The following is a 62,456-nucleotide window of genomic DNA, read 5'->3' as shown; positions in this document are numbered from 1 at the left end:
GTTTCTTCCTTACTGGGGCTTAACTTCACATGTTGTGGTGTGAGAATAATTAATGATGACCAAGCTATTAAACCAGTCTGACTCAGCACAGACACTGAACTCTGGTGGCATACAAAGAAGATTCCAGTCCACTAAGAGCGCCACGGTCCTGAGGCTGAAAAACATTCCCATATCACTACCCTGTCACCACCATGCCTCATGTGTTGCCCAGAAACTGTTCTCATGAACTTGACTTGGTAAATTTGGATATAAGTTACACAATTTTCATTTTTATCTTTGACAACATGATTGAAGCATATCTGAAAAGTAATCAGTAGCAAGCGCAGTTAATAAGCAGCTGCTAATGCCATTTGTCTGCAAGCTAGCAATTTGCCATGTATTTTGAGTGAAACAGGTCATATCTTCAACATATGTTGGGTTGCATGTTCATGAATAGTGCACTTATATTTGATTGTCAAGTTTGACGGATGTTTTTTTAATTGACTGGTGACATCTGAATGGTCAGCCTCAGGTTGGTTTGTTCTGCCAAACTGCACATTTTGGTGCAAACTAGGGATGTAACGATTATTAAACAACGAATTGGTTTATATTACTGCGATTCAACCAGATCGATCTGTCTGAGGTAAATTGTTAATGAAATCAATCTAAACCATTGCAAAATCACACACATGGGATGGCAGCAAAAAATGATCAATCCATAATTACAGTACAATGTGTGGAAAAACTTTGAATTTTACAAAGACATGTGACAATACATGTTCTAATAATGTTATATTTGTATTATTTTGATGTAGAACAACAACAATGGTCTGAACTTTATGAAACAAGTACAAGGAATCTAGAAAACTTCCCCAGCACTGTTCAGTACCAGGTATTCAGCTCTGAGTCACACTGATTGAATTTTTGACTAAAGGTCCTGAAACGATTGTAGGTTGAATCTGATCAATTGAATTGGTTAGTTTAAAAGGAGTGCAAGTCCAAAATTTTTCAAAATAGAGATATAATATGTTCAATGGTCTTCAAGGGAAAAGCTATCTGATTATGTGCAAAAAAGTCCCAAGCCCGTGGTACTGTGTTGACTATGCTTGACATTTAAAATGCATTAAGTGCAAAATTCCTGGACTTGGGCCTCTCTTGCATGGGTTTTGCTTTATCCCATAGATGGCAGCACTAGTTATTTAATATGGCAGCGCCCCTGTTTAATTCAAGAAGGGCCCAAGTCCATAGACTTTAGTTTTCTAGTCCTCTGAAATTATAAAAGTGAGGTGCTTCATATTATGGCATTTGTAAGCTATGAACTGGTGCTAAATCTAGGTAAAGTTTTAATCATTTGGTGTAGCCTCCCTTTAAGCTATATGCAATTAAATTATGTCCTGGAAAAACAAACCTCTTGGACTTGGGCCCCTTTTGAACTAACCGATTCAATTAAAATGAAACAATATCAACTAGCAGCAACCATAAATTATGATCAAATCAAAACAAACCTTATTTATAAAAAAATGTGATTCTCATACATTGCGCAGCTTGAAGTTTAATCAGGATGTTTTTCTTTTCAGATGACTGTGTGACCATAGTCTTTATGACGATTGGACAATCTGATGACGTTGAAAGTAACCGTCACCGGTTCCTCCACTGATGGGAATGTTTGTCACCTGATCCCTCATCACACCACACAGTTGTCCTTCATTCCAGAGCTTCTTCGTGTGACCCACAGATACACTCCTGTTGTCAGTGCGTCACAGTGATTGGAAGGAATGAGCTTTTCCTGCTTCTGCCACTCATCTGCCAGGCTGACAACTGACAGACGTGCTCTTATCATATATTTGTTGAACCGTTGCTGCAACAGACCATCACATCTTCCTGATGGGCCTAAGAAAACTCGATAGAGGCAATGTTCTTTTGAACACTCAGTCAGGCCCCTCTATCTGGTCTCCATTAGGGGCCTAAGGGCATAACAAACGTGGATTTGTGGAGACAACAGTTGCTATTTTTGGAGTGACACTACTATTAGACAGTACTCCATGAAAATCGTGCTTTTTTTTTGTTTTCATAGGTTTTTTCCTAAAAAACTCAGTGATTAAAACAGTCTTTGTAGTTTAAAATCTTGAATTCAATAAAAAAAAGAAAAAGTAGTTTTTTTATTTATTTAGAATTTTTTTAAACCTGTGGATTTTAATAACAAAAATTGTTTTTATATCATGCATTTGTTCATTTTGTCTTTGAGTCAATGACAATTAACTTTTGCAATAAAACAAACAGCCTTTACATTAGTGCTGTTTTATTAATTTATATGTGTGTGTAATTTGAACTAAAGACACAAACATTATCTTATAAATTATACCACTATACGAATACATAAGCTGAGCTAATAATATCCAGCCACACAATACCACGTTAATCATTTATTTTTTTCTTCCTTTGTCAAACAGCCACAGAAGGCAAACACACTGTTGCCTTCACAATAGTGTAATCCCTGAGTCATTTTACATAGCCTACAGCTGTGTGAACAAAACTGCCTCCTCTGTTTCTGGAGGCAGTTTCTGAAGGCAGCAGAGCAGAGAACAGACTTCTGCAGAGCCAGAAAACATTCAGGTAACTAAAGAACATAAAAGTCAATGCCTGTCAGGCTCAAGGTGCTTTCAGTTTATCCCTTGTGCTATCCTAGACGTTTTGACATTGGGAGTTGGGTCATTTAGACCCCACTAGACAGTGCGCTGAACTTTTTTCTTCAATGATTTGTGATCTTCACTGGTGTCCATGGATTACATGAAATCTTACACCTTTATCTACCTTTGTCATGGTAGGGAGAACACATCAATGTAAGGGTGGGGTAATCTGGACCCCATAGGAAAGCACAAGGGTTACCTGAACAAAAAAAGTTTAGGTAGCCTTTAGACATGTTGGTGAATGTGTGATGATTTGGTTTCAGCTACTGCACTCAAAATTATAATGACATGTTGGAAAAGGCAGCACAAATTGGGCTGTGGTCTGATCTGGACCACAGTCTGGTATCCACGTTAGCAATAATTGCTCTGCCCAGCATATTGTTCTGGTCTCTCAGCCCAACTCAGAAGAAGCAATGAAGTCTTAAAGAAATTGTGCAAAACATACTTCTTAAAACTAGGATGGTTCGAAAAGAAACTGTGATGTGTGATGATTTGTTTTTTGTCTTTACAAGCATGTGAGAGAATGATAACCCGAATATCTGCAAAAAGGAATCAAACCACTTTGGCTCCAGAATTATCTTCATTTAGAATCTACGACTACGTTAACAGTGCAGGGCGGCTTAATGCTCATTTCCGATATTTTGGAGAAAAAAAAACGATTTTTTTTTTTTTTTGCAAGGCTGTTCACATTTCCAATTAAATGCAAACTTTTGTGATCTCCTGTGTGAACGTGAAATGACCCAGAACTGACCCGCATGCGCAGAAGAGTACCATACTCAATGGATGCCAACAACCGTGTTGTCAACAGCGGAGCTCTTTTTGCATTGTTACATTTATTTTCACAAAGGAGCTAGCAGAATTACCATCTTCTCATTTTAAGAAGGCATTGGAGCCAGAATGGTCTGTATCCACTGTTGTGGAATGGGGATGTGTATGTGCTGCGGCCGCGCACGCGTGTTTAAGAGAGAGGAGAGAGCGCGTGCAGCGCAGGAGGGAGTGAGAGGTGGCAGCGGAAGTGTGTTGGGGGCGCATTCATGTTGTATGTTACGGAGGAAGGAGAACGATAATAAAAGACGGCCCCCCCCAGCAGAACTGCTATTGACTCTTCATTAACCCACTCTGGAGGATCTGAGGGAAGGGAACCCCGAAGGAGGATCCACCTTCGCTCCCCCGCAATTCTGACCACGGTCGGAAAGAAAAAAAAGTAATCGCGGGAAAGGTTCAACACCAGGCTCAGCCATTTTGCTGGAAAGTTTTTCAAAAACCACCCGGTTGGGATAAGAGCCCTGGAGTTTGGCCTGAATAGAGTTGTCACCCCAAATATGTATCAAATCGGTGACCTCGCTTCTTTTCCACTGACTGGTCTCAGCAGCATCGTCCGCAATGGTTGATGTTTATGCTCTCGTTCCCGCCTACTGAATTATGACGTTTGTAGCATATCAAAGACGTACGGGTCGGATTCATGTGGCCTGGCCGGTCAGACGGAGGTCGCATTTCAAAAGATCGGATACGTATCGGATTCAGGACCACATACCCAAGTGGCCTGGGTCGCATTTGAAAAGATCGGATCTGTGTCGTTCAGACTGTCATGAAAACATCAGATACAGGTCACATAGGGGCAAAAAATCGGAATTGGGTCGTTTCAGCCTGCAGTGTGAACGTAGCCGTCATGACAGCAAAAACATAAGTGAATTTATTTTGTCATAGCTGGAAATAAATTCATGCGTCAAGGGGTCAATAGGAATAAAACAACTGCTTGGTGGTTTTTCTAAAGGTCTTCACAAGTGTAATAATTTTTTCATGATGCTTAATTATTTTAGCTTTCCTTCAGTAAAAAAAAGACATTTATCATATTTTTTAGGGGTATTCTTTATATCCAGTTTGCTGACCCTAATTTTGTTTATTGTTTTTCATTTTTATTCTTGTACATCATGACATTTCTTGTCTCATTCTTGACCCAATTTAAATCTCTACTTCACAGATTTTTTTTTTCACATGCACAAAAAATAGATCCCAATAACTTATGTTCAAGATAAAACAGAAGCCAAAAAAAAAAACCTGACTGCGCCACTCTGGACAAGCTTGACCCTCATCCTATCTGGGCCTGGTTAGTTCTTGGATGGAAGACGTCCAGGTGCTGTAATTTACAACCACCATATAGGGGCACTTTCCAGCATTTCCATTTGCTGGACCCAAGCCTGGGTACAGTAAATTCAGAGGGTTGGGTAAGTAAGGCCATCAGTCTAAAACGTTAAAACCATGAGCGCGAATTGTAGCTCAGTTCGCTGTGGCGACCCCTAAAGGGAGTACAAACAAATGGAGAGAAAACCCAACATCAGGAAGAGGACGATGGATGAGCAGCTCCAGTCTGTTGAAATGATCTGAGTCGTTAAAATAGATGGGGGAAAGATTGGCTTAAGTTGGAGCTTGTTTCTGTGTGATAAGAAACTGCTGAATGTCTCTTTGCAGCTCGTTGTTGCGCTTCTGAGCCTCGTCCCGACTGCGTTCTGCATTTTTAAGGCAGATCTCCAGAGCAGCCACACGGCGGCGCTCTGCCTCCAAAGCAGCCTGGAGCTCCAACACGTTGGCCTTCAGCTCCATGTTCTCCTTCTGCAAGCTGCAAAAGACGTTTGACACAACCAGGCCAGTTAAAAACAGGTAACTTTACCTCAAAAATGTCTCTGCTTCTGCAGGAAAATTCCTAATTATGATCAAGTTTGTCTTCACCTCCTCAGCTGACCTCACCTCTCTGCAAGATGCAGCTGCTTTTCCTTCTGTTGTGGTCTGCTGTTGACCTGCACCCCTGTGTTGCCCTCCTTTGAGACGTCTGCACTTTTCTGATCAGACAGCCCCCGTGTAGGTTGGGAGTCACTTTCAGGTGCCTGGGGGCCAGCATTAGAAGACACGGTGCCATCGCTGCTTCTCCGGGTCACAGACCTGTCATCCTCTTCCTTTTTGCTGAACTGGGAGCCTCCTAAAAATGGGCCTCGCAGGTCTAGTATTTTAAAAATGTCTTCCGACAAAGTCCCGCTCCTCTCTTCCCCGCTCTCCTGAATCTTGCTCCATTTGTTGAGGGCGTCTGCCTTGGCAGCCATCCCGGTGAGGGGGCAAACGAAGGTGGGAAGGGTCTGAGTGCGCTTGCGGGGACTTCCTTGACCCTCATCTGTGTTGGGGGAGAAAGGCTCCTGACCATCTGTCCGTGGGCAGATTTTCCCTGTAGGTGGATCTGGACTGTCATCATCTTCCTCTTCTTTGAGAGACTCGGACATAAAGGCATCACCCATCTAAGACAAACAAACACAGAAAAATTGAATAAAATGTTGCCTGTAACTGCTTCAACAATGGTTTCTGCATGGCCTCTACAAGTCAGCTGAACAAATACCAAGCAACATTTATGAACCAAAACCAGGATTCTCCTTGATCAGGTGAAGATTGGCTTTAGATATATGAGGATGTTAGCTTTCTCTTTGTCAAATATATATATATGTATCTATTTGTAATTTTTGGATCCTCGTAATTTTCTAATGTGGCTGTTTGAATGAAACATTTAGGATTTAATGACATATAACTGTTTAATTAAAGGCAATTGCTTTGTTTTGTTTCTTTTTGTTTTTGTTTTTTAGTCCAACAAATTTATTTACGTCAAAAGACATTTTCATTTCAAATGAACAAATGACTTAGTTTTGCAAAAGCAATAGTTAGCAAGTGGTGTGCCTCTTTATCTGACAACTTAGACTAACAATCCATTTGCTCCAAAATATTAAAACAATAAGATTAAATTTGAAACAATAATAAGCATCACACTTAAACAAAAAATGTGCTCAAAAGAATGCCTTTTCAAAGACTGCTCAATGTACTGTACCTCTGCAGACTCCCAGCCCACAAAACTACGAGGACTGTTATTCTGGTTTGCAGACTTAGCAGGGGGAGAGGAGGGAGGAGGGTCTTTGGAGGGAGGAAACAGACTCTCATGCTGTCTGATCATCACTGTCATCAGCTTCTGGATCTGAGGAGTGGCTGTGAAGAAAAACAAACACAAATGTTTGAAGATTACTATCAAAATGATGATTCGCCATCCTCAGACTTATGAAAAGTCACTGGAGTTCATCTAATGGTGAATACAGATGTTTGTGTTTTTCACAGAAGACAAAAAAGTACATCATTGTGGTAGTTGACTGAGTTCTTACCCTTCATCACGCTGAAGGGATCTTCTATCTGAGGTTTGAGCAGGTTTATCCCCATCACAGTAGCTAAGTTTTCTACATTCATCTTGTTGACGCTGGAGTGGAGCTGCACTTCAAACAAAAACCTGTCGACAAAAAGGTTTTATGAGCAAAAACCTGGAAACTGATCTCAAAGCTGCACATTTGAAATGATGCATTGCAAAATCATGCCCCTTAGAAAAAGGTAAAAAATTATTATTCCATTGACAGGTTTTATTGAAATAAGCCAAAAAATCTGCCAATTGGTCCAAAAATTCTTATTTTAAGAAAAAATTCAAGTCACTAAGACATGTTTTTAAACTGAGAATATTTTGCTATGCAAAAGCTTTCTTGATAAGATTATTTTTCTTGCAAGACAGAAAATAAGATATTTTTCTTTAAAACAAGAGTAATTTTACTTAAGATTCAGTTTTTACAGTGTGAGCAGAACCACACCGTCCTGCACAAACACTCATGGAGGAAGAAAAGGTGATGAATGGATGGACCCCGCAGTCCTCGAACCTACACAACTGTAAGCTGTTTATGATGGGTGATGATGTTTGAGTTAAAAAAGAAAATTGTATTAATTAAAACCTGTTAGATTTTGTTATATACCCTGAGTTATTCTTAAAATCCTTGTACCGGTACATAATCATACGAACACCTGGATCACTTCTTTGGAAGGGTAAACAAGTGTTTGTGTATTTTTACATTTGGAAAAAAAGTGCTTATTAGTTAGATAGTTTTGCTTCTTTGCATTTTTGCCATAAACATAAAGATATTTCACTTCAATAGTTGTGGTTTGATATAATGATGAGATAAACAGAATCTGATGAGATAAACAGTAACAGATGTCAAAATGGGCCCAGGCATTTGATTCTGAACATCTGGAAATTTCAAAATTAAAGCACAATTTTCACCCCACATTGGATGTCTCTGTCATTTTTAATCAGCTTATTATTTCTTGTCAAATTTTCTATTTTTTGCTGCTTGTTTTTCAGTGCCATACGAGGACCACTGAGGTCTTTTGGTTCAGTAGGATTTTCCTCAAACATTTGTAGTTTCTACTCACTGACAAACGTATCCAAGAAGGTTGTAGTTGAGTCTGGGCAGTAGAACGATTTGTTGCTCCAGCCTCGCCCACCCCTTTAAAAAACACAGAAATCACATCTTAAAGGCCAAGTATACATCTGGAAAAAACAAAAACACTTCCTCTTTACACTCACAACGTTTCACTCCATTGGGTTGAATTGTTTCTTTTTTATAAAAACCAACAAACCTCTTTGCTGTTTGAGTCCAGCATGTTGGTGCAGTCCAGAAAGTCCTGGTATTGAGTCCAGGGCACCACAGGTTCAGGAAGCTCCCTCAGGTAGAGTTTGAGCAGTGACGCCACCGTGTGGACATCCGTGTCACTGCGGACACAGCACTCACTCGTCAAAGACTCAAAATGTCAACAAAATTCAATGGATGCTGCATCAATTTCACCTCATAATTCATTGATGATCTTTTATTTGATTGTTATTTTAAAGTGAATGTACTCAAAATGAATCTTAACAGATGTTCACATATATGGAGGACTACAGTGTAAAACTGGTTTCAAATGAGTCATAATTCCCATCTTAGTCTATAAAGTAGTGTCTTAGAAAAAGTGGAATTTTCTGGCTTTAAAAGTGTCTTGAGAAACGATTTGTGAAACAAGAAAACTGAGTCAGATGTATTGCACTTATTTTACTCATTTTGTAGTTACGTTGTCTAGATCTGCTCAAGACCATGTTTTTAGTTTGATGTTGTTTTGTAAGGTGTAGTTTCTTGGTTGACTACAGCCTTGTGCTTTCTGGCTTTAAGGGGACGGATTCAGAGCAGGCTGCCTGCTGTGAATAAGCGTTGTCAGGAGATCTTGATGTTTTTATGCTGCCTGTCAGAACAGGATGTGGCTTCACCCTCAACTCTGTGTAGCAGAGCCATCAGCTTCTCTCTACATGCCTTTCACCTCTCTTTTCACTAAAGGAAATAAGCTAAAGCTGTTAATTGATTTTCTCCTTTTATGGAAACAGTCACCTGTAGCTTTAAATTCATATTTGAACCAGACTTTTCTGTTGATGTAAACATCAAAACATCATTGTGTCTGTTTGTTAGTGACAAGACTACATTTGCGGTTTGCATCACATTAATATCACACAATGAGCGTGAATGTGAAGGCTTTTACCTGGGGAAGGAGGGCCTCTCTCCTGCATCAAAGGCATCTCTGAACTGTTTTACAGCATTGTCCTGACCAGGGAGGCGGAAGATGCCCTCCTCGTCCAGCCCATGCTGTTTGATAAACTCCACACATTTCTGCACCAGGATCGGCACCGTGTTAGGCCCAAAGCGCTTTTCATACATCATAGTGTCAATGAGACTCTTTCCAAATACTGCATAGAGAAGAAAGACAAAAATTGTAGCAGCTCTTTTAGAAGTGAGGGGTTTTGCTGTCCTAATTGCATCAGCAGATAACTTTACCTTGAAAAGCCTTTTTTTGGGTCTAAATTTAACAACTTGTGTGCAATTAGGTTAATTGCAATAATTTAAAGGGTGAACAAGTCTTTGCATTAGGCCATAAATAGCTCAAGAATAATCAACGAGCTGTACTTAAAACCTCTGTATTTTTAAATTAAAAAAATCGGACAGATTTGTAATTTCAATTTACGTCCTATTCGTTTATTCATTTTGAAAACGTGTGCATCAAGTGTTTGAGTGAGTTTCGGTTGAGAGTTTATGTTCATGTTTAATATTATAGAAGGGATTCTAAACAAAGCTGATGAGGCAAAAGCGGACGACAGTCATCTATTTTAAAAACTAACTGCTTTAAAAAGAGGTAAAAATGGTTGGAAATTTAAAAAAAAGTAAACCTATCTGTGGTTGGACCTTTGGGCAAATGATAAGAGGTCTTAAGTCTTACTTAACCGAATGTTTGACATCAACATTGTTTTTAATTGGCTGACCTAACAAAGAAAGTGGACTTTAAATATCATTTTTGTATTTTGCAAGAAATCAGTAGCTTTTAATCTGAAGCTTGCTCTGCCAAGTGACCCAGAAGTCCTCTCTTTCTGAGTTATATACCTGTTAATATCTGTTGTTTTATTGACACTTTTTAAATGTTTTTTTCACATATATTTTTATAGTTTTTGTTGCCTTTTTAATTCACAATGTTAAAGTGTATTGTACAACATTATGCTATGGCAAAGCTACTATCTGTACAAAATTAACTCAAAACAAATGCCAAAACTGAAAGACAGAATCTATTAATTCACCAATTACCCAAACATAAATCAACAGAGTCCCTTAAAGAGAAATGTTTTCAGGTTTCTCAGTGATTGGATGCGTGTGGTCATGTTTTAGGTCTCCTTGTGGACAAAAACATGGTTATGTTTCTTTTCTTTTGCACGAATACAACCTACCCAGAGGAAGATCCTTGATGTATACAGTAAAAGATGTGTACTAATAAACCAACCTCCGCTTGCTGGTACTCCAATGACTTTGCGCAGTGTACGGACCCAGTCATCCAGGTCACTCTGGGAGTTTGCCATGAACACAAACGGACATCGCTCTCTGTCTCCACCTGAACCTGAAAAAAATTGGACCAAAAGAATCAGAAATTTGAATGAAGGTCACATCAGTTTGAAACTTTTATAGCATACAAGCTGAAAATGACATGAGTATAGAAAATGTACCAATTAAATAACCCTTCATTGATTATAAACAAGGCTTTCCTGAACTAATTCCGTTATCTTTCAGTTATGTTACTCTTTTCAACATCGCTTTTCAACTCTATAGCGTGTAGTTGGGTTACCAGTTTGGACAATGGTGCTGCGGTCCAACCTGGAGCAAAACTGGTAAACGTGAAACAGTGGAAGCAGCAGCGACGACAACAACAGAAGAAGTGGTTAGAAGCAGCATAAAGAGTACTCAACATCCATCAAGCTATTTTTAAACACCTATGATGCTGAGAAGCATCACTGATGGTACAAAATTTTGAGATCTTACACACATCAGACAGCCAGGGCAGTTATTGTTAGTGCATAAGTCATTATTTGAGAACAAACAATGATGGCCATCTAGAAATGTGTTAATCAAAGAAAAGAACTGGAGCAGAAGCATTACTAAAACAAAACTCTGACTACAGGAAACGTTTGACCGTTCTTTCAGAAGGAGAGAAGAGAAAGCCAGGCTCACATTCTTTGATCAATTTCATCCCATGGTCTTCCATTATGTTTAAGACTTAATACAGGTGCGGTCAGTCAAGTTCTTCCACACCACGCTCCCTTTTCCATGTTTTTATCAAACAGATCAGAGTTTGGGGAAATAAGTCTTGGCATCACCCAACACTTTTTTCGGTTAATTTTGTTCAATGTTATTGTTGACATTGTTCAGTGTCAATGTTTATGTTGATGTTTGAAGCCTGTGTGTTTAACATAACCGAAATAAATGTCTCTCGGTCTAAAAAAACATTAAAAAAACACTGTGCACTGATGTGCTGTCATGTTCAAACATTAGGTGACCACTCCCAAACCGTTTCCACTAAGTTTGGCATAGCATTGTCACAGAACTATTGGTATACTAAAACATTTGGAGTTCCTTTCACTGGAACTTTTAAAAAGCTCAGATTCTCAACAAAAAAAAAACTTCACTCCACTTTATTATACCCTCTCCACCTAATTTCACAGTTGGAAAAATACAGCCAGAAAAAAAAAAAAAAACATCTGCCAAACTTTGACACATCCAGCAGATTTCTGGACGTTGTTTTTTTCCACAAAAATTGTTCAAATGCAATGCATTGCAGTCTATATTCGTCAATCTAGTAAGGATCAATGTACACTGGTTTTTGGAATTGTGGGTTCTGACAGCACTACAAAATAGCAAACACACTATATAGTGCACTATGTAGTGAGTAGTGAAGGAATTAGGACATAGCATTTAATTACATAACTCTCCGGTTGGACGGCTCAAAGTAGGGGTAAGGAGAAACCGTAGGGTTAGGGGAAGAATTCAGATTCCACCTGTGTGTGCAAATGAGAGGACCTGAAGTGGAACAATGATGTTACCCAGAGCAGAGGCAAAGAAGGTGGAGAACTTTAAGTGATTAAAGGTAACAGAGTGTGGGAAAGATGTTAAGAGGCGTGTGAAAGCAGGTTGTAGTGGGTGGAGGACAATGTCATATGAGATGTGTGACTAAAGAGTGTCAGCAAGAAAGAAAAGGTGTAGAAGACTGTGGTGAGAGCATCCATTTGATGGTTTTAGAGACTCTGACAAAGAGACAGGAGGCAGAGCTGGAGGCAGACAATATGACAATGTTGAGTTTCTCTTTGAGAGTGACATGGATGGTTGGGATCAAGAAGGTTGGTACAGAGAAGGAGGGTCTAAGGGCAGGGATGCCTAGTTTAGCTTAGTCTGTTTAGTTTAGTTTAGTTTAGTTTAGTTTAGTTTAGTTTAGTTTAGTTTAGTTTAGTTTAGTTTAGCAATTACCCATTGAATTGTATGACTTAATGTTCATTATGCAGTTACCGGTTTGAAGCGCATTGAGACGATTATTGTTGTAATGTTGGGCCATAAAAATACAATTAAATTGAAATTAATTGAATTGAATTGAATTGATTTGAATTGAATTGAATTGAATTGAATTGATCCAGAATGAATCCATCAGAGCTTAGGGACAGTGAATCTGTTGGTAAAAGGATCTGAGGATGGAGCTACCAGGAGAGAGGCCTGGAGAAAGTGTATGTGTTTAACCCTCGTATTATCCTCAAATATTACTCACACATTTCACCCTTGGGGTCAATTTGACCCCAGGGATATTTGCCTTCAGAAAATTATTTACATAAAATTGTTAACCAAGTTTTTGATGTGAGGCACATTGTTTATTGGTTGAATACATAAATGACCCCGTGATAATGAAACAGATCAGTGGGTTGACCTGTTCTCTAGCGCCACCATCAGGCCAAACTTTTACATTAGAATGAATGTATCTTGAAAAGATTTCGTACAAATCTTCTCAAATTTACTGACAACATTAATGACCACAAGAGTTTGAACCCTATTGCTTTTGGTGATTATGTGACATTTGCTGTAGTGCCACCATCAGGTTAAACTTTCAGTTTTAGAGTTAGTGTATCTTAAAAAATTTTGATCCAAATCTTTTCTAGTTTGGGTGCACATTCATGACTCTCACAGAATAAAGCATATTGGCTTGTTAGTGACCCCCTTTCCTTTTATGAACATATTTATTTACTTAATTTTATCTCCTTTTTTGTGACATATTTGTGGTTAATCACTATAAAGTCCCACTTACCCCTCTTCTTTTGTTATCCGAGCTTGGGAGAGTGGCAGAGTTAGAGTTTTTAACCCCCTTTTTTTTCCTTTTTTTAATGTTTTTGTGGGAATCAGAAAATCATAATGATAATATAAGTCAGATAGTCAGAACATGGAACAGTTCTTTATGCCCAGAGTCAAGCTTTAAGTCTTCACTATGTACTCAGGACATGCAGAGATTTGTGCAGGCTCCTTGTAGAAATATAACTCTGCACCTGCAGGTGTGGGGATGTTAGGTCAGACACACAGACAGACAAGTTTTACAAAGCTAAAACAGCCTGGGGTCAAATTGTCCCCCAAGGAACACCAATGTATGCAAAATATGTGTTTAGCACATTAAAAAAAATATCTTTGTGATAATTTTTTGCGTAACCCTTGTGCTATCCTAGGCACTTTAACATTCGGAGTTGGGTCATCTAGACCCACTAGACAGTGCACTGAACCTTTGGGCTTTGGTGGTGTGACAATAGGTGAGACCCATGGTGTCGGTCCAGTAACAGCCTCGATGTTGTCATCTGCCTCAAGTTTGTGGAGCTCTTCCTCCAATTTTCTTTTGAATATGAAAGGGTACACGTCAATGTGGTTGTATCGTGGGTCTGATATCTGGATTTATGTGAAGCTTCCCCTGAAATTTTTTTCAGTGTCCGATCCCTTTGAACAGTTCTGGGTGACTAGCCGCAAGTGCATGTGCAACTGAGCCACCTGGTCCTGAAGTTGAAACTGCAATGACTACACTGATTAGTCCAAGCACTGTGGATGTATTGTAACTGAGAATATTACATCCTTCACCTTTAATCACAAGTAATCTTTTTGCTTCGCTTTGCTACGCAGCACTTAAAACACCACTGACAGGTAAGGAAACAGTGGAACGGAAGGATAAATTTTCGTTTCAGTGGTGCAAAGTTGTGGGCGTGGTTTCAGTTGCTCAAAACTTGTTTGACTGAGGCAGTTTGCTGAGGCTCCTGAATCTATCAGAACGAATATGAATCCATTCAGTTTCATCTGAGTTTGTGGCAAGTCTGAAAGTTTATCAGCATCAACTCCAAAAACATATGCAATCATCACTGCTGGAAGAATTATCCCAGTCTTTACCTGCTGCAGCCGCAGCCTGTTTGCCACAGGCCTTGCATTGTTTGTTTTTGGCTGGACACTCACACTCTCCTGTGTGAGGATATTTACCTTCACAATTCCTGCAGCGGTTATTGGACTGTTGTTTTGCTGACCACTTGCTTTTGTTAGAATGTGTGGCTAATGTTTTGGGAGACACCTTGTTGACCACTGCTTCTGCTGACAGTTCGAGTCCTCTTCCATGATCAAGGAGGTAATTTTAACCCTTGTGCTATCCTAGGGACTTTATCATTTGGGAGTTGGGTCATCTAGACCCACTAAACAGTGCACTGAACCTTTTTTCTTCAATGATTTGTGAACCTCACTGGTGTCCATGGATTACATGAAATTTTTCCACCTTTATCCACCTTTGTCATGGTAGGGAGAACACGTCAATGTAAGGGTGGGGTCATCTAAGATAGCACAACGGTTAATCAGTTGTCCCCATCAAATTAGGAAAAGTCATGAAGTATAAAGAAAAAGGTTAACTATTATTTTTTAATGACAAACATTGAATTGGGGTCAAATCGACCCCAAGGATAACAGGAGGGTTAAATTCAAGGAGGATGTGAGGTTGGCTGGTGTGTGTGAGGAGAATGCAGAGGGCAGGATTAGATAGAGGTGTGTGATTTGCTAAAGTGACCCATACAAGGAGCAGCCAAAAGACAAATGTGATTTGCATTCATGTGTGTGTCTGTGGTTTTACACAAAAAATACAGCCTTCTATAAACACTTATACTGACAACAATAAGCTTCAAGCAATCGTCAAGCTATTTTGATGTTTCAATACTTTGTTTCCTAACTTCTCCTCCTAAATCTTCATCATTCTCTCCCTCATGTGTTCTGACCAAACCTTTAATAGGCAAAAAATATAAAATAATTCACTAAGATAAAATATAGCTCCAAATACAAAGCATGTTTACAAATCTCGATGCACCTGATTTTTACAAGGAACACCAAAAAAACCCCACCTTGATCTATATCTAACACAAAAGGCCCTTAGCTGTTGTTCACCTGCTCAGCTGCTGGAAGGACAAAAAAAATAGAATGTTTCACCACATCAAGTTTAGAGTTGATCAAATACTTACGTGGAATGATCTCAAAAAGATGTTTCCCCGGGTCATCGGAGCTCGGGGGAAGTTCATTAACTTTACTGAATCGCAGCTGGATGACTCCCTGCAGAATGAAAACACAATTATTAGTGTAAAAATGTAACCAGGCATCCCTCAAGAGATGATATTAGACGATCATTACCTACGTTGTTTTACCAAACACCAGTTATTATTAGTTTACCTAAAAGACTCTCTAAATCACATGTAAAGGAATAAACATCAATAAAACTAGATTCTGTAAATAAAATGTAAAGCTTTGTCTCTCAGTAAGGAAAATAACATTTTTACTAGAAGTAAAATTCTTTATTATTTCACAATATTAATATAATTCATTAATATAATATGTGTGTTAAATGTTCATTATCGTGAGCATCTCCAGCTGTCTTCTCAAGAGTTCTATCAATTCCTTTTATTAACCCATTGAATCCCTTTTGGGGTTATGGGGTTGCCAGAGCCTGTTCTGGTGACTTTTGGGTGAAGGTGGGGTACACCCTGGACAGGTTTGCTAGTCTGTCACTCCCACCTAGGAACACTTTGTTTAAAGGAACCAATTAACCTATGTAGCATGTTTTTGGACTGTGGGAGGAAGCCAGAGAGCCCAGAGAAACCCCACACATTCCCAAAGAGAACTTGCAAACTCTACTCAGTATAATCCCAGCTGGGATTTGAACCAGTGCCCACTGCCTTTGAGTCAGAGCGCTTACCACTGCACCAACAAGACATCTATTTGGATAAGTATTTTGAGATGGGGGTTCTAAGACATTTGGTGGCTCTAAAAGTCTATTTTTTATGAAAGTTAATTTGAAGGCCATACTTTACAATAAATGTAATATAATAATTTTTAATTTTTCATTAAAACAAAATCAGCGTTTTCCACTTTAGTTTCAGCAGCAGCTGTAAAAACATCATTCCATTTTCTAAACCCACACGGTCCTGGTAAGGATCATGAGGTTGCTGGAGACTACCAAGGTGCTGTATGGGCGAAGGCAGAGTACACCCTGAAAAGGTTGCGTCCATTGTAGGGCCGCACAGAGACAAACAACCACACAAATCTAATGAATCACTCAAAGTCAACTATTACCCTGTCAGGCATGTTTTTGGCATGAGGGAGGAAGTTTGTGCAAACTCCACACAGAAAGAACTCAGCTATACAGCGAGAGTGCTAACCACTACACCACAGTGCAACCCGTACAATTAGCTAGTTTATAAATAGCTTTCACATACAACTTAAGAATAATAAAAATCACCTAAGCCAATTTTTTTTAAAAGTCCTATTCCGATCATCTTTTGATACATTTTCAAAGCATTCCCAGAGAGTTATTGAAGCAGGAAGTCTGAGAATCTGTGAAGACCTTTCTAACTTTGCCAGTCTTCTGAGTCCTGCACTCTGATTGGTTGACTCCCATTATACTATAGGTATATTACCTTCATAATATACCTATAGTAGTACTATATGTACAGGAGGATATGTATTTTACAGAGGATTTACATTCTTCTAAAAAATACATGTCATTATGCATATTAGTACATTTGCAAAAAGCATTTATTTGTCTAACATCATTTATACCACAAAAATGTAAATCTATTGTATATTTTTGCCTTGGACCCACGTGGGCAGAAAAAACACAGTTCAATCTATTCATATTGAAAATTTGCCAGAGTTCAGTTAGTAACAGTACATCTATACTTCCCACAACTCCCTCTTCAACTTCTTCCAAAGGCCCAGCGCGGGGCCTCGACCCCGGAGAGCACCCCCAGCCACAAAGAAGAGGAGCTCACCACCTAGGAGTTCTGAGCATCCTCCCACCCCAACCACAGGCACAAAGTAGGGCCCCTCAAGGTAGACCATTAATAGAAACTAAAAAATTAGCTTCACAGCAGACTAAAAGAGATCTGAAATCAGTAAATCAGGAACATGGTCATTGTTGCTAATAAATTGTATTTAAACTCTACTTTAAAATATAAGAAACGGAGAAGAAAAGAGTCACAGCGAAGGACTGAATCTTAACTTGACCATTTTATAAGTAGAAAAACAATCATAGAGCTGTGGTCAGTCTGTGGGAAGCTCCATTTAATGGTTACAGGGTTTCTATGGTAAATTTCACTGTTTAGTTTTTTACTTGTTTCTCAGCTTTAGGATTGAGTTTGTTTTTTTCCAACAAACCAAAACCAAGTACAAAACTGTCCAACATATCTGTAAAACTAGGAAAACATCCTGGCTTGTGACACAGGAAGGAACATCAAAACTCATTCTAGCTGTAAAGAACAGCATAATGTGTGCATAAATTGGGACTAAATGTGAAATTGACCCTAAAGAACCCCGTAACCATCAAAGAAAGCTTGCCACACACTGACCACATCACAAAGAATGTGTTTTATTTTACTTTAAATCATACACTGTAAGCATTTAGCTTTTCTTTTTTTAGCTTCTGGATTGATCGTTAGCATTTGTTAATAGTGGACGAAGGTCAAAACAGTCCAACATATATGTTAAGCTATGGAAACATCCAAACTTGTAATGTAGCAAGGAACATAAAAACTCAATTTACCTGTAAAGCACAATAGAGTAAGGTAATGATATGTGTCTAAATTAGTACTGCAGAAGGAGAAAGGTTGTTGATTTTTTTTTTTTTTTAAGAATTTAGCTTCTTTTTTATGTAATGATGTCTTGACAAGAGTTAGTTATAAAACAACTTTGCTCCCTTGTTTGTGCGGAATCAGGGTAAAAAAAAAACTAAAGCAAAGTGTAAGTTTTAAAGTTTTTTAAGTTTTTTAAAAGCTATTTTCGTTTTTAGCTTTTTCTAAAAACTAGAGCTCAACCAGGGCAAACAGATGAAGCAAGTTTTAAAGATGACCGGACAGCTATGCATTACAGCTTCTTGAATGTATGATGCCACTGTACAAGACATTTACCAATTCATGGTAAATTTAAGACTAAACAATCTAAGAGACAAAGTACAAGTACAAAACATTGATAGAACTTTCAGAAGGATTTTATAAAATGGTTAAATTTAAAGCTAAATTTTAAAGATCTATGAATATTTATGTCTTTATTCTTTAATAGATCCTTATAATTAAAGTAATGTTTCCAAAGTGACATTAACATCTTAAACTGTCGCAGGATTTTTCCTACCACATTTGGCCTTTTGCCACAGAAATATACATCTTGATGACAAAAAAAGAAAAAAATAGTGACACCTCTCTTTTAAGGCCAAACTCTGTGTAGGAAGTGTGAAGTTTGTAGCAATCTATGAATTCTTATAAAGAAGACACAGGACAGATGAGTAAACTTTGCATTTAACTTATAAATGTGTGTTTGTCATAACACTGATGTTAGGGGCTGACCCCTGTCGATTAAAATATGCTTTAAACAAATTATCAGGAATACTGAAATCATTTTTATGTTCTGCCTGTAGGTTTCAGCAACTTTAAATCCATCTTTTGATTGATTTTATGTAGAAATCAGAAAACGTTCTCCCTCCAAATTTCCTCACCTGCACGGTCGTCTCCTTGTCATCTTTGTGGTAGGTCAAAGTGCTTCCTCTCAGCACAAAGTAGCGCTGCTGCCAGTTTTTCACCAGAGACCTCTGTTGTTTCTTCAGCCAGCCGGCCTTCAGTGGCCTCTCCATGGATCTGGAGGAACGCGGCGAGGCCGGGCACTGGCCTCCCTCCGTAGGATTCACACTCCTGGATCGTGCTATGAAACACCACAAGAAAGAAGTTGGTGGAGGTATCAGAAACCGTCCCTTACATCCCCCACACAACATGTAGCATCACAGCCCAAGGTGAAAAACACACGCTGCTTTGCGCAGCTGCACAGCTCTTCCTCTTTTTAGTATGAATATGTATCAGCCTATCAGAGGTTTGGACTATTTTTGTTCCCCATATCTTCACCCTGAAAGGAAACTGCTGCTCTTAGCTGAAAAACTTCCGGTTAAGAGTCTGTGATTTAAACAGACTGCTCATTGCAATGGCAGTCATTTGTGAAAAATAGACAAGCAGTTTCGATTCTGTTTACTTTTTTCTATTTCATTTACAGAGAGAGGTTATGCTGTGAGGGTTTAAAGGAGGGATGAAAGGGGAGAAGTTGAGGTGTACGTGGCTCAGAGAAGGTTGAACGGAGGAACAAGGCTCAGAGATAAAAGGATTCACTCTGTCTTCCTATGACAGCAAAGAAGAGAAGAACAAGAACTGCACTGGAGTAAACAGGAAGTTGTCACATCTTTGCCGGTCGGGGACCGCGATACTTTGAAGGTCTCCACCTTCAAGCCCGGATGTCCTTTGGTCTAATTTCAATGGTGCCTCCCTGGCTTGTATAAAGAGAATTTGAAGTGCTGAAGAGCTCTGACCCCACATGTGCACTCACACCACACCCTCTGCTGACAAACTGGAAACTCTCTGTGTACCACTGAAAGGTCAGCTGCAGATTTGTCAAGAGGGACATCCTACAAAGTGAAATCCACCAAAGAAGCTGAGTCATGTTCAACACAAACATGTTTCACTTGGCTGCAGACAATCCTTCATTTTTTTTAAATAAAGTTTGCAATTATTAACATTCACGATGAAGGTTCTCAATTGTCTATGTGAAGTTATTTGAAAGCTTATGCCTTAGTCACAAATGCCCTTACGAGTGGAAACACAGGTGGCCCACGGGATATTTGAAGATTTCAGACCACTTGGTATTACCTGCACACTTGCATGCTGTGACTAGGGAGCCAGTGTGCTCACCTTGCTAGAGTGTGGCGTGAAGCCACCGTACGACAGCATGGCCCATACGTCACAGGTGCATAAAACTCACTTTAGCTTTACGATTACTCCACAATATAAATACCACAGACGTGAAATACCATTTTTATGATCTCTTAAGATAAAGAGGCTCAAGCCTCTGAACTGCAAGACACACCTCCCCTCAAGATGCGGCCGCTTCTGTCTACATCTTCATGGGCCCGGACAAAAACTTGCAGCACCCATATGGGTCAACGAGTTGCATGTGACTAATGCTTTGGTCATGTCAACTGGACTTCCAAAAGCATTTTGTTCTTATCTATGGAACTTTTTTAAGACTGCAGAAAAGCATTAGCATAGTTTTCTTTTTGCATTAAAAAACAATTTAAAAAAAGTAGTTTAGTTCTTTTGTGTTATAGCTGATCTTTTTTGGGTCAACAAATGATCTGCTGTCACCAAACTTCTTTTCAAACACATTTCACAAGTCTCCTCTTTAGTATTCCCTCAGGTCTTTTGCCTGGCAGTTTGAAGCCCTGACGGAAGGGCTTTTCCAATTACTGTCCCTATTCTTCCTGTGGAGATGTCCGAACCAAAAAACTATTCACATGTGTGATTTAGAAAAGGTTTTTTGTCAGATGCACATAAGGGCACAACTCCCTGGATGGTACCATTTAGTAGTTTAACTTCAAATACAAACACTGTGTTTCTGAGTATTTACAGTAAGTGACAGAGAACTGCAGAGCTGAGGAGCAGGCTAAAACAAGTTGAAAACATGGAAATGTTTAGAAGCCTCTTTAAAGTAGTTTGTTCTCTCTGTGGATGTGTGTGTATTATTCTCTGATGGTCCAGAAATGATGATACTGACAACGGATTTTAAGTGTTGTGTGGTTACTTGTGTATTTCAGACCCTTTGGTGACCTGTACAAAGAGTCCAGAGTGCAGCCTGTTTTTCACCAGTTGACCACCAGGAAAGGTTACTTTCCACCACCAAGAAAAGTTACTTACAGGGTTGAAAGTAATCAAAAAAGTTGAAACACCTGTCTGTATCCAGTACAGGAACACATTCTCATGAGCTTTACTTGATCACAAGTAGAACAAGTAGTATGTTGTTCCATAAATACCAGGAAAAAGGCAACCAAGAAAAACAGACCAAAATAACACAGAGATTTGTACTGTATGTCTTTCTTACAGAGAAAATCAAAATTAGATCAAGCTTAGCTCTTTTTTTTTTTACCATCAAAAGGTTCTCAGAATTTGTGAGAAATTTACAGGAAGAGGTCTGGCAGGCCCGTAGTTACAGCTAAATCATTACCAGTTGCATGCAGGCACGTCTTCGCGTGGCCAGTGCCACCCCTGGCCACCCTAAAAAAAAGCTAGCCATCCTAGTGGCCACCCCTGATAAAAAATTCCACCATTTTTTTTAAACAATATTTGTGTACTGATAACACAGTCCAGTGGTCTTTTTATTTTTAAAAGTCAAAATCTTTCAAAATATGATATAATATAATAAAAAATAACTAGCTGTGAAAAAATTTTTAATCAGTTACGCACAGAGTACCTCAAACGTTGGGTCCTACTAAGAGTAGTTAAGTTGGAGGATGGAGGCGGGAGTTCCTTATTAAATTATGCGCATTTTGCAAGAAGTGGGATTTTCAGAAGATGAAGACATGAAATCGTCAGTATCGTCAGTTTAACATTTAAGTTCTGGTTTTCTGCTCATTTTTATATGTCTAAATAATTACAAGGGTGATGGATAGTGCTAGCTAGCTAGACTTTTGCTTTTAAACAGGGTTTATCGTGGTCCTAACAAGTCTTGAAGGCATTGAAAATAGTGAATTAAACGGCTCAAAAAAACTTTTTCTGAAGTCCTACAGCCATCTAGTTCTCAGGAATCGTGCTGTGACATCATAGTTTTGCATTTCTTGTACATAATTTCTCATACAGCGGTTCTGACAGGAGTTCAGTGTGGCGGGAGTGCGAGCTCGCGGCAGCGCACACCCAAAAAACCCCTGCACCCCCAATTTCCACCGCATCCAGCCACATATTTGCTTCTGACCAACCCTTTCGTCCTAACTTGTCTTGGTATTTGTGCATCTTGTACTAAACAGAAATCTGAAAATGTTAATTCATTATTAACATTGGTGCATTGGTACATTATTAACATGGTCGGCGGCTCACAGGACAACAGCTTCAAGAATAGCTTAACTGTTGTTGTCAGACAGTCTGAGTTGTAACCTTTTAGTTTTAAAGACCCACTCAGATAAAAATTTTGTTTTTGTTGTTTTTAACATGTTCTTGTGGCATTTTTCTGATGATATACGTAAGGGTTTATGGCCAACGAAGTGTGGATTATCACTTTTTAACGCACGCCGGTTGCTTCCGCGAAGTGCGTTAAAAAGTGATAATGCACATTTCGAAGGCCATTAACCAGCTCATACCATGGTCACTTACAAGAGCAATAAATATTAACCAGTTTTTAGTCCTTAATTCTTGTTTTTTTCTGATTTGGGTTGCTTTTCTCACAAAAAGTGGTCTATTTGTTACGTGTCGCCGTACCACATAACAAATAGTCCGCGTCGCGCCGCACCACCGCTGCAGTCAAGACTACGCGATATAAAGGGATATATATATATGCTGATCTTTCCGATGGGTTGAATATAGCATCGGTTCAGAGAGAAAGTTCACCTCTTACTGCTTGTTTTTGTCCAAATGATGAAGCAAAAGGTTGTTTTAAAGAAGACGGCGCAGTGATACAAAACATTTAAGCTAGGTGATCGGAACTTCTTTTTTCACCGTGCGGTTATCCTGTGGTATATCACTTCATCAGTTGTTCACCCGGACCATGGTATAATGAACAACAATAAAAACACTGTCATGGTGCCTCTGGCAGCCAACTCTCCCCCTCCCCTCTCTGCTTTGCTCTTCTGATTGGAACCAGCTGTGGACACTCACCTCACCTACATCCAGCCGTCATAAGGAGATCCAGCCCCAGCATTCGTCGCCAGGTCGTTGCTCCTAGTGGTGTTTATGTCTGGTCGCCAAGTTATGTCTTGTTAATCTACTACTCAATCTGAGTTTTCTTCCGGGTTCCAGCATCTGGGTCTCCCAGGTCATACACATCATGACAAACGCATCTCTTTTATTTTGTTTCCATTTGCCATCAGATTAACTCAAAGATCTGAAACATTTTCTACAAGCACTAAGTAAGCATTTCATTCAAATTTTGTTTACATATCTGTCTAAATCTGTGAGAGTGAACATGACTCCTTTGAGATAATCCACCCCACCTCTCAGGTATGCCAAATCAAGATGCTAATCAAAAAGATGATTATTGCACAGGTGTGCCTTAGACTGCCACCATAAAAGGCCACTCTGAAATGTGCCATTTTGTTTTACTGGGGGACCTGGTGACACAGAAAACCGGTCAGTATCTGGTGTGACCACCATTTGCCTCATGCAGTGCAGCACATCTCATTGGCTAAAAACTGCATAAAATGTAAAGACCACTGGGAATGCTTTTAAAATAGATCAATAGATTGATGATTAAAGTGGGTCTTTAAGAAGACTTCAAGCTGCAGGGTTGATGAGACTATTTACAGCAAGAAAGGCATTGTTAAAATGTCAGAGTGATGCTAGGTTCACACCAGCCGCGTTTGGCACATTCAAGAATGAGCTATACACAGTTCCGTTAACGGACATTCAATCGGTGGTGTTTACACAGCAGAAAAGCAGATTTGGCAGAGCTTCTTCTTTTGTTTATTTACTGTTTACTAGTGCTTTCCATCACCGAGAGAGGGATGAGGTTTGATGTGAAATGTCAGAGTGATGTTAATCCCGAAAATCTTGCTTTAGTCTTTTTCTTTCACAGCTCTGTTCTGATATATGAAAGTCTTGGTGTCATAGAATACAGAAAAAGCGCAATTTCTCATGATCATGTGTAAAATGGTTGGCACTTTTGTGTTTTGAAAAGGATGCTGCCTACACATCACTACCAAAACTGAGTCCCTGATTGGTCAAAGTTCAGCATTTTCGCAATTTAGCGTCAAAAAGTTCAATCGCTTGAACCAAACATTAGAGCCCCCGACTGGACTTCAAAACCTGGAAAGCGATGTGTGAATGCGAGCGTTCTTAAAGCGGACGCCCGAAATTTGGGTTGATGTGGCCCAATAACGCGAGTCGATTTGTAAATGACAGTCACACCAGTTTCAGGTTTGTCAGAATTCACAGTCGTCTTCATTTCAGTTAACTTCCCCTCAGTGTATTTTGTCTGCTTTTCAGTTCTTCCTTGTCAAGTCATCTTGTTCTTCTTTGTGGGTTAATTGCTGGTTGGGTTAAACTGGTTGGTGCATATACCGCCACCACCTGGTCTGGAGTGTGGATCAGGAGAATTGTACGATTTCTAAAAGTTTAGGCCTAAATATCCCACTAAGCCCTACAAATCTTTTTCAATCCTGCACCTAAAAGCGTAGAGTGAAGGTGGCAAAAGGAGCAGGAAGTAGCAGAGATTGGAAATGATGAGGTTAGGAAGGCTCTGAAAAGGATGAAGAGTGGAAAGGCCGTTGGTCCTGATGACGTACCTGTGGAGGTATGGAAGTGCTTAGGAGAGACAGCAGTGGAATTTCTAACGAGTTTGTTCAATAGGATTCTAGAGAGTGAGAAGATGCCTGAGGAATGGAGGAGAAGCGTTCTGGTCCCAATCTTTAAGAACAAGGGTGACACGCAGAACTGCAGTAACTATAGAGAAATAAAGTTGATGAGCCACACAATGAAGCTGTGGGAAAGAGTAGTGGAAGCCAGGCTTAGGAAGAAGGTGGAGATTTGTGAGCAGCAGTATGGTTTCATGCCCCGTAAGAGCACCACTGATGCCATTTTTGCTTTGAGAATGTTGATGGAAAAGTACAGAGATGGTCAGAAGGAGCTGCATTGTGTGTTCGTAGATTTAGAGAAGGCGTATGACAGGGAGGAGCTGTGGTACTGTAAGAGGTCGTCTGGAGTGGCAGAGAAGTATGTCAGAGTAGTTCAGGACATGGATGAGAGAAGACGGTGGTGAGATGTGCTGTAGGTCAGACAGAGGAGTTCAAGGTGGAGGTGGGACTACACCAAGGATCAGCTTTGAGTCCCTTTTTGTTTGCTATGCTGATGGACAGGCTGACAGACGAGGTGAGACAGGAATCTCCCTGGATAATGATGTTTGCGGATGACATTGTAATTTGCAGTGAGAGTAGAAAGCAGGTGGAGGAACAGCAAGAGAGGTGGAGGTTTGCTCTGGAAAGAAGAGGCATGAAGGTCAGTCGTAGTAAGACAGAATACATGTGTCTGAACGAGAGGGATCAAGGTAGAAGCGTTAGGTTACAGGGGGCTGAGGTGAAGAAGGTGCAGGAGTTTAAGTACTTGGGGTCAACAGTTCAGTGTGATGGGGAGTGTGGAAAAGAGGTGAAGAGGCGAGTGCAGGCAGGTTGGAGCGGGTGGAGGAAAGTGTCAGGAGTGTTGTGTGACAGAAGAGTGCCAGCAAGACTCAAAGGAAAGGTGTACAAGACAGTGGTGAGACCAGCTCTGCTCTATGGGTTAGAGACGGTAGCAGTGAGACAGAGACAAGAGGCTGAGATGGAGGTAGCGGAGATGAAGATGTTAAAGTTCTCCTTAGGAGTGACCAGGTTAGACAGGATAAGGAACGAGTACATCAGAGGGACGGCTCATGTTGCCTGTGTTAGCGACAAAGTCAGAGAAGCCAGACTGAGATGGTTTGGACATGTTCAGAGGAGAAATACTGGATATATTGGTAGAAGGATGTTGGAGATGGAGCTGCCTGGCAGGAGGGCAAGAGGACGGCCAAAGAGGAGATATATGGATGTCTTAACAGAGGACATGAAGTTGGCTAATGTTAAGGTAGAAGATGTTCATGATAGAGTGAGGTGGAAAAGGATGATTCGCTGTGGCGACCCCTGATGGGAAAAGCCGAAAGAGAAAGATGATGCAATTCCCAATTGACAATACAATTTGCAATTTAATCATGCAATATGAAATTGCAATTCTCAATTGACAATTCGATGTGAAATCCGACCTTGCAATATGAAAATTGGCAGTTTAGAATTCACTATCAAAATTCAAAAATCATTATGAGAATTTAAAAAATAAAGTATTAAATATAAACTAAATTGTCATAGGTTTTTGATGTCATAATGAAAATGCAATTTGATCATTCATTTTGAAAATCATGAGGGTGCATTTTTAACCCTTGTGCTATCTGGATGAAGGTGGAAAGATTTCATGTAATCCATGGACACCAGTGAGGTTCACAAATCATTGAAGAGAAAAGGTTCAGAGCACTGTCTAGTGGGTCTAGATGACCCAACTCCCAACGTTAAAGTGCCTAGGACAGCACAAGGGTTACACAAAGGTTATTTATACAGTATGTCCAGAATTTATCTAGACTGAAACAGATGAATATATATTCATACATATTTATACACAATAACAAAAACATACATACGGGGGGGTAGTCTAAGGGCTTAAACTTAGAGTTTGTGATGAAGATTTTACCTTAGAAATGTCCGCCTCCAGTGAAAAGCGTGTTTTGTGAGTTTTTGACATGTACTTGTGGCATTTTAGTAAATGTCATAAAAAAATCCTTTCATTTTTGCCTTTTTGAATATTTATCCTTTTAAATCACTGTCAATCAAACTGTCGCACAAACGCTCAGTTTGAAACAGCTCAGTAGCACATGTGCATTGCACAAGCTCCCTGATCTGCCCTGTCCAGCGTGCACAGACTCAGTTGCAATGAAATAGAAGAGGCCCATTGCTGTGTTGCCCGCACATATTTTAAGTGCGTCCAAGGCTGGATTTTGTTATTGCCCGCAAGATTAAGACTTTGGACACTTTTATTCAGATTGTAACAAAAACTAAAACCTGGAATATTAGTTGAAGTCACTCTGCATCTGTCCTATATGCAGACATAGACACATATACATAATTAGACACCTTTCTGGGGAAGTGTTCTATTTATGTCCCACCAGTTAGAGACCCATGGTAAAACCAAGGAGAAGCAGAAGGACTACTTCTCTCAGCTGGACTGGGAACTGGAAACGCCTTGGGATTCCCCCAGAGGATCCGGAGGAAGTGCCCGGAGAGACAAAAGTCTGGGCACTTTTCCCTAGACTGCTGTCCTTACACGCAGTCCCAGATGAGCATAAAATAACTGAAGGATCATCTAAAAGTTCTACTTGTCTGTCAGTCGACTCAAAAGTTAAACGTGTATGTTATCTAGAAATATTACACATAGATTTAAATATTGTAAGACTGTATTTATTGTAATATTTAAAATTGTGAAAACATACAATTTTTGTCAAATCAAAAAAGGGTGTATGTAGTACAGATATGAGGTTTTTTTAAAGACCCACTCCAATGAAAGCTGTGTTATTGGTGTTTTAATGATGTTCTTGTGGCATATTACTGATGATAGAGGACATAAATAAGTGAAATTAAGCTAAAAATTGCATTTCTGAGTATTTCTTTATTCAAATGAGTTAAAAAAGGCCTCTTGAAAATTATTATAGTCGTAACGTAGAATCTACAACAACAGGAAACAAGCTCCCTGCTCCACTTCATTCTGATGCATCCACTTGCAGACAAATACATATGCCTTAATTTTCCTCATCCGAGCTGGCATCTGCCTTAAAACTATTCAGCTCGATAGCTCCAATTTTGTTCGTCATTTTTGCTGGGGGAGTGAGGGGCTGTAAGCTAGCAGGAGATAGTGTAAACAGAGAGTTCTCAGCAACGGGGAGGGGAAGAGGGAGTATGGTTGTTCTGTACCAAAAAAGGCATAATCATAATTAAGAGACCACTGGAAAACCTGGAAAAACTCAAACTGTGATCGGAGTGGTTCTTTAAAACTGTTCATTGCTTTGTTCTCTATATGTGCCTGGACCTCCTTTTGCTTGAACAAATGCATCAGTGCTCTGTGAAATGAAGGGTATTAATTAGTTTGTGACATTAAATGTACACTAGGTGTTATAGAAGCTCAGACGGCTTTGACAGCTTAATTCAGAACCTCTGGATTGTTGCATCTGGTATCTCCTATCTTCCTCTTGACAACAGTCCAGACTTTCTGTCAGGTTCATGTCAAGCAGCTGTCATTGAACCAGCTTTTGAATCATTTTGCATTTGTGGCTAGCGTGTTTTGTCCTGCTGGAAAGTAAATCAAGCAACTTCACACAGATTGTCAGTTTGCAGCTTGATGTGCACGTGAATTTCCTGGTAATTGGTTGGATTGTCCGCAAGCATTAGAAAACAGAAGACGGTAGACATGGCACCCCAAACTATCACCAGCTGTAATTCATACTGAACGTCAAGCAATCTGGATTCTGTCCTGTTACAGTCTTTCTTTGGTGTACAGATGAAATGCAAAATCTTATTTAAAAAAAAAGGTGATTATTAACGATAAAGAAGAAGTCCAGCTCCTTTTCTCCTTAGCTCAGGTAGGACACTTCTGACACAAGAAATGTGGCACTTGTAGCCCATGTCTTGCAAACATCTGTGCAGTTGTTCTTCATGTACTGACTCCATCCTCAGTCCAGTCCTTGGGACTGTATTTCTCTTGGCAGTCCTCTCATGGCTCTGGTTATTCCTGGTGCTAGAGATCCTTTTACAACCATACTTTTTTCTTCCACTCAACATTCTTTAAATAGGCTTGAATACAGCACACCATGAACAACCAGCTTGTTTAGCAATAACCTTTTTTGGCTCAGAGAATTGAATCATTATAACCTTTCACACTACTGCAGCTGCTAACTTCATGCTATCACAAACCTTCCTGTATCAAGGTTTACCTTTGTGAAACCACAGCTGTGTGTTGCTCAGACCCTCTGGTTCTGTTTCTCCAGTCATGATGCAGACATGTGGACAATAGTAGACCAACATAGTGCATCATCCTCACATCATCCTCACTGGTGTTCATTGAACCATCAGACACTGTGACTGCTGATAATCACATGAGTCTGTGTATTATTCTGGTGGTTCAGAACAGTTACTCTTGTTGCATTAGGCCTATGAAATATTCTCGTGTTTTTATTTATTACAACTAAAATACATGTTGACATTGGAAAAAATGCAATCATGTAGAACTGGTTTAATTCACCGGAGAACATGGTTTTTCATAGTTTACTCGTCGTTGACCTCAAACTCTGACTTTGATCTCATTAGTTAAATAAAATCCAGAGCATAAAAAAATGTAACTTCAAAAAATTCTTATTTGTAGAACCTTTAAATTATTCAGTATTCATTCTTACACATTTTTTGCGCATCCTTGCCTGACAGCACAGTGTCATCATGGGGAAAAAAACAAAACAAAAAAAACCAAGCCTGCATCCTGGACAAATTAAATAGATCAGCAGTCACCCACAGAACCACAAAACATTCTTTCCCTGAGTCCTACACTCAGAAAGGGGAAACCAGAGAAAAATACACAAAGATACACCAACATCTTAACCTTTACGGATAAAGTGTATTTTCCAAATGATACAATACTCCCTGAATCATGTAATGGGTTGAAAATGTCAGAAAAAAACATGGCAATAGGGTCATGGCTTGAAACGAGAGTTTGCTCTCATATTTTAACATCAAATCTTTTCCACTGTCGTAGCTTTCACAAACAAAACAGTCAAAAGTGATAGAAAGCACAAAAATGTATTTAAAACTTAGAAAATTGACCGTTTTAGTAACAGACTGTGGAAAAACTACGAATAGCCCACAACTGAACAGCTTGTACATCAATATTAATACTGGTTCCTCTTTCAAAATCAGTCACTCACTTTCTGGAAAATTATCTTGAATCAAGAAGTTACCTCAGCCAGTAAATGTTCATAGAACAGCTCTCTTTAGAATTTTGCATTGAATATCTACCATGCTGCAGTCTGCCTTACTGACTCACATTCTACCTACTCACTATTTCTTCCTAATTCATTTTAGCCCTATATCTGAAAATGTTTGGGGATTTGAGTCATCCTGAAATCCCCATGTCATTGGCATCTTCAGAACCAGTGTGCAGCTCTAGATGACAATCTCAATAACAAGCCACTTCTTTGGCCCCTAGGCATGAGAGCATCAGAGAAGAGACAGGGGTAGTCAGGATCCAGGTGAGAGTCGGGGCAGGCGGCAGGCAAACAGAAGATCAGAACTGCACGGGGGGAGTTTCTGGGAGATGATTTAAGGTAACACCAACTTGACAGTGTTTGCTTTCATCAATGTTTTGCTGTCATCTCACCAAAATCCAATGTTCAAGATGTTTTTTTCTTTTTTCTCTGAGATGTAACACTAATCCATCAATATCAAGGCAAACCTCAAAGCTCAGAACAGGCAGATTGTATTTACTGAAAAACTCAGACTGTAACTCGTTTTATGCGTCATCGCAAACAAAAATAAACAGTTCATACTATTCAATGTACTTCCCCAACGTTTTGCTCTGTAATGTGTGTGAATAGAGTTAGCAGGAAGAACAAAACAGACCAGCAATATCATGAGGAGCACATAAACTAAATGGATTTGGGTCATGTACATGACACGGACAAACTGTGGCTTTAAGCTTTTAACTGCAGTTCATCTTATAGTTTTCATGAGCTGGTAATCCAGCCTGTTTGTAGTGTTTTGCTGTCTTTGTAGGACTGCAAAATTTTCATAAAAGCTTGGAGTGAGACTCCAAGAAGTCACTCGTCATGGCGGCAAGTCACAAGACGAAGCAAGAGTAGTTTTGCGAAAGTTTAATTGTAAAATAAACCACCACAACTTAAAAAAAAAGATGAACTGAAAAGTAATATGATAAAAAAAACTTTTTAAAGAGCCACACAAAAATTACTAACCTCAAAAACATGAGAAACAAACAAACTAAATTACTCACTGAGACAAGACACAATGCGTTTAGAAACAATTTTAAAACTGCCCATTTTAGTAATGATTTTTGGCCTTTTTTGAAGGTTTGAGAATTTTAGAGGATGGCTCTCACTTGAAACATGGCTCAAGGCTATTATAATTATAATAACTCAAAATGTAAAAACACACAACAATGACTGTTAAAAAAACCTTTTACGTTTAGATCTTGGTAGACAGGACATATTATTTACCATGTGTTTTTCTAGCCCCATTTTAGTCCAGAAATTTTCCATCTCACTGCAGTCTCACAGTTCACGAGTCACATTGATCTCAAGCCTCGGTTTGGGTTGTCTCTGCAAGTTCCACTGTGCTTCTTTCAAATTTTTCAACCAATGATGTAATTGTCTCCTGCGCATAAATGGCTGCATCGACCTCCGTGATGCTGTTATGAACTGACCAATCTGATGCCTCAATAAAAGTAGGTGGCTTTGCGTAAAAAGTTTGAAGCGTTTCACAGATTCTCTTGAAACCCAAGCGGGGGGGGGGGGGGGGGGGACACCCACCTTGCCAGCTAGCCCCTGCACCGGGAGGCATAGGCAAGCCCAGGCCACAGGACAGGTGCCCAGCCATTGGGGCCACTGGGTGCTGGACACCAAGACGTGGGCCGAGGGCGAAACCAGGACCCAGAGGACCGAGGAGCCGCCCACCACCCAGCCAGAGCCTCGTCTCCGCAGGTTAGCTACACAGTAACCCCCTCCAGCCCACCGATCCCCCAGCACCACACACCCGGCCACCACTTCGGCTAACAGGGTCCCCACACACCAAGCCGAGAGGACCAGGCGGGTGAAGACCGGCTGCCCCTGCCCAATCCCACCTCTGTATTGTGGTGTGGGTGTGCGCTGTGTGTGCTGCAGGTAAAATGGGAGGTCCCTTTGTGTGAGTGTGTTTGCTGCGTGTGTGGTGCCAACATGCAGTATGTGGTGCCTAAAGCTCTGGCCTTCCAAAACTCTCACTACTGATTGGGGAGAGTGGTTGCAATAAAAATGTAGAATGAGACTTACAAGGACAAATGAGTGTTCAGCAGCAGAACTGCCATCATGTGGACCATTCAGCAATCATGTGGTTTCATTCACCCATGCCATGTGTGTGCAATTGTGCATGGGTGAATGAAACTGACTGTAAAGGGCTTTGGGCCTACGAGGAAGGTAATAAAGCGCTATATAAGTATTTACCATTTAGTTTGTGTTTATCTGATGTGCAGCTGCACTGAAAAGACAAAATAAGTGTTTTATTTTTTTGTGTTTTTCCCCTTTCTTTCTTTATACATTTGGGTTGATGTCTTTCCATGACTTTTGGGCAGGAAAACTTTGATTTTATCTTGCAACACTGGATTTGTGACTCGGAGTGTGTGCAATTCTGAATTATGAGACTGTTCTGGCCTCATACAGAGATTAAACGTTGATTCGAAGAGATTTTTTTTAAAAACTGGCCAAATAAAGCACAGTCATCTGAGCGGCTGTAAAAAGTGGAAAATGCAAAGAGAAAAGAAGTAATTTGTTGACATAGTTCCAAAAGTGCTGAAAGAAAGACAAGAACAGGATCAGAACGAAACAGAATACATGGAACAAAAAACACTGTTTTTCCTTATAGTCCCACCACTCATGGAAGCAGCCATTTTGAAATGAGCAGGAAAAGCCATTCTACTGCCCCTAGTGGAATGATGAGGCATTACAGGGCAGAAAACATGGACAAGTTATATACAATGGGTTTTTTAAGAAAGTCTTTTTTAGGAAAGGGGTCTCAGGAATGTGTGTATCAAATATGATACAAATGGTTATATGGGGTTATCAACTTCTACATTTATCATGCTATCCAAGGCCTTTTTTACTTTTCAGTTTGTCTTACTGCAAAAAGAAGCCCAGATTAAAGATTGTCATGATTAAATACCACTGTTATCGATCGTGTTACTTGCTATAGAATGCTGCAGCCAATGCTGCAGCCAGACTCCACAGATGTATTTCTGTTTTGGGCTAAAACACACCTGCAGACTCGTCATCATCTTCTTAGATCTTCTAGAAGGAGGATTCGATTTTTAATGAACTGCCTTTGCAATTTACCCCCCAAAAAAACTAAATATTACATGCTTGGAAATTGTGGTTGTGACAGGTTGTCATCACATATTTGTCTAACTCATTGATCAGATGGGACTAAACTGAGCGTACTTATTTCTTTCCACGTCTTGACATATAAACCGTGAGAACTGAGAGAAGGTGAACCTTCTGCTTGGCATGAGTACACAAACAGTTGCATAAAGAAGCAGCCACAGCGTCAAAGGTTTGCAGAAACTGTGCTCTTGCGTCAGTTTCCTGCATAAACCTTCTATCGCTGCGCTTTCAACACAGCAGCTCACTAACCTGTCATGGTCCACAAAACATCAATCATGGTGAGACTGCAGCTTTGAGAGATTTACATTTTCACAAGTGCACAAACATTGTAATAAAAGTTGGGGACATCAGGTTGCACATGTGTGCACTGAAACCTATGAACTCAACTACTTCCTTTCAAACAACCAGTGAGGCCGATTGCAGAAACTGATTAAGTACAAATGAAGCATGCTGTGAGACAATACGCAAATGGCTGAATGTGTGTGGGTGTTGGTGGGAGATTTTTGCAATATGTGTACATTTTTTATGAAAGTTGCTAAAGCCTTGCCATTCAAGGTGGTAAGGAAACAAGGCAAGTCCACCCTCAGAAAATTCATGCTAAAGAGCCTGCAGCTTCACAAAAATTTCAAAAGGTATGAAGGCCCACTTGAACCTATTGGTTCACAACTGGAGGATATGTGAACGCAATTCTTAGAGAAACGATTTTCCATTTTAATGACGACAAAATGTGTAAACATAAAAATAGTTCCATACAGCAGTGATTTGTGTCTAAGGCATCTAAAATAAATTCTGGTTGTCACCATGGACCGCTCAACCGCCAGTGAGCTCAACTATAACCACTACACACATACACACACACATACAAAAAAACAATAATAGTGAAAAGGAAACAAATGAAAAGAAACAATCACTCCACCCTCATTCAGTCCCTGTTTTAAAAAAAAAAGTTGATTCAAATGATCCATTCATGTGTGTAAGAATAGCAATGAGGAAGTTCTCCATCCACCCATGCTGTTAGTAAACGCATCACAAACTCACCTATTCGAGGCTCACCCTTGAAGGTGCTGAAGTCCCAGTTCCGCAGTTTCAGAGACATGGTCCAGCAGCACAGGTCAGTGCTTCACCTCATGCACTTTTCCCAGAAGAGACACGCAAGCGCACACTGTTGACAGCGCCAATGACTACTTCCTGTGTGTTACTTTTCTTCTTCTTTTTTGCAGTCCTTCACAACGCATTCTTTCATGTTGCCTCTACTTCCATGTTCGTACTTGCTCTGATGAAGTTCTAAAGAAAGCTTGCTCAAAGACTCCAGAGTGTCATGTAAGTGAGAAACCTTCAAGTGATGATTGCTCACTCGTGTCATGAGAAAAAAAGAAACCACCAGCTTCTTCTTAAAGGAAATGGGTTTCACCTCCTTGACTTGGTGAGCATGCTGCCCCACAACTCACAAAGCAAAACTCACATTAAGATGAAAAATCATCACCATACAACAGAACAAACCAACCCCCATCACTGCAAAACAAAAAATTCAGAAAGATGTAGAAAAACAAAAGATATTCATCCAAAATGAGGAAGAGAAGTAAATAGGAAGAATACAGTCACACAGCAGCTGACAGCGTGTTTTTCAAATACTTTTATTAATCTCTGAACCAAAGCAAAGCACATTTTAGCATAAAAGAATACAGCTTTTATCTAAAACATGTACAAATTAAAAAGAATTGCACGATTTAAGAATATTCACTGAGATTTTACAGATTTGTAGGAATCTAGAACCACAAAATAATGGCCATAAAAAGGAAAATATACAGTATGTGTGACAGACGCGCCTCCCATACATTCCTTTGATAGGCTCCTTGAGGTGCACAAAAGCACAGTGCTTTAAATGCATGTCTTCCACTCTGTCTCTATGATCTCACCTGTAGGGGAGCTGGAATGTACCAACAGAGGTGTCAAAAGCTCTCCAGTCATGTAGAGCGTCAGTGTTTCAGAGCATCCTATCACACAGGCTGCGGCGCTCTCTAGTGGCCGCCCACGACATCAGGCAGAAGAATGGCAGTACAAAGCACAAAAAACAGGCTCAGGAAAACCCCTGAACGCACCACAGTCACAGCAGGAAAATACTGCTACTTCAACACTCTGTCCTATATGGCAATGATAATACTTTAAATAAACTATATAACAGGCTCCTAAATATCTCAGTAAATGTTCAATAGTCATTTAAAAATATTGAAACTGAAAACAGAAAAAAAAATCATAAGAATAGATTAAACTGTAAGTGAAGCAATTATGAATGAAAACGATACATATGAATGGTGAGATGTTAAAGAGCAAGTCAACGTCTGGTTTATACAGCAGATAAAAGGTTTTTCTAAAGAGACATGCGGCAAACGATTTACGAAATGATTCCTTAAAAACCTCATAAGGAAAAACAAAACAAAAACAGCACAAATAGATGTCAGTTTACGGGTTTAGATGGGAAATCTTTGATTTGACAGAAACACAACACCTGATCATCTGCTACATCACAGTCAGAACTTTCCAAAATCTGTTTACATTTACTGTCATTTATGTTTGATTGTATTTCATGTTACGGATTCTAAAAACATGGTGGAAAAACTAAACATAGTGATGGGATTTTGCTAACATGCAAAACAATAAAGTTACCTCAAAAATAAAAAAAGCTACATTTTTACTAATAAACTAAACACATAAATAAATATTAAAGTATGAAACTTTATGTTGGGTGAACAGAAGGTGAAAGCTTTTGCAAATTCCCACATGAACGGATAAGAAATGTCCCATTTTATTACCAAGGTGCAGCTGAAACAGTGGTGACGTGAGCGTTACAAAGCCACAGCTGAACACACTGATGTCTACTGCAACAAATATTCCAAAAATCACAAAATGTGAAAGGAAAGCATTTGAGAGCTCTCTACAAACCGATGAGAAGTTAATAAGTCACCCTAATGAAGACTTCAAAATGTCTTTTCAGTGGGTATTGGATGTTTTTGAAGAAATAATTATTTAGCTGCGACTGTGGATTTCCTTTAAAAGGGAGTCCACATCTTCTGATTGATAATCTTATTGACCAAGAGGCTTTGAAATGATGAATTTAAAAAAAAACAGACGAGAATGAATGACGGCTCCAATGAAGCCGTAAGAACACAGGGAATAAACCAAATATAAAAACCATTTCTGTATAAATACAATCACAAACGGAAACTGAAAGTTGTTGATGTAACAATACAATGTTGACGAGGCTGAGAGCAGTGCATTACATTTAAAAATGTACAATAAAAGTTTGACACAATAATATTTCATATATATATATATCTATATATATAGAAGATAATCTGTAAACAGGTAAAAATGTACATCTGACCAACATTTAGTTTCGGCGTGTTTGGCGTGTGTGTGACCACAGTGATCCACAAACTCGTCTCCGAAACATCAACTCAGAAACAAATTCACAGACGGCAGGAACACAAACACACATGACCCAAAAGAAAATGGAATGACCCTCTTGGTTCTGTTCTTCATGTGAAAACATGGAGCACCGAACCCATCCCAGCTGTTTGGTGCTGCCCTCCCCACCCTCTCAAGCAGAGACTCTAGGCAGCCGCTCCCTCCAGAGCCGGCAGCAGACCTTTCTCTACCAGGTGAGCCTTCAGGGAGTTGAAGATGTGCAGCTGCTGATCAGGGCGGAGAGCCAGGAGTTGCTGGATCACCTTGCTGGGGTTCGGGCCCCTAAACACACACAAACAAGCAAACAAACAAAAGAAAGGGAAGTTAATCTGTCACAGATCTTGTAGGATGAGCAGAAGTGAGTTTTAAAATGTTATTGTGTCATTTTTCCCCATTATGGATGACAAATATGAGGCAAATGAAGCTTAAAATTACATTTCTGAGTATTTCTTTATTCAAATCGTTGTGAATCAATAGCAGACGAAAAATGTCGATGTGACACAGAAAATATGCAGGATGAGCCACAAGCTCCCCAGTCCGCTTCATTCTGACGCATCCACTTATAGACAAATAGGTCCATGTACGTCTGAACTGGAATCTGGATCAAAACTGCACGGCTGCATGGCTCCAACATTGCTCGCTGTTTTTGTTGTTACAGTAATATTAGCTTGGGAGTGTGAGGGGCTGTAAGCTAGTGGGAAAGCAAACAGGTAGGTAAACAGGTGGCTGCTGGGAAGTGGGAGCGGGCTTACTCCACGCTAGTCCCCCCCACAATTTAGAGGAGAATTTCTGATGAACTCCTGCCGCTCTGTCCAGAAACAGCATAATCATATCTAAAAGACCACTGGGAATGCTTTTAACATCCATCAAAAGTTGATGGGAGTCGGTCATTAAGGTCAGCATTGCTAAATCTTGGTTTTACATTCCAAAAACTAAAACTGTGAAGAACTTCAACCCTAAAACATTGAGTACATCCAAACCTCAAAAATCTGATTCATAACATTTTTCTTCCACCACATAACAAACAAAAGTCAAATGTATGAGAAGAAAATTTTGTCAATTGCAAACAAAATGTTCAGTTTTAAAACCAAAATTTCAAGTTGCAAATAAAAATATTAAATTTTTGTTTTCAACATTTTTTGTTTTGTTTTAAAACTACATTTTTGCATTTTGTTTCGGTTTAGTGTGACAGATGTGTCACCAAATAGCCTGCTGATTAGTCTAAGTTCTATCCAATCAAATGTCTTAGCTTCACATTGCCGGTGCCTGGAGGTAGACACGGACTTTAGACTTTTTTTCAGTTCTACAGTCTTCAATCATTCTGGCCCGTTTCTCTGAGTAAATCCCAGAAGGAGCGGCGAAGCCAGAATAAAACAGGGTTCTGTGTTTATTTATGTTATCGTAGCGACCAGCGTGTTTAAAATCTCTGCAGCAGACAAAAACCCGTCTCAGCTCTGTCCATCCGGACATTCCATTATGTTAAGATTATGATTTATATCTGAACTATAGGTTTCTTTATGATTAAAATGTTGAAATACAAAGAAAAAATAGCATTTTGTATGAATAATTTCGTTTTTTTACTTTAGTCAAAAGCAAACATGAGCACACCAGCATGAGATGCTTTAAATCTTTTTTTTTTTTAAGATCTTAAAGAAAACCAAACTTTTTACCAATATTTTGCTCAGGGGGATTTAAAGATCACGCAGGCCTGTTTAGTGTAATGTCAGCAGATAAACTTTATACACTTTATTTTAAGGTTTCCGGAGATCCTCAGCCATAAATTCATAACTCTGACTAAATAAAATGTAATCAATGCTAACAGAAGGTTCGGCTTCTGAGCCTTGGTAGCAGACACCATGTTATAAAAATACAGCGATTTGATTGGATAGAACCTAGACCAGTCAGCAGGCTGTTTGGTGGCCATACGTCACACTAAACCGAAATCCAAAATCAAAGATGGAAGAAAGTGACATGAGGGACAACGCCCATGCAATCGCAAAAATGTGGTCTGAAAGCAGAGAAAAGGATTTTAAAAGCAAACTTTTAATATTTTTATTTGCAACTTTGAAAGTTTCGGTTTTAAAACTGAACATTTTGTATGCAACTGACGACATTTTGAACTTAAAACTGTGACTTTTGGTGTGTCAATGATTAAATCAGTGTCAATCTTTTCTCTAGGGACTATCTTTCTGTCCGTTTCATTTGTTTGTTTCTTAAAGTGATTCTTCTGAACGAGTATCGTATGCAAAAGCAATATTTGGTTCTGTTATTTCTTAGTAATTCTTTCTTTTTTACTGTTGCCAGTTTCTTAACCCTTGTGCTATCTTGTGGGGTCCAGATGACCCCACTCCCAAACGTTAACGTGCCTCGGAGGCACGTTAACGTTTGGGAGTGGGGTCATCTGGACCCCACAAGATAGCACAAGGGTTAAATGACAATTGTTGACAAATGATAATAGGTCACACCAGACAACTGTCACTAACAGAAAGGTCCATGCATGTATAAAATAAAAATACAAAAAAAATGGTTAAATATCTGAAATCATCTGATTCTTAAGGAGCTTGCAAACCGAAGCCGATTCTCACAACCCCATAAATGAAACGTGTGGGTTCACCTGATGAAACTCGCGATGTAAACATTGACAAATGTGGCCATTAGGTACTGGCAGTCAAATCTGTCCATGATGCCGCCGTGGCCGGGAATAGTGTTGGCAAAATCCTGCAAAGGAAAACAAGCCATTGATATCTGCACTGCATTCATAAAATAATGTAAACAAATACAGTCATCTTACTTAAATAATAATAGTTCTTTATGGTAAAAAAAAAGTGGTAAAAAGTGTTAATCCTCCAAATTGATCCTTTTTATTAGATTTTGAGTTCAGTCATTTAAAAGATCGAACTGACATCTTGTTCTTTCCATCTAACTTGTAAAAGTTAGCGCAAACTAAATACATACTAAAGTGTCTGTAATGGGATAGATTTCTGCTTTTTTTAATTAATTACTACAAAAGTAGATTACAAAAGCAACAGTTTAAAAACCAAATCAAAACAAGAATTTCTACAAAACATGGTATAGGATGTTAGTGAGCAACACAGAGTGAACTGAATGTTTTCACAAACACGACATTCGCCTTTGTCAATCAACTCTTAGAGATGGGCTTTTATTGGAGGAGGTGCAAAAAGGCAGGATTAGCACAGATTATTTTTTTTTATTCAGTTGTTGAAACAACCTTTTCTGTGGACTCTCAACATTTTTGTTTAAAGTAAAGCCAAAAAAAATGGCCAGTAGATAACACTTCTCATTCACAATGTTTACCTGTGAATGAGCGATGGAGTTTTTTGTAGATTGTCATAAAGGTATATTAAGCTACTGATTTCAAGACTTCACTTGGAGCGATTGTGGTTAAAAAATAAACTTAGGAAAATCTATCATTGTTTAAAAAAAGTACCTTAATCTTGAAGGCTCTCTTGAAGCCGCTGGCAAAAAATCCACCAAATGGTCCCATGATGGAGGCAAAGGAGGAGAGCGCCACACTGTGGATCTGGAAGGGATACAGGTGCACCGTGGTCTGTGGAGACAGTCAATCCATCAGCACATCTGCAAACTGTATTTTAGACAGGAGCAGTGCTTCACATTCCATCTTATAACAGCATTAAACTCTTTTTAAACTCTAAAGGAACTCCATGGTAGAGTTCCTTTAGTCACTTATTCCACCAGTGAACATCTGCGTTACTGTCAGTCAAGTCTAAACTGCATAAGTCAATGATGGATAAAAATATTCTTGTGCCAACAGACTTTGCATTTCAACAGCAACCAAATCCCCAAAAGGCCAAAAAAAAAAAACCTGGACATCGTTGACTCTTGCAAACTTTTTGGTGTCATTTTGACTGCTGTGAAGCTGAGATAACAGATGTGCATCATGTTGTGCTTCTCAGTTTAACCATCTTCAGAGGTGGCATTTTATGACAAATAACTTTGGAAATAGAAATATTATGGATCCTAAATTGTTAAACTACTGCAGTTGTATTCAAGCAGTTTCTGTAAAGCAGCTTGGGCCTTAATCGAAACAAAAAACGGCTCTACAAGTACACGCCATTTATCATTTACTAGCCTCTTAAGTGATAAAGTGTTCTATAGGTAAAGGTATTATTAATGATTTGAACATGTAAAAGCTTTTCCTAAATAAAATCAGGACTGCTTTTACTAACAAATTTGATCTTCCTCTCATGTTCCTTTTAAAGGACCTCTGAAAATGTTGTTTCAACGGAGAACAATTCTGGAACTGTTAAACTTTGTGTGACATGATTACCAGCATCATTTAATTGTGCTTCTAAAATGGATTTGACCAAAAATATAACATTTGTTTTAGTCTGTGAATAAAAAAAACACTTTAGGCGAGTCTCACCCATCCGGTGACAGACTCCAGGACGCTGGGAAGCGTGTACTCCTGCAGCTGGAAGAGCTCCGGAGGCTGACAGTCCACCTGGAAGCTGTTGGAGTCGTTGTTGAACTCCACTGGACACACAAAGTAGCGGTACCCAGACATGAAGTAGGAGAGCTACGAGAGAAAGTCTCTGTCAGTCACAGCCCTTTCACTCATTTTTCTGTTCTTCCTCAGACAAACTCTGTGCTTCTTACCACGATGCCAAACACTATAGTAGCGAAGAAACCCCCAATGAAGCCCTCCCACGTCTTCTTAGGCGAGAGCTGTAAAAGCAAGATTCTACATTATGACACGCAGCTCAGTGTGTTCATTCTTGGATAACTAATGAAAAAATGGTGTAGACTAAATTGTTCCTAAAATGTGATATTTTTCCAAGATCTTACTGTTAGTAAGCCATTTTCATAGCCAATTTACCCAACTAAAGTTAGCAGAATGCAGAAGCAATTGGTGAAAAATCCATCCTTCATTGACTTTTGAAGGTCTGGATTTTCTTGAGTGGTACTTTGACCCACTAAGCAAAGCTGTAGTTCCTCTACAAATGGATCTCTAATAAAAAATGTGTTACATCTGATTGCTTCTTAAACTGCTATTTACCACTTTCCATTCAATGAGATTGAAAAGAAAATAGAAAAACTTGACAGAATCTGCATGTTTTAAAGAGAGGAACCCAACCTTGATGAGGGGGGTACGGCCGAAGAAGAAGCCAAACATGTAAGCCATGATGTCATTACAGATCACACAGGATATGGGGACAATAAACCTTTCAGAGGGGAAAAAAAGTCAGATTTTATAACCCTGTTACTGCTGGGAAAAAATTCAAGATGATCTCATTTCAAAATGACTGGATTTCAATGTGGAATCCCAGAGGACGCCTCACTCACCAGATCATTCCTTCAAACAGGTTGTGGATGATTAGATGAGACTGAGTGACAACAATCAGCAGAGTCACATGGGTCCAACCGAACTGCAGACATGAAGATCAACCATTAAGTTTAGAACCTCTGTTCAGAGCAGAGCTTTATAGTAATTCAGAAGAAGCACAAAAAGTAAATGAAACATCATGAATTAAATGACGCAGTGACATGAAGTTTAGACTCTTGATAAAACCTCCGTGGTGGAAACATTACAGTAATTGCAATAAAATCCTGGATTCTGTGGGATTTAGCAAACTTTTCAGACTCTAAATTGCACTGGTGTCTAAGTTGCACCTTTGGAAGAAATGTATTTAACAAAACAATGGAACAAGAGCGGACATTTCACGTTGAAAGGCAAATCATAATAATAGAATTGATAACAATAATAGACTAAATATATGCACGCTTCACTACAGACACATCAATGTTTATTTAGCTTGATAAAACATCAGAGAGATCTAATATATATGCACACCAACAATGGTTCAGACAATCATAGAATAAAAACATGCTAACAAGTCAACTAAACTCTTTATAATCACTTCAAAACACTAAATCCATTGAGGTCTTCATTTTCTTTGCTTTTCAACAACTCCCCCGGGCCGGCGCTGCGTCTTCTGTGCTGCTGTCAGTAGCATACCTGCTACATAGACCTACAGTGCCCTCTAGTGGTTGTTAGTGGGAACACAAACATGAGCTTATTTATCTTTCAAAAATATTACATATAGGTCACACCTGAGTATAAGTCGCACCCGTAGCCTAATTATACAAAAATAAGTGAGACTTCTGCTTCGAAAAATATGGTTTTTGTAGGTCTTTTTAATTATTATTTAGAATGTTATTTAGAATAGAAGACATATTAGAACTGTGAATGTCCTACTTTTCCATTTCCTAAAGAATCTGCTCCTCTCATTCATAACTCAGCCTCGAGGCAGGAAGCCAGGAGGAAGCAGGCAGCCGCTTACCATGTAAAACTGAAGACGGTAGTGCTTCTTCACCAAACTCAACACGAACATGCAGAAACCTGCAAGAGGAGAGCACTTTGAGGTCCGTCATATCGGTTGAAATAGGAAGGTGGAATCATTCAGAAAGTGGGTCATCTTTGGTCAAACTGATTAAATATAGCTCAACCTATTTTAAACAAAGCTCAGGTTAGAGTGCAGCACAGATGACTGGAGACGGTGAGGAAATGGAAAATTCAGATGGAGAATTTTTTTGTTTTTGCTTTAATAAAGACAGCCAAGTGGAAAAATAGGAGGGCTGAAGACTTTTAAATGAGTTTCTTTTAAGCTGAAGAGAAATAAGAAAGCGGGGCCTAGTCAAGAGGAAAGAGACAGAGAATTTGTAGGAGTCTTCCTCCCCACATCCTGTTTGACTTCACTCAAAAGTTAAAATAGTTTTACATTACAACTGACATCCTGCCACTCAGGAAGTGAGACATAACTGTTTAAACAGGCACATAAAAGTACTAGTAAACAGCTAGGAAAACAGGTAAAACAATCTTAACAGACTAACATTACTATAGCTTCAACAAGTTATACTTTAAATGGTCCAGGTGAGTGAAGACTTTTCTAGCCTTTAGTTGTAAACTGCAGTTGAACTTATTATAAAGTTACATTTTCCAATTTTAACCAAGCCAACTCAAAAGTTAGATTAACTTGGAAAAAGAAGCTGTGTCTAATATTTCTATAAAACAGCTGCATTTAGTTAGATCTATGTGGGCAAAAGGAACAATGAAACCACTGATGTTCCAAGCAGATAACACAGCACAGCCAGCTCTAATCCAATTCGACCTCACAGTTCAGACAGACTATTACATTAGATAACTTTACGGTGTTACAGAAGACTCTCAAACTCCTTGTATTTTTATTTGCATTCTAAAAATGTTCTTGGGATGAAGGTTTTTTTACTTTAGTCTTTGCACCTACTGATACTTTTGCTTAACACATTGTAGTGAAGACATAATAAATAGTAAATGGCGTATACTTGTATAGCTATTTACTACTTTCCTAGAAGGCCCAAATTGCTTTACAGTCACAGTCCTATGTACCGATTCACACACACATTCACACACTGATGGCAGCTCCACTGCCAAACACTGGCACCAACCTATAACCACCAGGAGAAATGTGGGGTTCAGCTTCTTGCCCAAAGACATTTCTGTTGTGGTTTGGGTTCTGTTTTCCTTTAATTCAACTTCCTGTCTTATTTTGAAAGTTCTCCCTGCCATACTTAGTTTGAGTTTGCCTTCCCTTTCCCATTCTCCCCGGATTGTTTGCACCTGTGTCTAGTCAGTCCTGTGAGTATATATGTCTTGTCACTACCCTCCTCTTGTGCTGGTCCTTACTGTCTGCTACCCCGTTTCTCTCTGTACCCCGTTGTTTCTGCTTGGCAGCTCCTTTTGTTATATTAAAAATCCCTGGTTTCTTGGAACCACCTGCATTTGGGTCCTTCACCAACCTCACGACGTAACAATTTCGACTCATGGGCGGGCAAGGCAGGAACCAAACCTGAAAACTTCCGACCAGAGATGGACCGCCCTACCTCTGCATATAGGCCGCAAAGTTGTGTTAAATTTTTGTCGATAAATCAGAAAGAAAATGACGAAACGATCAAGAGTGAAGAACTTCTCCATGTTTACATGCACCCCACATTTCACAATATGTTTACTGCGTTTACCTGTGAGGTAGAGGGCGAAGGAAATGAATCGATGATATTTGCTGAGGATGCGGAGCGGTTCTTCTCTTTGTACCAACGTGAAAAAGTAATCCGTCACCGTCTCTCCGTAGAAGAAGTAGTTCACGCACAGCAGAAAGTACCTGCAGGGTTGAAGGAAAAGTCCTCACTGGAACAGACTGAATGAACATGGCTATAGAAATCCTGGAAAACTGATTGAGAGAAAACCAAAGAGTTAAAGAGTAATTTCCGTGTTTATAGACACAGTTTGTGTTTATCAGGATTTCTAGTCTCACAGGACGGTTTAAATCAGGACTCTATGCTTCACGCTACAATCAAGACTACAGCAGCTGAAACTCAAAGAGCTTTGACGATTCCTGCATTCATCTGCTGATTAGAGAAATAATCTACAAAACTATGCAGGCTAAACTAAGACAGACCAGAAAACAAACCTCAGGACGTCTGCAACGAAACAAACATGAAACACTGTGAGAGCCAAGCCACCATGAACATTTGCAGCATCAGACGCGCATGCTGGAGTCATGAGACAACAACGCAGATTTGCGTGGCCTTACCAGCTCAGCGTCCTGAACCAGGGCAGGTCGTAAGAGTGGTACACACTGTAACCAATCATGATAATTTCATGGAAGCACTTGATCTGAACGCAGAGGACCTACAGCGAGAAACAAACAACATTAGCACAGGATAAAACTATGAAAACATTTCAAACTACAAACGTAAAAGTCTTGGTAGAGGTTTTAAGAAAAGGAGGTATGTTTAGGTGGACATGCCATTGACTGGATACGAGAACTGGACCGTGGGAAATGACTTACTTCCGGCTCCAACCAAATGAAATCAATTAACTTGCCATTTTTCACAATATGGACACGTCCACATTGGAAGTGAGCAAGTAAGCAGTAATTGGTCCAAATCGGTCTAAGTCAGCGTTTCAGTGGCAACCAATCTCATCAACGAGAAGTGAGCTTGAAAGCGAGCTCTGAAGAATCAAACTTTTCAATCGTTTGACGTGAGACAACATACTTTTATTGAGGCATCTGATTGGTCAGTTTGTAACTTGAATAACTTGCACGACAGAAAAAAATATAATGAAAAAAATTTAGGATAAGCAAGAATATGTTGAAAAAGGTAGTACCCTACTACTACCTTAGGGGTAAAGGTACTCCTAGGGTAGTAGCAAGAATGGTTACTCTGACAAATCTATTGACTGAATAACAGCGGTTTATTTCTCAACAGAAGTCTATGGGATTTTGGTTTCTTGGAGCCAGCGGGAACTTCCAGTTTGGAAAGCCAGAGGAGAGGGATCACTCAGTCCAGTTTTCATATACAGTCAACGATTAATACACCTGTAAAAGGCGAGACAGCAGCACTAGGTGCAGAATTTACTGTTCATTTGTTAAACCAATTACTTCATTGCTGTTTTTGATCACATTTTCCAGCTGGATTTTATTCCTTAGGGATTGTGTAGCAGTTACTCAGGAAGTGTTTGTGCTGCCTGATGGGCTCCGTTTGTACTCACAATCATCATAAGCACCATGGGGCCCAGGTAGATGATGAAGAAGAAGAAAGTGATCATGGCGAGGGTGAATAGGCCTCTCACCCACCAGTTCTTCCATCTAAAGAAAGCCCAAAGTAACCACAGGAATCAGTAGAATACTACCCGATATTTGAAATTTAAATCAGTCAATAATGAATTCTAAAAAATGTCTCTCACATCCATTGATTTTTTTAACATGTCTTTACAGCAGTTTTTTTTATTTTTGCTAATGCTCTGCATCTGTTTTTCACACAGGCGTTTATTCATGCTGCAGTAGTACCCGAGGCCATACACACAAAACATCTGATATCGACAGTCTACACATTCAGATCTAGATGTGTGTGAGTCATATTAGCTTTTTAAGGAAGCAGGAGCGATGCATTTGTGTGACTCACATCTCTTCCACATCTGCAGCAGAGCTCTCATGTTGCTTAAAAGAAAAGAAAGGCCATTTTTCTTGGTTTTGAATAGAGAAAACCTGCTGCACAACTCGGAACAGTACCTCTGGATGTAAGAAAATCTCTATAGATACTGCACATATTGTACAAAGAATGTTTAGTCCTTGAGAACAGAAGAATATCTACTTTTCTCTTTAGAATTTACATTTAGCTGTAGGGTTCTCAAACTACGGGATGCAGCCACTATGTGAGATTTGGGCTAGTGTAGGCAGCTGTACAAGTAAGGAAGGCCACCATAAACAATAAAAGCAGCTACTGGCTAAACGTCCATTTCAGACAGGGGTGAAGTTCTTTTTTTGCTTAAGAAAATATCTATTGAATATTGTTTTTGAATATTCAGATAAATCAAAATTACTTTGGTGGCATCTGTTCCAGCTTCAGAATTTTGGTGCCAAATAAAAAACCAAAATGTTTCTGAGTTCCTTTAAACAGCAGGAGTCTCAACACTGCAGCAGAAAAATCTCTCTCGTTTTTTTTAAAGGTTCATCTTTAGGTTTTTTTTAATTTGGTTTTTGGATGTTCTGGCAAGTTTGTCAGCATCGCTGTTAATTATGAGTATGAACCAGCCTAAACTACCTTAAAACAAGGGTGTAATCCATTTTAATTTATAATAATGTTGTAATAATTATTCAGCAGTAATTATCAAAATAAAACCAGTAATATTAATAATGGCCAAACTCTGTCTTCTGACAGTCTGACTTGACATCAGAACCATTTCAGTGCCTCAGTTGCACTAGAGGTTGCTGTGGCTTTAGTTGACCCCCACATAACCCTCTGAACACAATAAAATGCTAATCTTTTCCTGCACAATGTCAAAACAACGTTTTTATCTAATTGTCCCAAATTTTAGTTTTAATAAATTTACAACCATTTGCTGAAATGTATCTCATTTCATCTTTCTTCCCTCCTTTTATCTCAGTCTTTCTTCTTAAACACTATTGTTTACCATTATAAACTTATTTTGCCGCTAGCACTAACAAGATCTGTTTCCTTTAAACAACTACATTGGTTTTTACATTTCTTTTTAGAATTGTACAGATAAAAAGTATTGAAGAATTCAAGATGGGGTTTTTTTTCTTCATATTTTTGGATGTGTTGACAGTTGCGGCCGTTAGCAGAGAAGGCATTAAATTAAGTATTACGTAAATCCAGTAGTCTGGAGGCAAAGACGTGTTTGTGTGGATCGATAACCCACATTTAAACTGTTCTTGGATCGTTGGCCTACCTAGAGGAGAGTCCAGAAAGAGCCTTGTTCAGAACTTCGGGTGTGTCATCAGCAGAGACCGGCACTTCTGGGATTCCCGAGTCCACCTTGGACTCGCTGTCTGACACTCCATCTTTTTCGGCCTTCAGCTCGCTGTCTGAAGTCTAAACGCCACAAGCAGAAAAAAATGCAAAAATGCAGCAGGTTAATTTTTAAGGGATCTATATTTGTTTAGTTTAAATCCCTTCTGTGAAAAACATTTTCCTAACCTAACAAAATTTGCATTGCACATTTGAGATGTGAATTTGGTAGGGATGCCCAGACCAACTCTGATGTGTGATGGTTGTTTCTGTTCATCAACTTCATAAGCAAGCAGTGCTCAAAATAAAGATTTCTGGTCTGTAAATGAGTAACAGCTGCAACATATAAACTCAGCATTAAATTAGTACCGGTAAGTACAAAAACACACAACCTCTACAAACCTGTAAAGATCAAAGTGAATTAACAAGTGTAGCTCTGACCAAAAAAATCCTAATGTCTCTTCATTTGCTTTCTTTCTGATTTATTTATTTAAAGTCCGTATGCATGCCTGCATCTCGCCTACTCATCTTTACGTGTTGCTTAAATGTTCACTACAACCTTACGCCTGCTGCATGCCTGTATTAAAAAGCCTGTATCCGTAGGGCAGATGTGACTAAGAGGATTTTTGTTCAAAAATGGGCAAAGCAAGAAGATAAATAATAAGTCAATGACAACAACCGAAAAGATGTTTTAATTTAAATGGTAATTGTTTGTGAAACAATTAAACTCAAAAGACAAAATTTTTGTGAACATGGTATGAAAGACAATCACTAACAGTGATTGGATGTGTTGCACAAACATCAGGTTTAGTACTACATGTGAAGCAGACTGGAACAAAAGTGACAGCGCATGCTGGGATGTGCGTGGGAGGCAGAGCACTACTTCTGATTACCTCTTTACTTTCTCACAAGCAAAGGTTAACTAATTGAGGGATTTCCTGAAATAGCTTGATCTCTATGGTAACGAGGACAAGCAGGTCTCATCAGATGGTGGCAGCTACATCTACTGTTACAAAACGGTTTCCATCTCCCCCCTTTTCACCTATTGCCTCCCCTTCTGGTCCCTTTAGTCCTTGTGACCAAATAAGGCTTGGAGTTGTCGGCTTGCATTCATCCAGCAGATGGCTGACATGTGGTTTTATGACTCTCACGCGGAGAGGTTAACAAACCTTAACATGTGCTGCAGATTTCCAACAAATAAAAACACCCTGTCTTCAGTTATGGCCTGTGCTTTATTTGTCCACATAACATTAGTAACAAAATAAAAGTATATGGTGCTCAACCTTTAATGTTTACAAAGATTGATACCGTTTCCATGTGAAAAATATGCTACTTTTGAATTATAAGATCTATAGCGAGACATGAAAAATCAGTCCCAGCAAACATATTTATTATCAGCTAATGGAGTTTGTGCTAAGAACCTTTTAATTTGTAAAACAAGAAATCTTTGATGAGCCAAATTGTATTTAAGATACAAAACTGTATTTTCCAAAACATATTTACTTTTTTCTACATGAAACACTATCAGGAGGAATCCAGAAGCACACACACACACAAAGCCTTTTTCTGTCAGCTGGTATCTATGGAAACAGTTTCCGTCATCCAGGATGCTTGGGTTAAAAATAGGCGCGCTTTTCACTTCTAGGCTCCTCCCTCTTCGTGTTGCGTTGTACACCAGCTGCAACTTTACCATCTCCTGTGGGTTTCTGAACAGACACAATATCAACAGGCCTTGACGGGATCAGTCTGACACCAGACTCTGCTCTGACACTCAGAGGGAGAGACATTCACAGATTAAACCAAACTAATCTACCGTAGTCAAGTAGTGACAACTGAGATGTTTTACACAACAAATATTGCAAGTTTAAAGCTAGACTGAGTGATAACAACAGCGATCACATCAAAAAACATATGACAAGGACAAACATTGATTCATTTAGGTCTTATTTTCCGCGTTTGTATTCTTTCTCAGCAAATTTAATAACATTTTACTTTTAGAAAAAGTTTCAGACCTCTTCAGATACTTTAGGTGTCGATCGCCTATTAACCTTATTAACACTCTATTGTCACTGATCTACAGTTTCTGATTTACTTCACCTGCTAACACCATGAAACAAAGATCAGGTTTCAGCAATCTCTCAGTCTACATGCAAATGTGATCAAATCCCTTCAGAATGGGTGAGTCAAACCCTCAGTGGTAGTACTAGTGTTTGAGTTTGTGTTGTGAATCACAGGGATTACAACACACAAACATCAATCAAATAAACTGGAAGGAATATACCGGCAGTCTCTGGGGGATGTGTTCAGTCTTGCAGCGATGTGTTTTAGATGATGCGTTCACTGCTCTTCAATCTGCTTTAAGCTACTCTGCGGTAATGAGAAGTCGTCTCACCCCAGACAGAGCCACGCATCCATCAAACCGTCACCACACCCATTTGTGGTCAAAACTTGGGCACATCTCGGAAATCACTTCCACTAGTCCTGAAAGCTGGGGCCAGAGGCTTCACTCTGAACAGCTTTCCAGCTTTGCAGGCTTTTGATTTTCAGCAAATAAGTACCATTAGCAAAAGACAAGTTGATTCAATTTAATTCAATTGTATTTATATAGCCTAATATCACAAAGTGAAAATTATACAGAAATCTAAAATCAGTCATAAAATACAATAGCTGATTTCTAAACTAAACCAAACAGACTAAGCTAAACTGGGCATCCCTGCCCTTAGACCTTCCTGATTTAGAGAATCTGAGATTGAGTCTTTTTTATTCCTAGACAAGCCCCCAATTTATGCTGGGGTTTGAGACCAAAACAGTATATAAAATAAACTACCTATACTCACAAGTGCCACTTACACTACTGTAAAAAAAGGGGGGGGAAATAACCAAGCAGTAAGCACTTTTACCCAACTTCATTGATTTAAAAAAACTACAAAATAAAACAGGAGACATCACTTTAAAGAAGTGGGAGTTCCCTCCCTACAACTTCAACAGTAAACTTAAACTGTAACCAATGATACCATTGCCCCCAGATGCCGGAGGTCTTGTCCAAAGCCCCACTAACCCTCAACAAAAGGCCAACAACTAGGGCTGCACGATATGAGCAAAACTTGTGATACGCGATATTAGTGATCAATATTGCGATAACAATATAATTTGCGGTATACAAACAAATCACAAATGATCCTCATTGACGTAGGAGGCAAACATCTAACATAAAAGGGCTCATCTGATTGATCAACAACGTAAACGGGGCCAACCGAATGGTCAAATGTATAAAGGGATTTATTTGATTTGTTATATGCTTCAAGTTGCCATAGGATTGTTTTAGCACATTTAAGGTGACTATTTATTGCGATTTTAGCTGACTTTTGCAATATGGATATAGCACTGTTTGATATTGCGATAACGATAAATTTGCGGTATATTGTGCAGGCGCCTACCCGCAACCAACAAATAATCCTGAGCATCTCTCATCACTCCCTTCAAAAGTGTTCTGGGGCCACATCAAAGGCATCCGCCAGGCAGTTCACCATCCAGCCCCATCTAGCCTAGAGTAGAGGCAAGAGCCAAACCCCTGCCCCAAGGAAGAGGGCCCTGGCAGCACCCAGAAGTCCTCAGAAGGAAGAAAGAGCGACAAACCAAGACCGGTCGAACTCCAGTCATCACGCTGTTGGCAGAAAAACTGAGTGGCACCGTGGCACGTCATGCAGATGTAGGGATCTGAAAACAGCCCCTCAATGGTGCAGAAACACCCTTCTAGCTCAGATGTAATATGATCCCCAATCAGTTGTGGGTTTCCGTCCTAATCCAAATGAACAAGGAGACGCTTTGTTCATGGATCCAACACACCTACAATAACCATCACTCTCTAAAACCAATAGGGGGACAGAGGTTCACCAGTGATCGCCCTTCACATTCAGTATGTGTGTTGAAAGGATTTAGCATGTATGCAGTAGGGATGCAACCATTCTCTTTTCAATTCAGTTCAGACCTCAGTTTTAGGGTCATGGTTCTGTTTTGGTTCAATATATGATGTGTATACTAAAAAAAAACTATGAATTTAGAAAATCTTTTTATTTTTATTTTATTTTATTTGCTAATAAGCAAATAATGACCAAAAAAACTTTCGGTGGGCTCATACTAAGCCTTGTGTAATATAATAAAACAATAAATAATAAATCCTTCTTAAAATAAGCAAACCAATTGTTTGACACTTTGATTGTGACCAAAGTGGTATACAGTAGAGATACAACGATTCACATTCCCCACAATTATGCAACAAACAGCTCAGTATTAAACCCAGAATTGTGGCATCCCTTAGTATGGACTGAAAAGTATAATTAAGAAAAGAACATTTTTGAGCATCAGCAGTATGTTCTCCTAAAATCATTGTACAAATACTGATTATTGTCATTTCTTTTTTATGCATTGCATAAAGGAGTTTAGGAATTAAATGGATTTGAAATTCAGGTAAAGAAAAAACAATATAATGGAATAACTGTTGTGTATGAGTAGCTACACTAAGACTAACAACAAAAAGTTGTGCTTTTCATTTACTGCAAAGTACCTGCTAAATACCAAACGTATTCCTTCAATCTGAAAGAGAGAGTAATCAATCAACATAAATCAAAAGGCTTTGCTTTAAACAAATTAGTCCAGTGCTTTATGGGTAATTTGGATCATCCTGAATGAACGAGACTCCATTTTTGTTTTAGCCAGGGGCTTCTCTTCCCTCCAGTGGACGAAACACAAAACACTGTTGCTGCCCCAATTTTTCCCACACTAGTGTCGTCGTTGTTGTTGTTATTGTTGTTGTTGTAGCATTAACCAAAATCAAGCTAATGCTGCTTCACAGGCGGGAACGACATCTGCAGGCTAACGGGTTTGCAGCGACACAAAAAAGGATAGAAAATTATGAACTAAGTGACAAATTAAATCGATTATCATGATGGACTTTTTCAACGTTTTCTATGAGAAACAAACACGCGTCACAACTCATCATGGAAAACCCATTTTCTTATTTACCTGGCTAAACGGACAATAAAGAACATATTATAATATTTACAAGGAAAATAGTTTTGTCTCCATGAAACATCATGGTTCTAAAAATCGATTTTCGCTATACTTTTATGCAACAGCCCGTCAGAACAGACTGAGCATCCGTCCGATTCGTGTGGTGGTAAAATAAAAATCAACAGACCCTTTTTGTGACTTATGACACAACCTTCAAAACAACTGTTAGAACAAGACCGAGGGGTGAATTATTTGATCTACAGCTAATACGGACTGCTCCGTTTCTGTTAGCGTTAGCATCGTCTTAGGATGTCAGGACCACGTCTGGCTAACGTTACCTTGTCCTCTGACGGCTGCTGCTGTAACGTTGACTCGGTTTCTTTGGCTACGCGGTGCCTGAGCTCCGACATCTTAGCGGATGGAAGCCCGACAAGAACAACGGAAGTGTCTACAAGGCTCCAACCGGGATGGGTAATCTTCAGCTGAGCTAGATGTTGAAAGCAACACTTTTTTTTACCCTACTTCCAATATCAAATCGATGACAGACCAGACAGTGTCTCGCAGCAATCAACTATACGGAGGACTTCCGCTTTTCAAAATAAAACAGTTGATCACGTGCCACCCCGAAAAAATAAGTGTCTTAATACAACTAATATCCTTACAAAATTACTAAATCGTTTTATCTGTTGCTCATTATACTTTTATTCTATTGAAATAACGATATAATCTGAAAAAGTAATTTTTATTTTAAATTAGTTCAAAACCTTCAAAATGCTGCATGTTTGCTCTGAGTCAAACATGTGGTCCTTTTTTGTAACTATACAAAAGTATTTATTTCAGAGAGAATTACTAAAGTAGAAACCTTGTTTTATTTTTACAAACTGCATCTTTCACAACAACATGCAATCATTGAACAAACCCTTGCAGATTAAGAGGGTACATCTTTAGAACTGGCCCCAACAAACATACTTCCTCAACAGAAAGAGCAACAAGTGTTTGATCAATATTGATTTTGGCTGAAGTCCAAAAGGTAGAGACCATCCAATAGACAAATCCCATTCCTGTATGTCCAGTCATCATTTTCCTCAAGGCATTTTCTGGCAATCTGTGAGTCCTGAAGCTCCCTGTGTCTCCAAAACACATTCCGGCATCTCAAGTACAAACCCTATTTAACTGTTTTTCAAAAAAACTCAAGTGAGGACTTCAAGACCCTTTGGGTTAAGAAAGTTCTTGTTAACTTTTTGATGGAAAGGTGTAGCTACCTGGATGCACTTTCTCATTCTTAGGTTTCTGGAGGTCATCAACAAATGTGAGAGGTCAGGGAGGATAAATAAAAGCTGAGACATCCCCCTAATGTTTCACTATACTGTACATCAATATAAAGGCAATGACAAAAGACAAATTCAACTGATTCCTTTAATTTCCAAATTGTAAAGTTTATTATTCTTCAACTTTAAGATTATGCAGAATTTGCAGAGGGAAAAACTCGGTAACACTAAATATGTCACTTTTTTCCCACTCATAACTATGAAACACAGGCTTTAAGACTGTGTCCTATTCATCCATAGTCCAGTTTGAGCTATCAGTATTATGACTTTCAGAGATCTTGGCTTCTAACCTAAGCCAAAGCAGTCTACACAATTACCTTTATTTACATCATTTTGTTGATTTAACTTTGCATGATAGGTTACTTGTATTTACAGGTCAAACAGAAACAGGTTACATCCTGAGCTGATAGGAGTAACCACTGAAACAAGTTTGTTTATTTAACCACTAAGTCTGGAGTTTGGGTTTTTATCTTCTCTTTGCTTGGGCACAGCTGCATATCTAACCGGGTATAGGAACAGAATTAGAGTTTAGATTAACCCTTTATCCTTTTATATCATGTTTGGTACACACATTTTTGAGACCTCTCTTTCATCAGCATGATCAAAACTTTCCTTATAAACCCATTGTTGTTCCATGTTTATATGCCCTGCAGTGGATTATCATTCCAGAGACAGCAGAAGGCCTTTTCCTGCTCATTTTAAAATGTCTGATTCCATGAAATCTGAAAAAAACTTTTAGAGGAAACACTTTTGGTAAATTGAAAAACTTTATGGTGAGAAGAATTTCTCTATTGTTCATCATAATTTTAAATTACTCCTTTTTGTATTGCAAGAATGCAAATTTTGTTGATATCTAATCATTTCAAATACAGTCACACCATGTTACAACTGTGAAAATCAAATTTGGGACAGTGGGTAAATATGGTATTTTTTCCTAGACACTCATGTCAATATTTTTGCATCTTAAACTAACATTATTGTCAGCAAAAATGTAACAAATCATCATAATTGATACTATCTATTACTAATAAAAAATGGTATATCAACACATTGTGTAGATTTCATCTTAATTTCAAAAACTTAGATTTTTCCGTCAATTCTTTTATGTAGTAAACTTTACAGGGTAAACAACCCTAGAGGGCAAGACTAGCACAGGAAATATTAGCTAACAACATTTCCAGACCCACTTTAACCTTAATCTAACCTGGTTGCATCTGTAACCCCAACTAGAAGCCGAAATGTTTAGACTAATCAGCCCAGAGGAACAGGTAAACAAACTCAAACATTTCCTGGTTAAGTAAGTTGAGGTGGATATCTGTAAAAAAAACAAAATTATATTGATAAAAATTACTTCCAGGGTCAAACAATGTCCCTTTTTACATTCCTGTTTACTGGGTTACGAAGTTTTGATTGCCACAGTAAGATATTCAAAATAATTTTAGTGAAGCTATTGTTTTTTGTTTTCTGGTACTGTATATCTGGCTTTTTATAGGCATAGAATTTACACTCTGGACATCCTAACAACTTAAAGATCAGCAGGAAGTAGAAACATCAGGCTCTTTAACATGAAAGCAGAAAGAATTGTTACTGTAGATGAGGAAACATCCTGTTCATTTGTCTGTTAGACCAGGATCTTAGCAACACAGCTGATGATAAGAGGATGAGGTTTGTTTGTGATCAGCAGGTTGGTTCCCTGCTGCTTCTCCTCCCTCCACTGCAGCTGAGCCGCAGCCACACCCTACCAATAAAGATAGAAACAGCTGATTCAGAAATGTGAACAACTTCAACGAATGCTCTGTGTAGATAAACAGAGCTTTTTATTTTTTCCATATGGATCTCGCTTGAATTACAGGTTACAAGATGCTGACAACAGTTCTCTTTGATCTACAATTGATTTACATTTAACCACATCGGGCACATGCTTGTAATCTTCATACATGTCTTATCTGTCTCTAAGGAAATTTTTGATCACATGAACTCAATTCATTTGGAGTGAAGGCATACTTTGGTCCTTGTCTTTCACTCCCACATAGACTAATATACCCAAAATTCACATATCATTTAAATCAATATAGATAATAGTGTAACTATTTTATTTTTATGTTAACCCATGTGCTATCTTAGATGACCCCACCCTTACATTGACGTGTTCTCCCTACCATGACAAAGGTGGATAAAGGTGGAAAGATTTCATGTCCTTGGAGACCAATGAAAATCACAAATTATTGAAGAAAAAAGGTTCAGCGCCCTGTCTAGTGGGTCTAGATGACCCAACTCCCAATGTTAAAGTGCCTAGGATAGCACAATGGTTACAAATGTCCAGCTTTTTCTTAAATGCAGGATAAGTGTTTTTTAACCAAAGAGTGAAGCTTCAAATGCTTTTGCAGTTTGCATTTCCACCAGTAGATGTCAGCAAAAGCCCATTTTACTGTGGCCTGCATTTGCATAGTCAGCTCCAGTTCTGCCAGCATCCAGTTTCTAAATATTTAATGAAACCCAGTTGTTGCAGCAAGCATAGAAAAACGGTTAGTATTGCAGCCCAAATGTAAGAGTTTTGTAGAATTTTCTGCCACGGTGATGGGGGGCGTTTTGGATTTGGTTTTGTTAACCCCCCCCCTTTTTTTTTCTTTCACTAGTTTTCTTAATTTCTTCTTTTTTTCTGGTCTTTTCTTTTCTCTTTATTTGTTTTGTTTAATTTTATTTTCTTTTTGTTAATTTTTATTGATCATTTTCTATTCTTTTAAGTTTTCTTTCTATCTTTTTTATTTCTCTTTTTTAAAATAGGCTACCTGGTATGTCTTGTTTTTCATTCCACATTTTTTTTCTCAATTAACCTTTAAAGTAATCTACCTTCTGTTGTTCCTGAAATATTCCCTGAATAACTAAGTATTAGATTTTATTTTAATTTATTTTATATATTTTGCACTGTTGCTTCCTTCTAACCCCCCTCAAAAAAGTAGCCACGCCCTCATAAATAAGAATGAGTCATATTACATGACTTTTAAATCAAATCGGCTAAAGAAAGCACTTTCTGCTTTTCTTTCTTTCATTATGGCCAGAAATGAACTTTATTTACAAGCTGAGTCTGTTGAGTGTATTTTTTAATGCAGAGTTGCAGGTGAAACAGCTCATAAAGTTATCATGGCACTGTGCACTTACACAGCCACCCACCCAAGGATTAGGACTGCAGTAGATGTGAGTGGTTCATCCTTGCTGCAGTGCAGACGCTGCCAGCAGGGACACAGACACTGCCATCAGCCCCATCATGCTATCTGTGACTCCACCGTCCTGAGTCTGCTATGCTGTTTATGCTCGCCTGCTCTTGAGGCAGGCAGCCCAAATTTTGGCTGGGACTCTTCAGTGGCTGCTCCAGAGCTGCAGGGCTCTGGGACATCTGCAATGCAGAAGTCTATATATAGCAGTGGAGTTTTAGGGAGAGGGTGGGAGACACAGACAGACGGAAGGATGGAGGGAGGACAAAAAAAAAACAATCAATGAAAGAGTTGTCCACAGGCTGAAAATAAGTTATGTCACAGCAGTGAACTTTTATTTTGGACTAAATGAAAAAAAATTCTCATTAAAAGCCACTAAAATCAACAATCTACCATTGAAAGTACTCATAGGAAGAAGGTACTTGGAACAAGGGCCCTTAGAAAAGTCTTTACCAGAACTATTTGTGTTTAACTTTTACATGTTTGCAAACCATACATAACCAGAAAAGGACAGAGTGGTTGTTAAATGCTGTAGTTTAAGATTTATTGCTTTATCACACAAGCTCCCAAGAGAGCCGCAAGCCAGGGAGGTGGAGAGGAGCGGTTAAATTATGTATGCATCTCCACAACAACAGAATCTGCTGACAGCACAGCTCAGCACACAGGCAGGTAGCAGCCTCACGGCCAAATGAAGGGCAGGGTCCACCGTCCGCTGACCCACAGAGCTGCTGCTGATGGATCACACTTTAAAAATTTACAACAAATCCAGCACGTGACCCGCTCTCCACCCCACTCCTCACCTCAGAGCAAATATGCTGAGTTATAACTCCGCAAGCCTCTGAGGACAAATGATCATCAATCGTGCCGGGTTCAATATAACCCAGAGGGGTGGTGATATCACACACAGGTCATCAATCTATCCCAGGCCCACACAGAGTCAAACAAGATAAACAACCATTACAAATCCCTCAAGCATGCATGTTTCTGGACTGTTGGAAGAAGTGCACGGAGAAAACCCTCCACAGGGAAAGACCATGATCAGGTTTCACTCTGGAACCTCACAGTTTTATAACTAACAGTTAAGAAAACGTTCATATGACAAAAATGTAATAAAATATACTGCCTGGAGTTTAGAAAAAAATCAGAGGTTTATTTCACTCAACGTTTGTAGAATTACTGCAAAATGTGGAAATAAGAAATGTGGATATTAAAACTTCTTTCTTACAAAAATCCTTTAAAGCTTTCTGCAGCAATGTGTGACTCTTGACAGTTTATATTGATTGTCTCTCAGTACTGATATTACTTTTGCCAATATTTTCCTTTCCCACACATTCACACATGGACACCACCATGCCTTATTTAGTGTATTATTGATTGTAAATGGCCACATCCTATCCTCAATCTACACTCTCTTAATCCTTGGCCGGGAGTTCAGACATCACATTTGCCCCGAGGCAGCTCTGGGACTCGAAAAATACCGCAGTCAGCAAGTAGGGAAGCAAACAGATGGACCTGCACGGCACCTGGCATCCATCCCAGCCAAAGACATCTTTCTCCTCTGGCTTCAGGCATGTGATGTGGAATCCAAAGTAACACCTTAAAGACTTCATCCAGCTTCCCCAGGAGAAATCGACTGCAGCAGAGAGGCTTATTAGACTGTTGAAGCAGGCAGAGTAATGATAAAAAACTCGTCTTTTTCCTTCCTTCAGACCTTTAAAATATATTTTCCTAACCCAACAGAAACCCAAGGGGAGTGTAGAAACGTTTGAAATCCACCACAAGAAATGATTCAATAGCACCATCAGTATTAATGTATATAAAGCCATGACAAAGCCTGTCAGTCTATCTTCTGTCCAGGCTATGATTGACCACCTAAAACCATTTCTGGATTTCGTTGAGAGGGACTTGGCTGCAGACAAAATGGTACCTGAGGTAAACTGTTACTGTTTACACCTAAACCCTAACCCCAAAATATTCAGAATTGTAAAAAAATAAAAAAATAAAAATAAAAATAACATTGATTGAGCTTAAAATTGGGAAAAATTGTAACTGTTATCATTACCAGTTAAAATAAAGGTTTTTTAGAGCAGACTTTCAGTTCCGGTCAACGACTTTTGGCTCTGGCCGTTGATGTCTGCAGCCAGATCTAAATGATTTCTTTTGATTCCATATGAATCACTGGTTAGTTTGAATCATCTGCAAAACTCAAATCACTTTGAGCTGGAGAAGAACAGAAGCAGCATGGACTGTCACAACACCACCACTGTGTTTTATTGTTAAAATGATTCATCATGAGCTGAGTCTTTGCTTACTTTTCTGTGGACTACTTTGGTTCAGTCTATTTCTCATTGTTAATTCATGAACTCTGACTGTGAATGAATTATGAGGCCTGTAGTTGTAACAATGTTGTTCCATGACTTTCATGAACTTTAAAATCATTTTGTGTTCTTCAAAGACCCACTCCAATGAAAATGGTGTTTTAACTATGTTCTTGTGTCATTTTTCTCATGATGGAAGAAATATATAAAGAAAATTAAACAAAAAATTGAATTTGTGAGTATTTTTATTTAAAAATGTTGGAATCAGGAACAGACAAAATGCCATTTGAAAAATGTAGCTGTGACGTTATGTAGAAACTACGACTGACAGCCACACGCTCCCTGCTTTGCTCCATTCAGATCCATCCTGACAGAAAGTACTTTATTAAAATCCAATGGTTTTACCAAATGACCTTAACCTGTGGTGTCCCCCAGGGGTGCATCTTCGGACCTGTTGTCTTTAATATGATTTTTTTTAGTATATGATACTACATCTATTTTTTAAATCTGCTAAATCCCTTTTGGGGTCAAACTGGAGCCTACCACTGTTGGGTGCAGGGGAAGTACACCCTGTTTCCAGTCAATTGCAGGAGCACAACAACACACATGCACATTGACACCTAGGGGACTAAGTATAGTAGAAATATAGAGTGACCAACTGACTTAAAATGCATATTTTTGGACTGTAGGAGGAAGCTGGAGTGCCCAGAGAAAACTAAAACATGTACAAGGAGAACATACTAACTCCACACAGAAAGTACCAGTCTTCTCGATGTAAGCCAAGAGCATTAACCACTACACCACTGTGCAGTCCTACCATACCACAATTAGGCACAGGTATGCTTTGGTGCAATGCCTTTTTTGGCTAAACACAGAACAGACTGAGAAGATCATCTTTGACTGAGAAACGAAGAGAAATGTTAACAATGTTAACATTCAATGTCTATAAAATCTGCAAATCAGATTAGAAGTAAAAGGGTTATTATGGACTAACACTTCAACTTCAATACTCACATCAAATCTATTACAGGATCAACATTTGAAAATTGCCAGAAGCAAAGGCAAGCTGTTCTACCAAATGGCGTATACTTATATAGTGCCTTTCTTCCTACAAGGACAAGGCGCTTTACAGTCACAGACCCATTCACCCAGTCACACACACATTCACTCACACATTCACACACTGGTGGTCGCTCCGCTGCCAAACACAGGCGCCCGCCTACCACCAGAGGCAAGGTGGGGTTCAGTGTCTTGCCCAAGGACACTTCGACTCATGGGCGTGCAAGGCGGGAATTGAACCTGCAATCTTACGATCATGGGTTGACCGCCCTACCGCTGCACCACGGCCGCCCCAAGACCTATAGAAGCTCTAATCACTCATTTATCTCAAGCATGTTAGGCTTTTGTAATGGTCTGCACCCTGGACTCAGATGAGAGGCTGTAGTAGTTCATCCAGGTCCTGACAGAGAAAGTTAGATCACAACAGTACTGTCCTTCAGTTTTTGCACTAGTTTCCCGTTCCTCAGAATACAGAAAAACAACATGCTTCAAAATAGTTCTGCTTGCGTAAAAGAGTACAACTCTTTTCGTGGCTTAGAACTAAAGTACATGTCTGGTATGTTGGTCCCATAGTAAGGAAATGCCTTTTGCTGGTGCCCAGAGCCAGAACTAAACATGTTGAAGCAGCGTCTCAGTTTCATTGAGCTAAAATCTGAAAATGCCTTTCTGATTATAGAAAAATACTCATTCTTACTAACATTACTCTTGTTTAACAGGGATTTTTGCTGATGATTACAAGTTTAGTGTTTTAATTATAATTTTTGTGTATGTGCTTTTAATTAGTTCTCTTTTCTGTACAGCACTTTGTGTGTTGTGGATAGACTGTGCTCTCCCTTCCATTTCAAGTAATATTTTATCCATTCGTGTTCTGTTCCCACATGGCTCCTGAAGCCATCGTGACATCAGGGTGGGCCCAGTTTACTTGTCCATCAAAGGGTTAATAATAAATAATATTACATTTTATTTTTATTTATTTATTTATTTTTTTTTTTTTAATTTTTTTTTCTAACTTGTCCTGTCCAACAGCTGGGCAGTCAGATGAGAGCTGAGGGCCTCTTGGGTTGGACATATTTTACTTTAACAAGAGGGGTTATTAATCTTCAGACAAACCAAAGGTATGTATGAATAAACCCCTTTTGTAATTGAGGCCAAACTTTATTAATTTCAAACATGTCTGAAAATCTTTGGTGTTGGACCGGACGGAAAAGGAAAGAGGGGAAGAAGAGAGAGGGACGTTAGAGAGAGGGGGGGTAGGGGGTGATAATAGGAGGGGAAGGGGGATAAGACCATGAAGCAGCATAAAGCAACAAGTTTACTGGTTGTTAATCATTATGGTAAGGTTTAAATGTAAAAAAAAAAACAAAAGGGCGGAGCCTGTCCACACACACACTCAAATGTTATAAACACACCTGTTAGTTGCAAAAATGTCCACCTGTCGACATGTACACAAAACAGATAGTGTTCACACGCATACTTATGCCTTAAAACCAACTAGTGTGAAATATTTCAGTCATTCAGTCTGTTGAGCTAACACCTGTGCTCAGGT

General features: G+C 39.2%; 2 protein-coding genes across 3 annotated transcripts; both read right to left on the bottom strand.

Moving 5' to 3' along the window:
- Window positions 1-4,516: 4,516 nt before the first annotated feature.
- On the bottom strand, window positions 4,517-34,558 carry LOC101167047 (rho GTPase-activating protein 25). 2 transcript variants are annotated; one of them, XM_004072870.4, is made up of 11 exons: window positions 34,226-34,558; window positions 18,927-19,129; window positions 15,409-15,496; window positions 10,359-10,472; window positions 9,075-9,279; window positions 8,148-8,280; window positions 7,941-8,014; window positions 6,854-6,975; window positions 6,529-6,683; window positions 5,412-5,950; window positions 4,517-5,283 (listed from the first exon to the last, which is right to left on the bottom strand). In XM_004072870.4, the coding sequence occupies exons 1-11, from the start codon at window positions 34,281-34,283 to the stop codon at window positions 5,082-5,084; spliced, it is 1,893 nt and encodes a 630-aa protein (XP_004072918.2). In that variant the 5' UTR covers window positions 34,284-34,558; the 3' UTR covers window positions 4,517-5,081. The 2 variants fall into 2 exon arrangements, with proteins under 2 accessions (XP_004072918.2, XP_020561854.1); XM_020706195.2 differs by lacking the exon at window positions 34,226-34,558 and having other exon boundaries at window positions 18,927-20,013.
- A 247-nt stretch (window positions 34,559-34,805) lies between these two features.
- LOC101157624 (phosphatidate cytidylyltransferase 2) lies at window positions 34,806-53,584 on the bottom strand. Its single transcript, XM_004072754.4, has 13 exons — window positions 53,332-53,584; window positions 47,925-48,067; window positions 46,224-46,320; window positions 45,262-45,359; window positions 44,690-44,829; window positions 42,976-43,034; window positions 41,978-42,060; window positions 41,769-41,856; window positions 41,291-41,359; window positions 41,058-41,210; window positions 40,101-40,220; window positions 39,267-39,370; window positions 34,806-36,934 (listed from the first exon to the last, which is right to left on the bottom strand). The coding sequence occupies exons 1-13, from the start codon at window positions 53,401-53,403 to the stop codon at window positions 36,799-36,801; spliced, it is 1,362 nt and encodes a 453-aa protein (XP_004072802.1). The 5' UTR covers window positions 53,404-53,584; the 3' UTR covers window positions 34,806-36,798.
- Between the last annotated feature and the right edge of the window lie 8,872 nt (window positions 53,585-62,456).

Source organism: Oryzias latipes, chromosome 9, assembly GCF_002234675.1.
Source record: "Oryzias latipes chromosome 9, ASM223467v1".
NCBI lineage: Eukaryota > Metazoa > Chordata > Actinopteri > Beloniformes > Adrianichthyidae > Oryzias > Oryzias latipes.
Note: the sequence above shows the minus strand (reverse complement) of the source record. Positions and strands in the feature narration are given on the sequence as shown.

Bases quoted from the DNA above. Each gene is read 5' to 3' on its own strand.
- LOC101167047 (XM_020706195.2), bottom strand. From the start codon at position 19,199: ATGTTGTGTGGGGGATGTAAGGGACGGTTTCTGATACCTCCACCAACT. The intron at 10,473-15,408 runs GTAAGTATTTGA...AATTTTTTTCAG, and splicing joins TCTTTTTGAGATCATTCCAC to GTTCAGGTGGAGACAGAGAG. The intron at 8,281-9,074 runs GTAAAAGCCTTC...CTGTGTCCGCAG, and splicing joins GAGAGGCCCTCCTTCCCCAG to TGACACGGATGTCCACACGG.
- LOC101157624 (XM_004072754.4), bottom strand. From the start codon at position 53,403: ATGTCGGAGCTCAGGCACCGCGTAGCCAAAGAAACCGAGTCAACGTTA. The intron at 41,360-41,768 runs GTTGGGTTCCTC...TTGCTTTTACAG, and splicing joins GCCGTACCCCCCTCATCAAG to CTCTCGCCTAAGAAGACGTG. The intron at 36,935-39,266 runs GTGAACCCACAC...GTGTGTGTTTAG, and splicing joins TACATCGCGAGTTTCATCAG to GGGCCCGAACCCCAGCAAGG.